Here is a 69982-nt window from a genome sequence, read left to right on the forward strand (position 1 = left end):
TGGGAAGGTCAGATCGACTGTTTCTGGCAGACTATAACTGGAAGGCAATTTCAAGGGAGGGGCAAGAATAGAACGCATGGAATGAGTGTTCTGAGCAGCTTGTCTGTGATCATCGATCATCGTGAAGTCTACAAACCTGTCTCTTCCAGCGTCTCTGGTTCTTCCTGGTTTGGATCTTGGAGTCTGCACCCCTCTGACATTTCTGAAATAAAACAGTGAGGGCGGGATGCTGAGATTCTGCCCGGCTGGAAAACAAGCTCAGAACCACGGGTGATCGCAGCAGAACAAACTGTTTCTCTGCCAGGCGTGGGACTAAAGAGACTGAACGTCATACCTTGCAGCTCATCAACCTGACCACACTGGAAACATGCTCCTTTGCAAAACCGCAGCTCCTGTTAAAAGCGCAGCCGTGTGGGCACAGCGAGCGGGGAGGAGGGCACGATGCGTGGAGACAGTAACGTGGAAACTCACATGACCACGTGTGAAACAGCCAGCCAGCGGGAATCTGCCCTACGGCTCAGGAAACCCAAACGGGGGCTCTGAGTCAACCCATGGGGTGGGATGGGGGGTGGGAGGGAGGTTCAGGAGGGAGGGGACATGAGTATGACCGACTCATGTTGGGCTTTGACAGAAAGCAACAAAAGTCTGTAAAGCAATTATCCTTCAATTAAAAAAAATTTTTTTTAATTATTAAAAAAAGAATACCACTGCCTGGGGCCCTGGAAACAGCCAGCACCCCCCCACTCCGTCTGGAATGCTCCCCCCACTCCCCGCCCCACTTCTGCTTGGCTCACTCTGTCCCCTCGGAGTCTCTAGCTCGCATCTTAGTGCCTGGTGACCTGGGAGGACCTACAGTGTGTTAGACTGTGGTAAGTCAGAAAGAGAAATACACATCGCATACGAACTACATACATGTGGAGTCTGAAAAAAGTGGCAGAGATGATCTTGATTATAAAGCAGAAACAGAAACACAGGAAGAGAAGAAACGTGCGGACAGCAAGAGGGGAAGAGGGGCTGGGAGGGCCGGGGAGGCCGAGATGGACGCGCACTGCGGGTCTGTGTGAGCAGCTGCCTAACGAGAGCCCCCTGCCCAGCACGCGGCACCCCACTCAGCGCTCCGCGCCCACCGAGGGGATCCAGGACGGGGTGTGGGCGTACAGACGGCCGGCCCACTGCAGCACGGCGGGAGCTGACAGCGTGGTGAGGCAACTAGATGCCAAGAAGTGTTTTTAAAAAGAAAGTAAAAATATCTGGCCCCTACCAACTGCTGTAAAAGCAAAAAAAAAAAAAAAAAAGGTAGTTGATGAGCCTATTAAGAATGCATCACACGCCTTCCTCACCACACACCTTCCTTGGTCCCCACTCACCCTCCCCTCCCCTCCCCTCCTTTCCTCTCCCCTGCATTGGTCACCGTCTACCGGGTTCTATAATGTACTGATTCATCACGTCCATCACCAGCTCCCTACACTGGAGCGGGAGACAGCTAAGCACCCACCGCACGTGTGACGCAGCCATCCCACACCTGAGCGTGGATCCCAAGAAAACCAGGACTTTAAAGGACGCCCGCACCACAAGGATCACGGCGGCACTGGGTCCCATGGCCAAGATGCAGAAGCAACCCGAGTGCAGAAGGCCAGAGGGGGGACAGAGGAGGTGGGGCCCACAGACACAGGCGGCATCACCCCGCCTCAAAGAGGGGTGAAAGATGCCGCGTTCAGCCTCGGGGAGCCGAAGTGATGATCGCACGAAGTGAAGTCAGCGAGATGAGGAAAGACAGGTGTCACATAACACCGCTGAGAGCTGGAATCTAAACATGGATACACGTGAACCTGCTTAGGAAACCGAAGCAGCCTCACAGACTAAAGCAGGAAACCACAGTTAGCAAAAAGGAAAGGTGTGGGGCAGGGAGAAGTCGGCAGACAAGAGAACACAGACACGCTACTATCGCTAAAGGAATCCACAAGGACCCACTGCGGAGCACAAGGAACCCTACTCAACACTCTGTAATAACCTAAATGGGAAGGACCAGAAAAGAGCATGTTTATGTCTATGTATAAGTGAACTATGGAGAAGGCAATGGCACCCCACTCCAGTACTCTTGCCTGGAGAATCCCAGGGATGGGGGAGCCTGGTGGGCTGCCATCTATGGGGTCACACAGAGTCGGACACGACTGAAGTGACTTAGCAGCAGCAGCAGCATAAATGAACTAAGTTTCTGTACACCAAAAAAAAAAAAAAAAAAACCACGCCATTGTAACTCACCTATATACTCCAATTGAAAATAAACATGGAGGAAGGGAGAGAAAAAGGCAGAAGAACCGCTGACCCTGTCCCCTCAGGCCCTGGGGACCCGGGCTGGTGTCACGGCCCTGGGGCCTGAGCAGGCTCGGGTCCCCCGGCGGGACGGGGCTGAGGGCCCTGGGCAGGCTGTGCCCGCAGGGAGCCCCCCCGGACCTGGCCTTCCTGCTCCCCTCTGCCTGAGCCCACCGTCTCCAGACCCAGGGGTCTCTCCTGCAGCAGAGCCAACCCTAGCGCCCCCAAAGGACTGCGGGGTCTCGGGGCTCCGCGTGTCCTGGGGGTGGGGTTCCCACCTCCAGCCTCCTCCCTTAGGGTCCCCGCCTGAGGACAGCTCCCTCTGCAGAGCGGTGCGGCAGGAACTGGGGTGTGTCGGGGATCGAGGGTAAGGACAGAGAAGGAAGGAGACTCAGGCCTGAGGTGTCTCCGTTCTCATTAACACCCAGGAACAGGACGCGCCCTGAGGCTCTGGTTGCCCAGGTAACCGGAGTTGGGCAGGGAGAAATGCTGCCGCCCCGTGGCCATTCCCTGTAACAAACACTTGAAAACTGGTGCCGATGGGCCCAATGTTCACCAGGCCTCAGTTCAGTTCAGTCCAGTCGCTCAGTCGTGTCCGACTCTTTGTGACCTCATGAGCCGCAGCACGCCAGGCCTCTCTGTCCATCACCAACTCCCAGAGTCCACCAAAACTCATGCCCATCGAGTCGGTGATGCCATCCAACCATCTCATCCTCTGTCGTCCCCTTCTCCTCCTGCCCCCAATCCCTCCCAGTATCAGGGTCTGTTCCAATGAGTCAACTCTTCACATGAGGTAGCCAAAGTACCGGAGTTTCAGCTTCAGCATTAGTCCTTCCAGTGAATATTCAGGACTGATTTCCTTTAGGACGGACTGGTGGGATCTCCTTGCAGTCCAAGGGACTCTCAAGAGTCTTCTCCAACATCCCAGTTCAAAAGCGTCAATTCTTTGCTTAGCTTTCTTTATAATCCAACTCTCCCATCCAAACATGACACCAGGCCTGCAGGGCTGGAAATGACACCTGCCCTCAAGAAATGCCCCAGGGTAAATCACCAGAAAAGAATTCACAACAGGACTGATTAGAAGATAAAAAGCCCAGGGAAAGAGGCTCAGCATCACTAATTATTCAAGCAATGCAAATCAAAACACATGATGTTATCAGTCCCACCACTCAGAATGGCCATCCTCCAAAAGATTTTGAAAAGATTAAGTGCTGGGGAAGGCTATGGGAGCACAGAATCCTCCCGCACTGTGGGTGGGATGTAAATTGCTGGGCAAAGCCAGGGAGGAAACAGTGTGGAGATTTCTTAAAACACTAAACCAAGAGTTACCTCATGATCTCCCAAGCCCACATCTTGGCTTAGATCCACAGAAAATCATAATTTGAAATGACATGTGCACCCCTATTTTCAGGGCAGCACTCTTCGTAATACCCTAGGCAGAGCATTGGCCAAAATATTCATTGACAGAAAAATGAGTACCTGGTCCATCCACACACTGGAATACACTCAGCCAACAAAAAGAGCCGGGGAAAAAAATGCCACGGTCAGCAGCATGGATGGACCGAGAGATGATCACAGTGAGTGAAGTCAGTAAGAGAGACAGACAAATATCAGATGCCATTACAGCTGAAATCTATAAATTCATACCAAGGAACTCATTTATAAACAGAGAGACTCACAGACTTAGAAAACCAACTTATGATTATTAAGGGAAAAAAGGGGAGGGGAAGGGAGACATTAAGAGGTTGGGATTAACAGATATACACTAGGTATTATCAGATAATCCAAAAGGACCTACTGAATAGCACAGGGAGGTCTACTAAACACTCTGTAATCACACATATGGGAAGAGAACCTGAAAAAAAAAAAAAGAGAGAGATACACATCTGTGTACAACTGAATCATGTTCCTGTTCGCCTAAAACAAACACAGCATCTGAAATCAACTCCACTCCCATAAAAATTATATTACCAAAAGGAAAAAAAAAAAAGTTGCGCATGGAAAAATGCTGCCGCCTTGTGGTCGCTTTTGGTAACTACAGTGGAAAAACCTGTGCTCATGGGCAGTTGGCCCTGATAGCTCAGCTGGTAAAGAATCTGCCTGCAATGCAGAAGACCCCCGTTCGATTCCTGGGTCGGGAAGATCCGCTGGCGAAGTGGGCAGGCTACCCACGCCAGTATTCTTGGGCTTCCCTTGTGGCTCAGCTGGTAAAGAATCCGCCTGCAATGCGGGAGACCTGAGTTTGATCCCTGGGTTGGGAAGATCCCCTGGAGAAGGGAAAGGCTACCCACTCCAGCATTCTGGCCTGGAGAATTCCATGGACTGTATAGTCCATGGGGTCGCAAAGAGTCAGACATGACTGAGCGACTTTCACTTCACTTCATGGGCATTTAACATCACCAAACCTGCAGGGATGGATGGAAAGCAACACCCACCCCCAACAAATGTCCTTGGGTAGGTCTGGGGAAAGAATTCAAAACAGAGTGGACATTTAATAGGCAAATTTCAAGAGGTTAGTTTACTCACACTGTTTTTTAAAAATCACATGAAAAAGCTTTCAACATCGCTAAATCTTAAGAGAAATGCAAACCAAAACTCAAAGGAGGTTATGGCCTCACACTGGTCAGAATGGCCTTTTTCCAAAAGTCCACAAACAATAAACGCTGGAGAGGGTGTGGAGAAAAGGAAGCCTCCTACACTGACGCTGGGAAACTGGTAACGGCCAGGAGGGAGGACTAAGTGGACGGTCATTAAACAAGTGAAAAGAGAATGAAGTTAGGACACTTCCTAACCCCAGACAGAAAAAGAAACCCCAAATCGATTAAAGACATCCATAGAGATACGATTACTCTAAACCTCTTGGAGAAATATAGGCAGAGTGAGTTTTCACATTAATCACAGGCAGTTCTTTTTGGGCCCAACTCTTAGAATAATGACAAAGAAAACTCAATGAAAGGGAAAAGCATTTGCACAGCTAGGAAAAGCCATAAATTAAAGAAAAAGACAAGCCTCAGAATGAGAATAAAAACACCTTTGCAAATGAAGATACCCACAAAAAATTCATCTCTGAAACATCCAAACAGCTCATGCAGTGCAATATCAAAAAATACAAACCAAACAACCTAATGGAAAAATGAGCCAAAGATCTAAATGGACATTTCTCCAAGGAAGGCATCCAGATGGCCATAAAGCATGTGAAAAGATGCTCAGCATCCCTGTTAGAGAAATGCCAATCAAAATGGCAATAAGGTATCAGCTCACCCCCCTGAGAATGGCCATCCTCGAAAGACCTACAAAGATAGTGGCTGCGGAGGGCGGGGAAACAGGGATTCTTCCTACTCCTGGGTGGGGAGGAAAGTGGGTGGGTGCGGCCAAGAAGGAAAGCAGTATGGAGATTCCTTAAAACACTAAACACAGACTAACCACCTGATCCGGCAACCCCACCCTCTTCCTTAGGTCCGGAGAAAATCACAGTTTGAAACATGCAACTCTATCTTCAGGGCAGGACTATTCACAATGTACAAGACGGCATCAACCAGAAGGTCCGTCAGTAGAGAAATGAAGAGTCACGGGTCCACCTACACCCTGGAATACACTCAGTCATCAAAAAGAACGAAAAATGCCAAGGCGGCAGCATGGATGGGCCGAGAGATTCATCATACGGCGTGAAGTCAGAGCGGGAACCGGAAAGGCCGTACCACTCACAGATAGAAAAGGTAATTCATACTGATGAGCTCATTTATAAACAGAAACAGACTCAGACTTACAAAAGCAACTTGTGATTATTTTTTTAAGTCCAGGGGGAGGGATACATCAAGAGGTTGGTTAACAGATACACACTACTTATTATCAAATAGATAATCCAAAAGGACCTCCTGAATAGCACAGGGAAATCTACTGATCACACTGTAGTAACCTGTATGGGAAGAGAACCGGGAAAAAAAGATACACATCGTGTAACTGAATCCAGTTCCTGTACACCTAAAACACACGCAACATCGGAAATCAACTCTACTCCAATCGAAAATAAAAATTAAATTGCCAAAAGAAAAAAAAGTTGCGCATGGAGAAATGCTGCCGCCTTGTGGTCGCTTTTGGTACAACACCTGAAAAGCCTGTGCTCATGACCACTTAAGATGTTCACCCGTTCTTCAAGGATGTAAGGAAACGATATCTGTCCTCAAAAAAATGTCCTGGGGTAGGTCCTGGAAAAATAATTCAAAAGATAACAAACAGTGATGAAGGCAACCTCGAGAGGTCAGTTTTGCTCACACTGTTTTTAAAAAAAAATCACATGAAAAGCTTTCAACATAACAAAACGGAGGACGGATACTGTAAACCTCCTGAGGAAAGTAGGCAGCCAGACTTTCATATTCATCGCAGGCAGTTCTCTTTAGATCCACCTCTTAAGAGTAATACAGTTTTTTTTAAGTCAACAAATATGACCTCATCAACCTCACAAGCGTTTGCACAGCGAGGGAATTTATAAAGAAAAAGACAACACTCAGAATGGTAAAAATATTTGCAAATGAAGAGGCCCATAAGAAATTCATCTCCAGAACATACAAACAGCTTGTACAGCTCAATATTTTTTAAAATGCAGTAGAAAAATGGGCCAGAGATCTAAATGGATATTTCATCAGAGCACACGAACACATGCTCAGCATCAGAAATTAGAGAGATGCCAATCAAAACTACAATGAGGCTTCAGCTCACATTGGACTGAACGGACATCTCAAATATTCGACAACCACGAATGCTGGAGAGGGTGTGGAAAGAGGGGCACCCTCCTACACCGTGTGTGGGAATGGAAATCAGCGCATCCAGTCTGGAGAGCAGTTCTCGAAGACATTCAACAAGTAGTACCGTGTGACCGAGCCATCCCAGGTCTGGGCACAGATCCTCAGAAGACCAGAACTTTAAAGGACGCCCGCACCACAAGGATCATGGCAGCACTGCGTCCCACAGCCAAGATGCAGGCGCGACCTGAGTGCAGAAGGCCAGAGGGGGGACAGAGGGGGTGGGACACACGGAGTGTGACTCAGCCCCGAGAAGGATGAGATGAGGCCATCTGCAGCCAGGGGTGGAAACAGACGGGCTCATCCTAAGGGAAGTAGGCGAGATGCGGAAAGACAAGTATCCCATGATACCACTTCTAGCTGGAATCTAAACATGGATACACGTGAACTTCTTACAGAACAGAAACAGCCTCACAGACTTGGAAAGGAAACTCAGGTTACAAAAAGGAAAGGGGTGGGCCAGGGAGTCATGAGCAGCTTGAGAATAACAGACACATTACTATTTATAAAAGAATCCACAAGGACCCACTTCGCAGCACAGGGAGCCCTACTCAACTCTGTGATAACCGATATGGGAAAGATCCAGAAAAGAACACGCATACGTCTATGGACAAATGAATTAAGTTTCTGCACCTGACAACCTAGACAGCGTATTAAAAAGCAGAGACATTACTTTGCCAACAAAGGTCCGTCTAGTCAAGGCTATGGTTTTTCCAGTGGTCATGTATGGATGTGAGAGTTGGATCATCAAGAAGGCTGAGCGCCGAAGAATTGATGCTTTTGAACTGTGGTGTTGGAGAAGACTCTTGAGAGTCCCTTGGACTGCAAAGAGATCCAACCAGTCCATCCTAAAGGAGATCAGGCCTGGGTGTTCACTGGAAGGACTGATGCTGAAGCTGAAACTCCAACACTTTGGCCACTTCATGCGAAGAGTTGAATCATTGGAACAGACCCTGATGCTGGGAGAGATTGGGGGCAGGAGGAGAAGGGGACGACAGAGGATGAGATGGCTGGGACTCGATGGACATGGGTTTGAGTAAGCTCTGGGAGTTGGTGATGGACAGGGAGGCCTGGCATGCTGCGGTTCATGGGGTCGCAAAGGGTCAGACGTGACTGAGTGACTGAACTGAACTGAAATGAACTGAGTACCTGACAAACACACCCACAGCCATTGTAAATCACCTGTACACTCCAATTGAAAATAAAGATGGAAGGAAGGAAAAAGGGGAGGGAAAAGAGAGGCAGAAGGAACGCTCTCTTCCCCTCAGGCCTTGGGGACCCGGGCTGGTGTCACGGCCCTGGGGCCTGAGCAGGCTCGGGTCCCCCGGCGGGACGGGGCTGAGGGCCCTGGGCAGGCTGTGCCCGCAGGGAGCCCCCCCGGACCTGGCCTTCCTGCTCCCCTCTGCCTGAGCCCACCGTCTCCAGACCCAGGGGTCTCTCCTGCAGCAGAGCCAACCCTAGCGCCCCCAAAGGACGGTGGGTTCTCGGGGCTCCGCGTGTCCTGGGGGTGGGGTTCCCACCTCCAGCCTCCTCCCTTAGGGTCCCCGCCTGAGGACAGCTCCCTCTGCAGAGCGGTGCGGCAGGAACTGGGGTGTGTCGGGGATCGAGGGTAAGGACAGAGAAGGAAGGAGACTCAGGCCTGAGGTGTCTCCGTTCTCATTAACACCCAGGAACAGGACGCGCCCTGAGGCTCTGGTTGCCCAGGTAACCGGAGTTGGGCAGGGAGAAATGCTGCCGCCCTGTGGCCGCTTTGGGCAACAACCGCTTAGAAACCGTGCTGACGGCTCTTAATATTCAGAAGGCCTGCGGGGCTCTGACATCTGCGCTCAAGAAAGCGCACCCGGGTGCTAAGAGGGGCGGGCGAGGGGACACACGTGTACCTGTGGCTGACTCGTGGTGCTCTATGGCAGAAACCAGCACAACACTGTAATTATCCTCCAATTAAAAAAAAAAAAAAAAAAGAACTGTCCCGGGGTAAATCACCAGAAAAAAATTCAAAACAGGGCAGACTTTCAGTTAGCCCATCTCAAGAGGTAAATTCTACTCACACTGTAGAAGATAAAAAACCCATGGGAAGAGACGCAGCATCACCAGCTCCTAGACAAATTCCAATCAAATCTACCAGGAGATCAGCTCACACCGCTCAGAAGGGCCATCCTCCAAAAGACCTACAAAGGTTAAACGCTGCGAGGGCCGCGAGGGGAACAGGGAATACTCCGACACTGTGGGCGGGGCGGTAAATGGGAGGGCGCGGTATGGAGATTCCTTAAAACACTAAATATAGAGTAAAAACACGATCCCGCAAGCCCACTCCTTGCCTGAGATCCCAAGAAAATCACAATTTAAAAGGCCGCATGCACTGTTATTTTCAGGGCAGCACTGTTTATAATACTGAAGGCAGAGAGTCAAACAAAATGTCCATCAATAGAGAAATGAGGCCTAACCAGTGCCTCTAGACACTGGAATACCCTCGGCCTGAAGGAGGAAAAAATGCCCCTGAGAGATCATACTAAGTGGAGGAAGTCAGAGAGAGACAAAGACGCTGATATCACTGACAGGTGGAATCTATGAACCCACACAAATGAACTCATTTATAAACAGACACAGACGAAGAAAACCATCTTATGATTTTAAAAAACTTGGGAGGGATGCATTAAGAGGCTGGGGTTAATATATACACACCTGAGCCTCTTGCTAAGTTGCTTCACTCCTATCTGACGCTCTGCGACCCTACAGACTGTAGCCCGCCAGGCTCCTTTGTCCGTGGGATTCTCCAAGCAAGAATCCTGGAAGGGGTTGCCATGCCCTCCTCCAGGGGGTCTTCCCGACCCAGGGATCGGACCTGCGTCTCTTACGTCTCCTGCATCGGCAGGAGGGTTCTTCACCACCGAGCCCCCTGGGACGTCCATATACACGCTGCTGCTGCTGCTAAGTTGCGTCAGTCATGTCCGACTCTGTGCAACCCCATAGACGGCAGCCCACCAGGCTCCGCCGTCCCTGGGATTCTCCAGGCAAGAACCCTGGAGTGGGTTGCCATTTCCTTCTCCAATATACACTCTCAGTTCAGTTAAGTTCATTTCAGTCGCTCAGTCGTGTCCGACTCTTTGCGACCCCATGAATCGCAGCACGCCAGGCCTCCCTGTCCATCACCAACTCCTGGCGTTTACTCAAACTCATGTCCATCGAGTCGGTGATGCTATCCAGCCATCTCATCCTCTGTCGTCCCCTTCTCCTCCTACCCCCAATCCCTCCCTCTAGTATATATCAAATAGATAATTTTTAAAAACCTACTGAATAGCACAGGGACGTCTATTGAACACACTGTGATAACCTAAATGGAAGACTCCTAGATGAATAGATAAACATCTAGGTAAAACTGAATCAGTTTCCTGTAAACCTAAAACAAACAGAACATCGGAAATCAACTCGACTCCAACAGAAACTGAAAACTAAATTATCAAGTAGCGCATGGAGAAATGCTGCCGCTTTGTGGCCACTTTTGGTAACAACACCTGAAAAACCTCTGCTGATGGGCACTTAACATTCACCAGGCCTCTTGGATATAAGGCAGAATCAGCCATGGTCAACAAATGTCCTGGAATAAGTCCAGGAAAAAGAATTCAAAGCAGCGCAAACGGTCAAGAAGCCAATTTCCAAGTCTATTCCTACTGTTTTTTTAAAAGTACATTGTAACCTTGAAAGCAATTATATTCCAATTAAAAAAAAGAGACACTCCACTTTGCTAAATATTTGAGAAATTCTAGTCAAAACTACAGCGAGCTATTAGCTCACACCAGTCAGAATGACTATCGGAAAGTCTGCAAGCAATAAATGTTGGAGGGCGTGTAGGGAACAGGGAGCTCTTACTGATGTGCGTGCTAAGTCGCTCAGTCGTTTCCGCCTCTTTGCGACCCCACGGACTGTAGTCCGCCAGGCTCCCCCGTCCATGGGATTTCCCAGGCAAGAATACTGGGCAGGTTGCAATTTCCTTCTTCAGGGGATCTTCCCAGACTAGGGATCGAACCTGCATCTCCTGTGTCTCCTGAATTGGCAGGCGGATTCTTTACCACTGAGCCACTGGGGAAACTCAAATAAATAAATAAACGAGCTTTAAAAAACACGAACACGCGGAGCTTCCCTGTGTGGTCCAGTGGTCACAAATCTGCCTTGCAATGCAGGGGCCACCAGTTCAATCCCTGGGCCGGGAAGACCCCACACGCTGTGGAGCAAATAAACTCCTGCGCTGGGCTCTGGGGCCCGCGTGCACCTGGAGCCTGTGATCGGGAACCAGAGGAGCCCCGCTCACCGCAACCAGAGAAAACCCGGGCGCAGCCAAAAGTGAAAAAAAAAGTATTTTTAAAACAAAAGCTGTCTAGCAACAGAGCTGAGCTTTCAGTCCCCTCTTCTTGCTGTCTTTCCATCACCACCCCCTCCCGGGCTAGGGCGCCGGCCTCTCACGGGGAGGCTCCCGCTCAGGGGGGCCCAGCAATCAGGGGGGCCCCCAGAAACGCCCAGCACCCCCACGCCGCCCCCGTCCGCTCACCGGCCAGCTCCGCTCGCATCCGCTCGCACAGCGGGCTCAGCCGCATGTCCTCGAAGACGCGGAGGGCCGCCTCCCACGTGCGCCTCCCGGGGAAGCGCTCCTCCAGCAGGCAGAGCAGGCCGGCGGGGCCCGCGGCTCTCAGGTCTGCCCAGGGGACGCTGCAGGCGCCCTCCGGCAGCAGCTCCGGGCACTGCAGGCCGAGCTTGAAGTCCTCCAGCTGCCAGGGCTCCAAGCCCCTCAGGTGGGACAGCAGCAGGTCACGGGCACCATCGCGCCCAGCAGCGCCGGCAGGGGAAGCCATCGGCCCGGGAGCGAGGCCTCCAGCCGCGCTCCAGAAGGGCTACCGCCGCAGCAGAAACAGCTCCTGCGGAAACAGACAGCGGAGGCCGCGCACCGCGACCTTCACCCCCTTCGCGGCAGCCTGACCGCCCCCCGCGCTGACTTCCCGCAGCACGCCCTGCCTTATCTTTATGCGCTTACTGACCTCTCTGCCACAAGCAGGGCTTCCCAGGGCGCTCAGCGGGAAAGAATCCGTCTCCCAAAGCAGGAGACCCGGGTTTGATCCCTGGGTCGGGAAGATCCCCTGGAGGAGGAAATGGCAACCCGCTCCAGTATTCTTGCGGGAAATCTCATGCACAGAGGAACCTGGCGGGCTGCAGTCCATGGGGTCGCAAAGAGTCAGAAACGGCTGAGCAACTAACACTTTCACTCTTTCCTTCCTTTTTAAGGCTAAGATCCTGTTGGATTACTATGTATCTCCCACGGTGTACATGCAAGTTATGCAGGAGGAATTACTTTTGGGGATGTGCCCTACAGCAAAGGGCCCCAGTCATCAATACTCTTTTGTACCCTGAAAAATGTAAGAGGGTCAGCCTCATGCTAAATGTTCCCACCACACACACAGACCCTGCAAAGAAACTTCTGGAGGTTCTGGCTACGCTACGCGTCCCCTTGTCTGTGTCCACACTCATTAAGCTGCATGTTAAATGTTTGCAGTGTTTTCTCTTTTTTTTTATTTAATTATACCTCAATATAGCTGGGTTTTTTCCCCCGTACCTTTAAATCCATCACAACAAAGCTGTTTAAAAAAGAAAAGAAAGAAAAAGCCAGAGAAAGGAAAAGTTTGGAGCAGAGTAAGGAGACCTCACTCACCAAGCTGTCTTCTGAGCTCTGAGTTTCCAGAACTCGGACGCCGAACCGAAGCGGTCGGCCCACCACTCCCCAGCTGGTGACTGGCCTGGGGCCCCTGCAGCTCCTATCAGGTCTGTCCGCGGGTGTCCCGCCCCCTCCGTCGGAGAAGCCACCTGCCACAGGTGATCCTGGAGTCCTTCTCTTCCAGGTGTAAATCGTCCCTGGCTAGGACAGGGATGCAGAGATGGGCTTCTAATTAAAGCCCAGCTGATGTAAATGAAATCTCCCACATCAGTTGGAGGCCACTCCGTCCTAAAGGAGATCAGTCCTGGGTGTTCATTGGAAGGACTGATGCTGAAGCTGAAACTCCAATACTTTGGCCACCTGATGCGAAGAACTGACTCATTGGAAAAGACCCTGATGCTGGGAGGGATTGGGGGCAGGAGGAGAAGGGGACGACAGAGGATGAGATGGTTGGATGGCATCACCGACTCAATGGACAAGGGTTTGTGTGGACTCCGGGAGTTAATGATGGACAGGGAGGCCTGGCGTGCTGCACTATGAACCAATTCAACAATTCAGATTTATACAGTTTTCACACAACAGCAGGGAATGAATTCCATTAAAGGTCCCATAGAGTATACACTAGGAGACACTGGAACACGTTGTTCAGTTGCTCAGCCATGTCTGACTCTTTGCGACCCCACCGACCGCAGCTCACCAGGCCTCCCTGTCCATCACCAACTCCCAGAGTTTGCTCCAAATCATATCCATTGAGTCGGTGATGCCATCCAACTATCTCATCCTCTGTCATCCCCTTCTCGTCCCGCCTTCAATCTTTCCCAGCATCAGGGTCTTTCCCGATGAGTCAGCTCTTCGCATCAGGTGGCCAAAGTATTGGAGTTTCAGCTTTAGTCCTTCCAATGAATAATCAGGGTTGATTCTTCTAGGATTGAACATATCCAGGGACATAAACAAGGTGAAGAAATTTCATGGTCTGAAGGTTTTGAAAGCATACAAAGTCTGTTCTCCCATCACCGTGGAATTATGTTAGTAATCAATACCAAAGGATAATTGAGAATAACCCACAGTGTGCCCTGCCTTCCGCCTTTAATAGGCTGAGGATCCAGGCACTCGATAGTTGTAATTAGTTTTAAATTTAGCAATGAGGAAGCAATTAGAGCAAGGTGTAAGGCCTGGAAAAAAACAGGTAAAGCTGTATATGCAGATTCTTGATTACATATTGGAAAACCCAACAGACTTTGTGGAAAAGCTGTGACCAAGATGTGTGTGTGTGATTTTCTGACATGCCCTGTCTCTGGGTGCCGGGGTCCTGTCCCAGCAGGATCAAGGGGAACCCTCAGGATGAATGGCATCGGGTGGGGGGAGAGAGAGAGAGAGAGAGAGAGAGAGAGAGAGAGAGACCAGACCGGGATGTGCAGCAGGGTCTGGCAGTTGCTTTATTTTTCACCGTAGCCTTTATGCCCTAAGTTGGTACATTTCTAAGGGGGAGATAAGCACACAGACTTAGTTTAACATGACATCAGCTTGTCCTTCATGAAACCAAGTGTGCTCTGTACATTTTTTGTTTATGAGAGTCTTTTCCCATAGATTTTTTGTACATTATCTTCTGGCCTTGAGCTTAGCAGAAAACAGAAAAGTGGCAGTCTCATGGTACAGCAAGTCACAACATAGTAGAAATACAATCCTGTTAACACAAAGGTCAGTCTTTTTGCAGAAGTTCTCAGCTAAATGTATCTAAAAAGTTTGACCACACAAAGACTGCCTCTGTTTAGCACTCCTGGTTAAAATTAACAATTATCTTCTTCTTTTTACACTAGGGCTAAACTCTTATTTTTCTAAAGCCTTAACTATAACCACTTTTAGAATAATATTTTTGTGTTCTGTAATAGGGCTTCCTCACCCCCCGGAGGGCTCTGTGCCTATTAGGGCCTTTTTTATGGTTAATCTCTATGTATAATATCTTTTGGCCTTCAGGCCTGTTGACATTTATGGCTTGCACCTGGTGGAAGTTTAAGCAACTTCAGTAGCAACTTCAGTGTCTTTTTTGTGGTTAATCTATTTTCTTTCTATTAGGCATCATCTCCATGGGAACTAGATAGGATTGCATTTTTACAGAACAGAAATGCAAAGGACTGCAAAAACAGCAGATATGGCACAAAACAGGCTCTTAGTCTAAAAGTCAATTACCTGCAAGAAGTCACCAGCTAATCTCTATCTAAAGTATTTTTTATTAGGCACATTTGTGGCTATTTTATTTGTGGAGCTTTTCTCACCCTGCGGAGGGACCTATGCCTAATGGTGTCTTTGTTAGCATACTGTGCTTAGGATATTTAGAACAATCTTGAGCATTTTTTGCAATGGGAGCACACATTTATCAAACAAGCCAGAATGCCAGCAAAAGGGTTTGAATTGAAGCATTTCCTTCATCCCTGGCCCCTTCAGAGGGTACCAGCGTCCGGGAGATTCATTAGTTAGCGTTTAAGTTGGTCCTCATTCAGTGAAAGAGGAGCAGCAGAACTCTCAGCAGGCAACACAAGAATTCGCAGCAGGGCGAACAAGAACAACAGCAGAAAAGGGGGGAGGATGCAGGGTGGGGTAGAGGCCGAGGCCAACCCGGAGGGTCCCTTGTGTCCTGAACGGCCTTGCACGTCAGGTCTTTTCCTCATGACCTCGTCATGGGTGGGATCTCCCACAACGGCTCCCGGCATCTCCCCCTTGTTTATTTTGTAAAACAGCCAGATGAATTTCAGTTGCAAGCTTCTGAGTGCTCTGCCGAAGAGCTCTGACGATACAAGGGAGGACAACAGTAATAATAAGGATCAGTGTTACTACAGCAACGTAACTGAGACTAGTTGACAAAATATTTTTGGCAGAGATAAAGTTGGAGAAGGTTTCAAAGAAGTCACTGGCAGCTCCAGCGGCAGTAAAATCCAATCGAGAATGCTCTATTGTTCTAACCTGTCCATGCAATCTGTCTAAATCTAAACTTATGCTAGAGCTATTCCATACCCCTGAAATATGATTTTTAATTTTTTTCCCAATTGTAATCAGTCTCATTAACCTTTAAGGGTGTTACACAAATTCACCGGTAGTCTGCGTGGCAGGACAGTGCTAATTTTACTTTCAGGGCTTGCAGTTCTGTTTCGATATGCACCACCAATTCCTCCAGAGCATCCACCTTCATCTCCAGTCCTCTGTCCACGACTTCTCGAGCAGTCAAAGCCAAGGAGACACCCTTTGACATAGTATCAACATACTGTTCAGTATGCGCCCGCCGGGTTAATGCAACTGCCGCTGGCAAGAAAGTAAAGCAAGCATAGCAATAAAAACCCTTTTAGTAGAGGCTGAAGATCCCTGTAGAGAAGCTATTCTCTGTGCTTGATGGCAAAGCGACTCATTTTGTCCCCATGTGGGTATGGAGGCTTGTTGAGTTGCCCGCATAGGACGTCCTGGTTGCAGGTCCCGAGGGATCCGATCTTCATCCAAAGATAGATTACCGAGATAAGCTTTAGAAACAAACTTAGGGTGTCTTTTTTAATAACTTAATTAAATCTGTTAGCAATGTAACATAACCACAAGGAACTGTCTCAGAAGTGAGTCTTAGTAAACACTAGACCTTAATTAACAAAACTAGAAACTTAATTTAACAATTTACAAAACTTAATATTGAGTGATTTTTTTCTTTATGAAGGCATTAACCCTGTAGCTGGGGAAGGCTTTAACCCATCAAATAAAAATGAGGTTTGTTAGGGAGCTGGGAAAACCCAAGTGGCCGTCTTGGATCTCCCATAGCCCCGACTCTTTGATTTTCAGCTATTGTTCACCCATTTTTAATTACCCAATTTAGGAGTAGACTGTTGCCATGTTTTAAGGACATTAGGGTAGCACAAGTCTAACAGTGAGGGGTTATTTTTGGTAGAAGCAGAATGAGCTTTTACATGTACCATAATCTTAAATAACACTTATTTACCTTACTAAAGTAACAAAAGATTTTAAAAACAAATGTAAATCACTTAAAGGCAAAGAAATTTATAATCTGTTATTGAAAGATTTATTTTAAGAACACTTTGTTCTCTTAACATAGAGAGTAGACTAAATTTCAGTCTGTTACCAATTTACCAGATAGCAAACAAACAAAATTTTTCAGTTAATCTTAGAAAAGTCTTTTTTTATAAATCTTGAAGAACTAGCAGTATTTTTTAAAGGCATGAGAGTGAAACCATACAAGCCATGTTTAAAATCTAATTAAATTGTAATTAAAAAAGTAGCCTGGTCATTGCTGTGACTTGTAACACTTTAACATGATAACTAAAATTATAACTGACAACATTTTACCAGGACATATCAGATTTTTATGAATTTTATATAATTTCTAGAATATCTATATAAGTAACATCAACCATACAAGATAACCTGAGAAGATTTATCACTCCTCCAACAATACTTCCCATGCAATTTAACATGTCAAATGAACTCAGGTAGTTTAATAGCTCTTTGGGATGTCTCAGGGGCCCTCTGAAGCATCCCAAAGCCAGCTAGAAGTCAAGCTATTTAGGCAGTTTCATCAATAAATATCAAAAGGGTTTATAGTACTCTGTCAGGTAGAATCATATATATCACTGTGAAATAATATATTTACTTAGCCAAAGTAAAAAAGAAGATTTTAAAGGTAAACATAGAACAGATCACTTCAGAGGTAAAGAAACTTAAAATCCATTATTAAAGGCAGTTCAACATCTCAAGAAAACTTTTATTTATACACAAAACTCTTCTCTTGGGGTCTAGTTTCCATAAAACTTTTTTATCACTTTTTGTACCCATTTGTTCCCCCATCCTGGAACAGCCAACTGTAAGTCAGACTTACTTCCTATTTTCTTCATAAAATGTAACTTCATTTTTCATACCTTCTTTACTAAACACACACATCTTACTTTTTTTAAGCAACCAAGAATTGACTTTTCTATTAGCATTTTATAGATTGGTGAACATAAATACCAGTGATAATTTTCTTTTTTAATTCTAGCAAACATCTCAGGATGGCATCAAACACTATTCATTTGTAGTCTCAAATCTCTTTAGTTTTTCTGTAAAAGAAAATCAGTGTTTAGTAGTAAATGTTTGAAAATCTTATTTTATTTGGAAATGACCTAATTATTTAATAGACTTTCAATACTTAGTTTAGTACAACCCTTAGGAATTTAAGTTATGCCAATCTGGAGAGACTATTGTAGACAGATATTTTTAAATAATAATTATTTTTAACAGAGTTTATATACAAACTCATATCTCATTTACATTTTTTAGAAGTTTTTTTACTTGAGGTAATTTCTTTGTTGACAAACCTGTAACAGATATAATATTTAATTTATATTAAACCTAGGTACAATGAAAATATTTTACTTGATGTTAATTACTCTAAGACATGTCTATATTAGATAGGTCAACAAACAAACATTAATATCAGGTATTTAATACTGAATATTTCCCAGTTTACCTGAACCTGTAATTTATTGCTTAATTTAGAATTATTTGGTTTGTAAGAACTGCTGTCTTCTGGAAACCAAGGACATTGCTCTTCGACAAATGTAAAAAAGGACTGAACACTGGTCTTTTTAACTTTAATTCCTCTATGTTTAAGGAGTTGCATTATGACTCCAATAAAAAGCTGCCTTTCTTTTGACTCACTGTTACCCATTTTTGTTAGTAATTAGAAGAAGAAAAAGGAGAGGATGTTAATCTTAGAAAAGAAGGAAGCTGAAACCTACCCACCTTTTTACCCTACCTTTCTTATGTAGGGGGGCCTGCAGCGCCCTAGTGGGGTCCTACCCACCCTCCTTACCCTACCCACCCCCCTGTCTTATGCGGGGGGGCCGCAACGCCCTGGTGGGGTCCTAGCCATCCCGAAAACTGGACAATGAGAGACTTACCTTTGGGTCCCTGTTCGGGCACCTCTTGCCGGGGTCCAGCCCCAGCAGGATCCAGGGGAACCCTCAGGATGAACGGGGTCGTCGAGTGAGAGAGAGAGAGAGAGAGAGACCAGACCGGGATGTGCAGCAGGGTCTGGCCCTGCTTTCTTTTTCACCGTAGCCTTTATACCCTAAGTTGGTACATTTCTAAGGGGGAGATAAGCACACAGACTTAGTTTAACATGACATCAGCTTGTCCTTCACGAAACCAGATGTTCTCTGTACACTTTTGTTTATGAGAGTCTTTTTCCATAGATTTTTTTGTACATTATCTTTTGGCCTTGAGCTTAGCAGAAAGCAGAAAAGCGGCAGTCTCATGGTACAGCAGGTTGGAACATAGTAGAAATGCAATCCCGTTAACACAAAGGTCAGTCCTTTTGCAGAAGTTACCAGCTAAATGTATCTAAAAAGTTTTACCACACAGAGACTCTGGGGCTCTGGTGAGGCAGCCTCTGTTTAGCAGTCCTGGTTAAAATTAACAATTATCTTCTTGTTTTCACACTAGGGCTAAACTCTTCTAAAGCCTTAACTATAACCACTTTTGGAATAATATTTTTGTGTTCTGTAGTAGGGCTTCCTCACCCCCCGGAGGGCTCTGTGCCTATTAGGGCCTTTTTTATGGTTAATCTCTATGTACAATATCTTTTGGCCTTCAGGCCTGTTGACTTGCACCTGGTGGAAGTTTAAGCAACTTCAGTAGCTGACCCTGTCTTTTTTGTGGTTAATCTATTTTCTTTCTATTAGGCATCATCTCCATGGGAACTAGATAGGATTACATTTTTACAGAACAGAAATGCAAAGGACTGCAAAAACAGCAGATATGGCACAAAACAGGCTCTTAGTCTAAAAGTCAATTACCTGCAAGAAGTCACCAGCTAATCTCTATCTAAAGTATTTTTTATTAGGCACATTTGTGGCTATTATATTTGTGGAGCTTTTCTCACCCCGCGGAGGGACCTATGCTTAATGGTGTCTTTTCTTAGCGTACTGTGCTTAGGTTGTTTAGAACAATCTTGAGCATTTTTTGCAATGGGAGCACACATTTATCAAACAAGCCAGAATGCCAGCAAAAGGGTTTGAATTGAAGCATTTCCTTCATCCCTGGCCCCTTCATAGGGTACCAGCGTCCGGGAGATTCATTAGTTAGCGTTTAAGTTGGTCCTCATTCAGTGAAAGAGGAGCAGGAGAACTCTCGGCAGGCAACACAAGAATCTGCAACAGGGCAAACAAGAACAACAGCAGAAAAGGGGGGAGGATGCAGGGTGGGGTAGAGGCCGAGGCCAACCTGGAGGGTCCCTTGTGTCCTGAACTCCCTTGCGTATCAGGTCTTTTCCTCATGACCTCGTCATGGGTGGGATCTCCCACAACGGCTCCCAGCATCTGGGTCTCCCTCTGAGAGGGCCTGTTTTGGAGAGACCCACATTAGGTCTTGCTGATACCAAAACCTTCCTTTTGCTCAGTGAAATTACATTCCAAACAGGGGTGACGCTCATGGGAACAAGATCATCCGGTTAATGGCTCTAGAGGTTTATTGCTGGACGCAGCATCTTTGGGCTGAGGACAGGCGTTTTGCCCTCTACGAGTCCGGGGAATTCCCCAAACCTGTAATTTTCTAAAGTTGCTTGTTCTTCTGAATTGAAGAGGCAGGGGCGCAGGTCCTTCCCAAATTGAGAGCACCCGTCAGGACAAGCCTTGCAGCCCAGGGGCTCCCACCCAGGATGCTAAAAACTTTCCAGCTTGCGCGGTGAAGAGGGCGGTGAAGCGCCAGCCGCAGCCAATGGGAAGCGAGGGCGGGAGCTGAGCGGCGCCCAGAGATTATAAAGGTGGAAGGCGGGCTGGTCCAGCGCCTTCTCTTTCTGCTTTGGGAGATGTCTGTGACAAGAAGGAGCCAGGAAGCCTAGCTCCCTTCGGGGTGAGTAGGTTGTTTTCCTTTTCTACGCCCTGGTCCTCCACAGCACTTTCTCAGTTACTGGGTCAGACCCGTGCATTCACCAGGCCAGGAAGGCTGAGTTTGCGCTTCTCTTTCTAGCTCCTTGAGGTGTGAAGTTCGGTTGTTATATTTAAGATCTTTCCTTTTTCTTAACCTGGGCTTCTTCTTTTTGTTCAAATAGCAGAATAATGGAGTCAAGAGTGGATAAGTCAAGTCTTATCCACAGGGAGCTTGCAAATATCCAAAACCACTGCAGCAAGGGGAAAGAGAGAGAACTTTGAGTCAGCGCCCAACACAGGATGATTTAGGCGGCCAGGAAGTTCCGGGATGAGGGCATGATCGCTGAACGATGATGAGGAAAGATGACTCAGGGGCTTCCCTGGTGGTCCAGCGGTTGAGAGCCCACCGTCATCTTCGGGGCGGGAGAGGGCAGGTTCCATCTGTGGTCTGGGGGCTAAGATCCCACCTACCTTGTGGCCCAAAACCCAAAATATGAAACAGAAGCAACATGGTAACAAATTCAATAAGGACTTTAAAAATGGTCCACGTCCAAAACTCTTAAAAAAAAAAAAAAAACCCGGAGACGCAATAGGGGGAGCAGTGGGTAGACCAAGACAAAAGCCCCTTTCCTGATAATGATTTCATTCTCTCTCCCTCCACATTCCGCTCTTTACACACAATAAATCTGATGCAAGACGAGGAAAGAAGGATGTGATGTGGAGAAGATAGGCAGCAGGGAATAACATACACACCTTTAAAAAAAATTTACATTAATTCTTTAATACCATCTATTATCAAATCCGTATTCAAATTTCCCCAGCTGTCCTAGGACTATTTCATACAGCTGTTTTATTTAACCTAGGAGCACAGCTTGCAACTGCTTCTCACAGGGTTTGGGTTTCCCAGGTGGCAATGATGTAAAGAATCTGCCTGCCAATTCAGGAGATGTAAGAGATGCATGTTCGATCCCTGGGTCGGGAAGATGCCCTGGAGAAGGAAATGGCAACCCACTCCAGTATTTTTGCCTGGAGAATCCCATGCACAGGGGAGCCCTGTGGGCTATAGTCCACAGGGTCACAAAGAGTCAGACAGGACTGAAACGACTTAGCATGCATGCATCATGGCTTTTCAAACACTTTTATTCTAGAACTTCCCTCCCCTCCCCACCCTTTTGACATTGGGGTTTTTTTTAATTGTGCTAAAAATCAGATTATATAAAACCTACTATATTAACCGTATTTAACTGTACAGTTCAGTGGCGCTAAGTACATTCCCATTGTCATGCAAGTCTCCCCATTGTCCCTCTCCTGAATGTTTCACCTTCCTAAACGGAGACGTTGATTCCAGGTGCTTTTTGTAAACACTCAGTGAGTCTTTAAAATAACCATGGTATAGAAGGAAGCCCTGAGTCACTGCTCACTCTGAGGTACCAGGCACTGTCTTCAGTGTACCTGTGGGTGTGTCTCTCTGAGAACCGTCCCCGGCACCTATGATAAGATTCCCGCCATCAAAGGTGAGAAGAGGGGCGCAGAGAGAATAAACACCAGAGTGGATCTGAGTCTAAATGCTGAGCCCCAGCACCGGATGGGCCCCAGGTCTTTCCACAGGACAGAGGATTTCCCGGGAAGGGAGGAAAGAGAAAATCCAGCACGTGACAGGCTTCACCGGTTACAGAGTTATCACTGGGTCGTATCACACCCTTTCGTGACCCCGTGGACTGTAGCCCGCCAGGCTCCTCCTTCCACGGGATTCTCCAGGCAAGGATACTGCAGTGGGTTGCCATTCCCTCCTCCAGGGGCTCTTCCCCACCCCAGGATGGAACCTGGGTCTCCTGCATTGCAGGCGGGTTCTTCAGGTCTGAACCACCAGGGAAGCCGCCAGGTTCCATCAAGTCTAGATTAAGTAAATCTCCCCAGGCTGGTGCGCTCACGCTCTGTAACCTCATGTCTCCGCAGGCTGCCTCTGTCTTCTCTTCCAGCTGGTCCCCTCTGCCCGCCGGCGCTGTGGTTCCCAGCCCTGAGTGACCATGGGCGACGTGAAGTTGAACCCTGACCCCTCCTGCTCGTCCTCCCCTCTGTTCCCGTCCCTCGTCTCCCCTCCCTCGCCGGCGTCCTCCTCCTCCTCCTCCCTCCCCTACAGAAACGGAGTCATGCCTTTCATGCTCTCTGTCAGCGCGGAGCATCTACAGAGGTTCAAGCAGCTTTTACTGGAGGAGAACCCCAGCCCCGACTGCAGCCCGCTCACCTGGGACCAGCTGAAGTCAGCCCGCTGCGGGGAGGTGGTCCATCTGCTGACCGAGTACTTCCCGGGACGGCGCGCCTGGGAGGTGGCTCATGACATCTTCGCCAAGATGAACCAGAGGGAGCTTTGTGTTCAGATACAGAGGGAGCTGAATGGTGAGAGGGGAATCTAGAACAGAGCGGGGGGCGGGCTTGGGGGCTGGAGAACTCAGCGCTTTCCCAGCCGCTCCTGTGGGCCAGCTGAACAAGGGCAAGTAGTGGAGTGTATCTATGGGCTTCCCTGGCAGCTCAGTGGTAAAGAACTCACCTGCAATGCAAGAGACCTGGGTTCGATCCCTGGGTCAGGGAGATCCCCTGGATGAGGAAATGGCAACCCACTCCAGTATTCTTGCCTGGAGAATCCCATGCTCCTCTGTGCTGCAGTCCATGGGGTTGCAGAGTCAGACAGGACTGAAGCACCTTAGCATGCACGCATTACAGCTTTTAAAACACTTTTATTCTAGAACTTCCCTCCCCTCCCCACCCTTTTGACATTGGCTTTACTTTACGACTGAGCGACTAAATACACACACACAAACACCCTCCCCGGAACCGTCTGCCTCCGCACCGTCCTCACCTCCCAACATGGTGATGGAAGTGCAGGTATTTTCCTCTCCCTACACTAAGCAGGTGAGAGGATAAGACTCATGAATGGCCTGGCCGCCACTCTCTTTAAAGGCCCCATTGCCTCTGGGTGGCTCTGTCTTTCTGTCCATCTTGTCATGCCTATGAGACAGCCTCCTTTTTTTTTATTTTTTTCATCTTTTCCAGAAATTTTACCTAACTTGGAACCGGAGGCCTGGAACCAGAGAAAGAGGGAGCTGACTTTGGAGGAAGATGAGTCTGGTATGTGTGGGCCCTGCGTGGACCCTGGCCGACGAGAGCTGGTGGGTCGGGATGTGATGCTGGCTTCCTGAGGCGCGGTGGGCTGCAAATGGGTGTGCCCAGCGTCCCCTCTGTGAACCAGAACTTCAGAGAAAGGAGTGGTTGTGGACTCATCTCAGGAGGAAGTCCAGCCACCGTCCTTCTCTCTCTCTCATTCGGTTGGATTCAGTCTTTTTTTTCTTAAAATTTTTTTTTTTAATTTGTTTTTGGTTGTGCCAGGTTTTACTGGTGGCGTGTGGGGTCTAGTTCCCTGCAGGGATAGAACCCGGGCCCCCTGCGCTGGGAGCATGGACCTTCAGCTCCTGGACCACCAGGGCTTGCAGGAAAAGTGCCCGATGGGCGCGCCTGTGTCGGGGTAGACACAGAGGCTTGCTTTCCGGTGGATCGCTTAGTCCTCACGGACAGCTGATGCTGGACCCTGCGTCTCCCCCGTCGTGTTCCTGCAGATAAAATTCGGGAGTACAAGGCACGTGTGATGAGTGAGCACTCAGCCCTGTGGGACAGGACATCTTGGCCTGGGAACAACGTGGACTTCTTTTACCAAGAGCCCTGGGGAGAAGACACACTCCTGCAGTGTCTTCTCCTGCCCAGAAAACCCCAAGGAAGACAGCCCAAGACCGTGGTCCTTCTGGGAGACGCTGCCGTCGGGAAGACCACCGTGGCCAAAAAAGTGATGCTGGAGTGGGCAAAGGACAAGTTCTACGCCCACAAGGCCTGGTTCGCCTTCTACCTCCACTGCCAGGAGATGGACGGGCTGGAGGAGCGGAGCTTCTCCGAGCTGATCGCCTGCAAGTTGTCCGGGTCTCTGGCTCTCGCGTCTAGGATCCTCTCCCACCCAGAACACCTCCTCCTCCTGCTGGATGGCTTCGAGGAGCTAACCTTGACCCTCGTAGACAGACCGGAGGACCTGAGCCAAGACTGCAGCCAGAAAATGCGCGGGTCCATCCTCCTGACCTCTCTGTTGAGCAAAACGATGCTCCCTGATGCCACGATCATCGTCTTCCTGAGGTTCAACTTGTGGAAGACCGTGATCCCCTTTCTGAAAGGCCCCTCTCTGATCACCCTGACGGGCTTCAGCACGCCGGAGCGATCCAGGTATTTCAGGTCGTACTTCAAACACGGGCGCGATGCCGACGCGGCCCTGCGCTTCGCCATGGGCAACGCCGCCCTCTTCTCCATGTGCCGGGTCCCCGTCACCTGCTGGCTGGTCTGCTCCTGTTTGAAGCAGCAGATGGAGAGGGGTAGCAGCCTGCCGCAGGCATTCCCCAACGCCGCGGCCGTGTTCGTCCACTACCTCTCCAGCCTGTTGCCAACCCAGGTGCGGCACGCTGTCAGCGAGACCCACCAGGAGCAGCTGAAACACCTGTGCTCCCTGGCCGCGGAGGGCATGTGGAAGAACCAGTGGGTGTTCGGCGAGACGGATTGCAGCCTGGCCAGACTGGACGAAAGGGACGTCCAGCTGTTTCTCAGGGTGAGGGTCCTCCGGAGGGTGGCGGCTAACAGGGACCTCATCGCCTTCACCCACCCAAGCTTCCAGGAGTTCTTTGCCGCCCTGCTCTTCGTCCTCTGCTTCCCGCAGCGGCTCAGGAATTTCGAAGCGTTGGACAGCTTCCACGTCTTACAGCTGCTGGCTCATCCCGGGAGACGGAGAAACCCCCTGGCCGGAATGGCGCTCTTCCTGTTTGGCCTGTTGAATGACACGTGCACCCTCTCGGTGGAGCAGCTGCTTGGGTGCAAGGTGTCCCTGGGGAACAGGAGGAAACTGCTGAAGATCGCCGCCCTGCCGCCCGACGGTGACCCCCCGGCCCCGCACCACAGGCTCCCCCAGCTCTTCTACTACCTGCACGAGATCCGGGAGGAGGTCTTCGTGGGTCAGACCCTCCATGAGTGTCGCAAGGCTCTGCTGGTCATCAACAAGATCAGGGAACTGCAGGTCTCCGCTTTCTGCCTCAAGTTCTGCCGACGTCTGCAGGAGCTAGAACTGACCGTCGCCAAAATGACCAGCCTCTCGCCAGGCCCTCTTCCTTCTCCCCGGTAAGTGCTCGGGTCTCTCCTTTGGTGGGATTCGAGGTCCTGCCGGGGAACCTTGTCTAGCATCTCCTGGGCCTCAAGGGTGACCACCTGTCGTGAGTAGATCCCTTGCGCATGGGCATCTGTCTTATAAACAGTCTGTTCCGGTTAACAAAAAAAAAAAAAGAATTGGTAGTGGTGAGCTCATTGGTGACTTCATTATCTCAACCCCAGAGACCATCAGTGAACTAGAGAAACTTCGTATATTTTTCTCCTCTCTCATGCAACTAAAGGAAGTGCCTGGGTTAAATGTTGTGCAGAGCATGTGGTTAGTCATATTCCAAGTAATTCTGCTTGAAACAATGGCTTTGTTGAAAATACGAGCAGGAAACATGTGTTTATGTCTCAGCTGAGGGTTGTCGTGAACGTTTGTTACAGTTTCACTGAACAACGTGTCTAAGAGAGTGTGAAACTCTAAACTTCCCATTGTGGTTGTTTAGTTCCTAAGTCGTGTCTGATTCTTTGCAACCCCACGGACTGTAGCCCGCCAGGCTCCTCTGTCCATGGGAATCTCCAGCAAGAATACTGGAGTGGGTTGCCGTTTCCTTCTCCAGGGGGTCTTCCTGACCCAGAGATGGAACCCGTATCTCTTACAATCTCCTGCATTGGCAGGCAGGTTCTTTACAGCTGACCCACCAGGGAAGCCCCAAACTGCTGGTGGAAAAGCAGAAAAGGGAAGAGAAAGTAATTCCTAAGCTAGGGGGAAAATAACAGGACAGACAGTATTCCTGGGGTGCTGATTTCCACTGAAACTGAGAAAATCCTGGGGAAAAAAAGAAGATCCTTCCTGCCATGGTGCACACCCTCCCTCCACACACCTGGGGCTTCCTTCCATCTATCACCCCTCACTCTGTACATGGTAATGTTTTCAGTCTCTAGGCACATGCTGTCCAGTGGGGTCTCTGTGACGGGGAAGACTGAAGGCGAAAACCAGAGCCAAACCACCGAACACGCTGCTCTTGGGAGAGAGTTTAGATTCTGTGCTCACTGTGCCCTAGGGATGATAATAATAATCATACTTTCCCCTTATTCTGTTCCTTTATAGAGTTTTTATTCTTCCTTTTTAAAACTTTTTATTTTATGTTGCTGCATAGCCGATTAACGATGTTGTGATGGTTTCGGTTGAAGAGTGAAGGGACTCGGCCTTACATATGCACGAACCCACTCTCCCCCAAACCGCCTCCCATCCAGGCTGCCACGTAGCCCTGAGCAGGGTTCCCCGTGCTACAGAAGGTCCTTGTTGTTCTCCACTTCGAATACAGCCGTGTGTGCATGTCCATCCCACACCCCCTAACCATCCCTTGCCCCCATCCTTCCCCCCTGCTAACCATAAGCTCCCAAAGAGTCGGACATGACTGAGCGACGGAACTCAACTGAACCATAAGTTTGTTCTGAAGTCTGTGCGTCTCTTTCTGTTTCGGAAGCTCATTTGCATCATTTCTCTCTAGATCCCACATACGAGGGGTGTCATAGGATCCTTCTCCTTCTCTGTCTGACTTGCTTCAAGGCGTTTTTCCTTGATAACAATTTCATAAGCACAGGGCAAGAATACGGTTTCTATCTTGCGACCTGCTTCCTGCCCGCACATAAATCCTGACTGATCGCAAACAGCTCTCTATCCCTCCGTCACGTCACACTGTAAGTGGGGCCACGAATCTTCCTGGAATGGAATGAGAAATCTCAGAACGGTTCCGCTGGGCGACTTTGTACTTCTTTTTTAATGTGTTATGTGTTTGGCTGCGGGGGTCCGGGTGGCGGCCGCGGCTCCTTCCTTGCATCGTGTGGGATCTCCCCTCGCAGCACAGACCCCAGTTGTGGCCCCTGGGCTCAGCGGCTGTATCTCGGGGGTTCGCTGCTCTGCAGGCATGGGGGATCTTAGTTCCCACCAGGGATCGAACCCATGCCCCCTGCATTGCGAGGCAGATTCTTAATCATTGGACCACCAGGGAAGTCCCCTGGGCCACAGTCTAAATGAAGGCATCTCAGGAAAGCCCCGAAGGGAGCCATGATCATAAGCAAGTCACAGGTTTGCTGGTAGGTTTTCTCGAGCTTAATCACCAACGATGAGCCATTTTTCCTGGTTTTTTTTTTTCTCCCACACAGACCAGAAGGCAGTGACAGGAATTCTCTCTGGTGGCAAGATTTCTGCTCTGTGTTTAGGACACACGAGAGTCTGGAAGTCCTGACTGTGAAAGACAGCGCGATGGACACTGAGACCGTGGAGATTCTTGCCGCAGCACTGAGGCATCCACACTGTAACCTCCGAAAGCTGATGTGAGTATGGCCATCCTGACGTCGGTGTCCCGCTCCGTCATGTCCGACTCTCTGTGACCCCACGGACTGCAGCACGCCAGGCCTCCCTGTCCATCACCATCTCCCAGAGTTTACCCAAACTCACATCCATTGAGCCGGTGATGCCATCCCACCATCTCATCCTCTGCCGTCCCCTTCTCCTCCCGCCCTCAATCTTGCCCAGCATCAGGGTCTTTTCCAGTGAGTCAGCTCTTCCCATCAGGTGGCCAAAGGATTGGAGCCTCAGCTTCCGCATCCGTCCTTCCAGTGAGTGTCCAGGGTTGACGGGCTGGTAGGACGCTGCGGTAAGCGAACACTGCTTACCTCTTCAGCTTCAGGCACGTGGGCTCCCTCGTGGTGAGTGAAGGCATCCTCAGAGTTCTGGTGGAGAACCAGCACCTGAGACACTTGGAAATAGAAGACACGAAGATGAGACGCCAAGTGATAGAGGCCCTCTGCAGCACCCTGAGACACCCGCGGTGCTTTCTGCAGACCCTCAGGTGAGGCCTGAGGCGGGCGGGGAGGGGACGCAGGTCACGGGCTCCGTCAGGGCGCCGGTCCCGGGCCCGTCTGCCTGGCGTCTCGCTGTGGTGCGGTTGCCGCGCGTTTCACCCAGCTCTCTCCTTCTGTCAGAGTGTCGTCGATTTACAGGCTCGTGCTAGCCTCAGGTCTGCTGTCTGCGGAGCCGAATCACTCTGCAGATTTCTGCAGTCTTTTCCACGACCGGTCACTGTGAGATGCTGAGCTGTGCGGCATCGCTCAGTCGTTTCCAACTCTCTGTGACCCCGCGGCCCGTAGCCCGCCAGGCTCCTCTGTCCATGGGGATTCTCCAGGCAGGAATACTGGAGCGGGTTGCAGGGCCCTCCTCCAGGGGATCTTCCCGACCCAGGGACGGAACTGGCGTCTCCTGCTTGGCAGGCGGGTCCCTAACCCGGGAAGCCCTATCGTTCCCTATGCTACAGAGGAAAACCTTGGTGCTTCATCTGCTTTATTAACTGGACTATACTTGCCTCACAGCCTCGTGTCCGTCTCTGCTGTACAACATCACGATCTGTTCTGGACACAGTCTATTCTGTACATATATCTGTAAACGCATAGTTTACCAAAGGGGGAAGGGGTGGGGAGAGGCAGGAATCAGGAGTCCGGGGTGAACAGACTCTCCCCACCCCTTCCCCCTTTGGTAAACTATGTGTTTGTCTCCGATGTTTGTGAGTCTGTTTCTCTTCTGTAAATAAATTCCTTCATGTTATGCTTCAGATTCCATGTATACGTGATGCCAAAATGTCTGTCTGTGACTCACTTCGCGCAGTATGATCATATCTGGGGCCATCTCTGTTGCTGCAAATGGCAGTATTTCATTCCCATTTGTGACCGGTCACTCGGCTTTTTTTAAAAAGTATGCCGGTCTCATACATGCACACCCTATGCACCGCTCGCCACCGTCAGGCTAATCAACCCCTTGGCCGGCTCACAAAGCCGCCGTTTGAACACGAGATCAGCTCTGTTATAGCCGCGTGAGGGCACACGGCCCTCGTGTTAACCGCCGTCAGCAGACTGGACCAGAGGCCTCCAGAGTTCACTCGCCTTATAACTGGGGGTTGCGCCCCTTAACCATCCCTTCCTCCACCCCGCCCCGGCTCCTGCAGACCTCACTCCGTCCTGGTTCTTCATCCTGAAGGTGGTTTGGCGGATAAACGTGGAAAGGTGTATTCAAGTACAGGCGGAGTCCCTGTCTTGGGGCTAGAGCCCCAGAGCTACCCCACGCCAGTTCATCACGGCCCCGAGTGTGTGTTGTTTTCTGTCATGCTAGTGAAAGTCGCTCAGTCATGTCTGATCCTTTGTGACCCCGTGGACTATATACAGTCCATGGGATTCTCCAGGCCAGCATCCTGGAGTGAGTAGCCGTTCCCTTCTCCACAGGATCTTCCCAACCCTGGGACTGACCAGGTCTCCCGCATGGCAGGCAGATTCTTTACCAGCTGAGCCACAGGGAAGCCCGTTTTCCATTGGTGACATGCAGTTCAGATGCTGAATGGATGCGGGTTCCCTCGGGGAGGATGGCAACCCCCTCCCGCAGCTCTCGGGGGAGGGCTGAGGGCCGAGGCAGACGCGAGGTCGGTCGGGGTGGCTGGGGGCACCCCCACCCCGGGAGCTCAGGGCTGCTGTCTCTGTGACTCCCGCAGGCTGGACGGTTGCCCGTTTGACCCCACCACCGGGGCTGACCTCATCTGGAGTCTCAGGAAGAACATCCACCTGAAGACCCTGATGCTGAGACGCGGCTGCCTGGAGAGGGGCGAGCCGTGTGCCCCTGTGTTGGCGCCCCAGCTGGAGAGGCTGTCGTGAGTCTTACGGGGTGCCGCGCGGCGCCTCAGTAAACGGGGAGAGTGTGTCTCGGAGCAAAGTGAAGTCCTCTGATTGTTAATGGTGTGGGAGGGGCAGTGCAGGGTTGAGACAGAGGGACAGACAGACAGAGGGACAGACAGACAGACAGAGATCTAAGCCAGCACGTGTCCGCACCTGCTGTCCCGGGAGGTAGAAGCGCAGGGATCCTGACGCGTCGTCTTCCCGCCTTCGCACTGGAACCTCACCGGCACCGATTCCCTCCTCACGGTGACCCGGCCCCGGGACCCCCACCCGCCCCCTCTGCAGGTGGGGCTCAGGCCCCCCACCCGCCTTTACCGCGACACGGAGCCCTCAGGGGCCCCGCAGCGGCCTCGGCGGCCGTGTGGGCTCTTCCCAGGCGACCGACATCGCAGCCGGCCGCTGTGTGTCGTTGTTTCTGCCTCGCTCCTCCTTGGCGCCGAACGGTAATGTGTGTGAACTGCAACGGTCTAAGTGTCTGTCTGATCTGCCGCTGAGGGCTGAGCTGTCCGTGAAGGCCTGCTTCATGTCTTCAGGGCATCTTCCCAATTTTCTGTAACTTTCTGAGATGTTGTCTCTTCCCACGTCACCTACACACACACACACACACACACACACACACACACGCGCGCGTGCACATGTAGAACTGCACGAGATGGAGCGCGCTCATCTTCAGGATTACCAGGCTCCTGTCCAGACTACACGTACCAAATCTGCAGTCCCACCATTTGTGTGTGAAAATCCCCCCACGCCAAATTCTCATCAGACTCTTGTCACTGTGACAGCTTTGGCCCATCTGTTGAGCAGAAAATGACGTGTTGCTGTCTATGTGTAACTCAAGCACTGGATTATATTTTAACTGAAGTATAACTGACTCACAGCCTTACGTGGGTTTCTGGTGTGGGACACAGTGACCCGGAACTTCCCTACCTCACAGAGCAATCGCCACGGTAGGTCCAAGGACCAGCTGTCACCACACCGAGTAATGACAACATTAGGTACTTTCTTTCCTTCATTTTATTTTTTTAGCGGTTAATTTTTTAATTTTTATTTTACTTGGCTGGGCTGGTCTTTGCTGCCGCGGGTGGGATCGACGTCCCTGACTGGGGATCGAACCTGAGCCCCTGCACTGGGGACATGCAGGCTTAGCCCCTGGACCACCAGAGAAGTCCCAACAGCAGATACTTTCTTATTTACATCTGCCCTCCCTCGCTGGGGATGGAAACGCTTTCAGAACCATCCTCTCCACCTTAGTTGTTGTTGTTTTTTCTGCTTTTTGGCTACACAGCATGTGGGAAGTTAGTTCTCCGACCCGGGATCAAACCCATGCCCCTTCAGTGGAAGCGCAGGGTCATAACCAGCAGACCTCCAAGGAAGCCACTGCATCTTAGTTTCTCTAACATGACGCCCTGCTTTATGTCTTCAGGGCATCTTTGCAATTTTCTGTAACTTTCTGAGATGTTGTCTCTTCCCACGTCACCTCCAGAAATGTCTTCACTCTTAAGAGTCCCTGCTGGTCGCTTTCTCCTCCCTCTTCGTTCCTCTCTATAACTGTTTTCTTGATCCACAATTCCTTCTCACATCACGACTCCCAGTCCTCTCCTTTAAACCCGGGAAGCCCTAAGAGCCAGTCACAGAAGTGGGATGAGACATCTGCCTTTAGGACGAAAGCCCTGGTGGAAATCGTCAAGACTCAGCAGGAGACCGGGAAAAATCTGGTCAAGGGCACGAATTAAACTCCATCCCGACTGTGAGTGTCTCACCCACAGGCTGGAGAATTGTGACCTCACGTCGCTTTCCTATAGAAGTCTTGGCTTTTCTCTTGTGAGTAACCGGAGTCTGACCCACCTGAGCCTGGCAGAAAACGCCCTGCAGGATGACGGGGTGAAGGAGCTCTGGAACATCTTACGAAACTTTTCATTTCCTCTGCAGAGGCTGGTGTAAGTCCCTAGACGCCGCTCTCTGGAATGCCCTGGGGAAGAACAGGGCGGTGGGGAGAGACTGCCACATGTGTTATATGTTCCTTTATGCCACGGATTGGTCAAGCGCCTACTGCACGCACGGCATTGTGCGGACTCTGGAAGAAAGCGTAACAGAGAGGAGGGTGGCAGGGCTTTCAGTTTCAGGGGCAAACTAGCTAGGAGCAGAGTTCTCAGACTGTGTGCCGGGCGACCCGGCGGGGAATCAGAGGGTCAGAGATGCTGATATCTTTTCACTGCCACAGGAACTATTAGCTTGAGGCTGTTCCAACACCAGATCGTGGTAAACTCCTTTCAGGGATGCTGTGCATGTATGCTAAGTCATTTCAGTCGTGTCCAACTCTTTGCAACCCCATCAACTGCAGCACGCCAGGCTTCCCTGTCCTTCACCATCTCCCGGAGTTTGCTCAAACCCATGTCCATTGAGTCAGTGATGCCATCCAACCACCTCATCCTCTGTCGCCCCCTTCTCCCGCCCTCAGTCTTTCCCAGCATCAGGGTCTTTTACAGTGAGTCTTCTCTTCGCATCAGGTGGTCGAAGTATTATTGGAGCTTCAGCTTCAGCATCACCAATGAATATTCAGGGTGACTTCCTTTCGGATTCACTGGTTTGATCTTGCTGTCCAAGGGATCCTCAAGAGTCTTCTCTAGCACCACAGTTCGAAAGCATCAGTTATTATATTTAGGTAAAGCTGTTCTACAAAAAAAAATACAAAAGGCAGAAAACAAGCTTAAAGGCGTTTTGATTGGTGTTTCTTTGCAGGCTGAGGAGTTGCGCCCTGACCTCCGAGTGCTGTCAAGACATAGTGTCTGTTCTTGATAAGAATAAAACCCTGAGAAGTCTGGACCTTGGCTGTAACAGCCTGAGGGACGCCGGCATGATCCTGCTGTGTCAGCACCTGTTGAAACCTGACTCTGGCCTCCAGGTTCTTGAGTAAGCTGTCCCCATTGCTTTCTTTGTGACCTGGGGTCTGTAAAATTCTCTCGGGGTAGAAAGTGGGGTCATGTTTTGCATTTCTGGGGTTTGCCATCCTTTTGGGTAGAGGACTTGGAAGCTTCAGAGCAGCGGTTCTCCGAGTGAGGTCCTCAAACGTTGTTGTTCAGTTGCTCGGTCATGTCCGACTCTGTGACCCTGTGGGCTGTGTGTGTTCAGTGGCTGTCTGACTCTGCAGCCCCCATGGATCGTAGCCCGCCAGGCTCCTCTGTGCATGGAATTCTCCAGGCAAGAATACTAGAGTGGGTGGTCATTCTCTTCTCCAGGGGACCTTCCTGCCACAAGGATCGAATCTACAACTCCTGCATGGGCAGGTGGTCTCCTAACCTATGAACCACTTGGGAAGTGGCTCAGACTGTGAATGTTTTTGTCTGGGAAGTTGTTAGAAAGGCAAATTCTTGCATCCTTTGTCTGTCTGTGTCTGGTTTATCTCACTGAGCATCATGCCCTCAAGGGCCACCCAAGTTGTCACTAACGGCAGGGTTTCCTTCTACTTCGTGGCTGTGGGGTGATGCGTTGCGGGTGCGTGCCACGCCTTGCTCTTCGTGGCTGCATGGTATTCCATGGTGTGAGTGCCCCCCCTCCTTCATGCATTCGTCTGTCGATGACGTCTAGGCTGCTGCCGTATCTTGGCTGTTGTAAGCAGCGCTACTGTGACATGTGGTGCAGATAACTCTATCTGATAATCTGATTTCGACCTCCTGGGCCCATATCCAGACATAGGGCTGCTGGATCCTGCGGGCCCTGCACAGTCCGTGTCTCACAAACACCTCCCATGGTTCCATGATTACTAGAGTTTAAGGACCATCGTTCCAGGAAAAATTCTTCCATTCAGGGAAACATCAAGAAAAGTGTGTTTGTTTTAGACTGATACCTTAGATGGAGTCTTCTGAAATCAGCATTTATGCTTAGGGACTCTGTTTTCTGCATATAAATTTTCCTTCTATTATAAGGTCTCTATGCCAACATCATACCAGCCAGTGACGTAGAAGGATTTAAGTCAATTATCCCATTTCTAATTGTTATAGTGTTGTTTAATTGTTGTTAATTGTTTAATTGTTATAGTGTTGCTGTTACTCCAGATATTTAGGAAAGATTTGGAAACATCTCTCCTCCAATAACAAAGGTTGAAACTTTTTTAGTTAATTTTTATTTATTTTTAGTTTTGTGTTGGGATTGATGAACAATGTTCTGTTAGTTTCGGTGTAGAGCAAAGTGATTCAGTTATGCATAGACACCTTCTTTTTTGCCTCTTTCCTACCCGCATTTTCTGTTCACTGTTGGTATGATCTGGGTTCTAAGTCTAGGTCTTTTTTTCACTCAGATATGTGAGCTTTTATTTTTTTTATTGAAGTACAGTTGCTTATCATATTACACTAGTTTGAGGCATACACCTTAGTGATTCAGTGTTTTTACAGATTCTACCCCATTAAACACTATTACAAAATCATGACTATAATTCCCTGTGTTGTACAATACATCCTTGTTACTTATTTATTTTACACTTATTAGTTTGTATCTCAGTTCAATTAGTTTAATTTGCCCTGTCTTTTTTCCATCTCCTCATTGTTAACACTAGTTTGTTTTCTATATCTGTGAAATTTCTTCTGTTTTGCATATTTACTCATACGATTTCTTATATTCCACATATAAGTGACATCACTTAAGTCCAGATCATTAAAGACACTTTGTGTCTTTAATTCCTAGGATTAATCCTTATAATGGATTTCATTTTTGTTGATAATTAACTACTCAAAGGAAATTCATTGGAGGTCACAATTCTTTTACTCCAGAAGTTTAGTCTTGGGATTTAAATTTTGATTTATCTCCTAGGTTGAGTGAAGTATATTTGCAAGTATGAAATACATTTCCAGGTGACCATAAGTGAAAAGAATATATATATATACGTATATTTGAATCATTTTGCAGTACCTCGGAAATTAACACAACATGGTAAATCAACTACATGTTTAATAAGTAATCTACTTCATTTTTAACTTTTTTATTTTGTATTAAGGTATAGCTGGAGAAGGAAATGGCAACCCACTCCAGTGTTCTTGCCCGGAAAATCCCAGTGAAGGCAGAGCCTGGTGGGCTGCTGTCTGTGGGGTCGCACAGAGTCGGACACGACTGAAACGACTCAGCAGCAGCGGCAGCGTAGCTGATCAACAGTGTTGAGATAGTTTCAGGTGAAGAGGGGAGGGACTTGGCCATAACACATGTATACACGTATCTGTTCTCTCCCAAACTCCCGTCCTAACCGGGCTAACACACAGCATGGACCAGAGTTCCCCGTGCTATGCAGTAGTTTGATTTTTTAAGACTGCTGCTATATATAAAATGGGTAACCAGCAAGGACCTACTGTGTAGCAGAGGAGAACTCTGCTCAATACTCTATAACAACCTCAATGGGAAAAAAATTTTAAGGAAAAGATACATATATATGTACAAGGGAATCTCTTTGCTGAACACCTACAACTAACACAACATTGTCAACCAACTATGCTCCAATATAAAAAAAAAAATTTTTTTTTAAGGAAAATAAAACTTTTGTTATTGTTGTTGAGTCGCTCAGTCGTGTCCGACTCTTTGCGACCCCACGGACTGCAGCACGCCAGGCCTCCCTGTCTGCCACCAACTCCCGGAGCTTACTCAAACTCGTGTGCATTGAGTCGGTGATGCCATCCAGCCATCTCACCCTCTGTCGTCCCCGTCTCCTCCCGCCTTCAGTCTTTCCCAGCATCAGCGTCTTTTGCAATGAGTTGGCTCTCCACATCAGGTGGCCAAAAGCACTGGAGCTTCAGCATCAGTCCTTCCAATGAGTGTTGAGGACTGATTTCCTTTAGGATGGACTGGTTGGATCTCCCTTCTGCCCAAAGGGACTCTCCACTCTTCTCCATCACCTCTTTTCGAAAGCATCAGACGATTCAGAAGGCAGTGAGGTATTCCGGCCGCAGGGTGCCTTCCAGGCTGTGAACAGCTCGGCTGGCCGGGCGCTCAGATGCCAGACACGCGCTCAGCCTTGGCCCTCTTCCCTCCTGCAGGCTCGGGGAGTGCCGGTTCACCTCCTTCTGCTGCCCGGTCCTGACCTCCGTGCTCCTCCACAACTGTACCCTGCGGCACCTGGACCTCAGTGGAAACAGCATCGGGCTCCAGGGCGCCAAGCTCCTGCAAGACGCCGCCCTGCAGAGGGTGCTCGGCCCCAGGGTCGTCCTGTAAGTCCCCGCCGCTTCCGGTGCGGCGGCCACAGCCCTGGGAGGGCGTCAGGAGGGCGACCCTGGGAGAGGCTGCTGGTGGAGGCAGCCCCATCCTGCGCCCCTTTCCTGGGGCTCTGCAGTCCCCTCACGGGGCTGCCACACCCCAACTCCTGCTGGTCTGATGAGAAAGTGGACCTGGATACTCCCGTCTGCTCTTCTGTCTTTTTTGCATTTAAAGTTTTTATTTATTTATTTATTTTACAATAGGTCCTGTTGGTTATCTATTTTATTTTATTTTTTTAATATTTACTTATTTGGCTGCTCAGGATCTTGCTTGTGGCATGTGGGATCTAGTTCCCTGAGCGGGAACTGAACCTGGGCCCCCGGCGCTGGGAGCAGGGAGTCCTAACTGCTAGACACCACCCGGGAAGCCTGGTTATCTATTTTAAACATAGTTGTGTGTGCGTGTCCACCTCTGCCTGGGTGGCTCAGTGGTAAAGAATCCGCCTGCATTGCAGGAGACCTGGGTTTGATCGCTGGGTCAGGACAATCCCCTGGAGAAGGGAATGGCAACCCACTCCAGTATTCTTGCCTGGAGAATCCCATGGACAGGGAGCCTGGTGGGCTACAGTCCATGGGGTCACAAAGAGTCAGACGTGACTTAGCACGTGTATGGGAAGTTGGAAGACTCTAGGCTCACTGAAATCATTCCTTTGATGTGCACCTCAGCTCTCTGGGGCCAGGATCCAGTGTTTTCAGGTCCCGAGTTCCCTCGGGGCTCACCGTGGGGAGTGGCTGGAGGCTGATGGCTGCTGGAGGCAGCTGTTCCTTCCTGAGTCCCATCAGGGCTCACCAGCTCACCTTTGGCTGCATCTGCAACCGCTGATGACTGTGACATCCTTTGTTTACTGATCTGACAGGCAGTATTCCATGTATCCATCTCCTGGGTGGTAAAGTTCTATTCTAGAGGGTTTATATATTTTTCCAGGACTACAAAAAAAAAAAAAAAGCATACACTGATTCTTATCTTTCACAGGAAGAAGAAACAGAGCAATGGAATGGACATGATGAGAAGACTGGAGGGCCCGGTGGTGAACAAGGACGTCCTGAAGATAGTTCAGGACTGGAAAGATGAGTTCTGTGATCAGGCCGCAGGGATGGTTTGATCTCGTGACCCCCCTGCCCCAGATATAGTTGTGTTTTTTTTCCTGATGAAAATTGGGAATCAGTTGTCTTGTCTGTGGGCCATTCTGAATCTGGGATGGCACAGTTAGTTCTGGGAGATGCTGTGGAGCATGACCTGCCAATAGCCCCCTGGGAAATACTGAAGGTCGTGTGTCCAACAGAGGTTAGTCATGGAATTGGGGTCACCATGGTAAGGAGTGTTCCAGCTGACTTCTCCTCCTGGCTTCCGGATGTCTTTGAATATGTCCTATTCACATTGTCACTGACTCATCTACTGGGGTGTTGCAAGAATTGAATTAAAATTGTGCATGAATGCAATCAGAACATGTTTCAGGTGTTTATTTACAATTAGACTTGCAAGTCAACTTCTATGAAGGAAGACATCTTGCCTTGAAAGAGGGTTTAGATCTAGAGAGCGTCATACTGAGTGAAGTGAGTCAGACAGAGAAGGGGAAATATCGTATGACATCCCTTGTGTGTGGAATGAAAAGAGATGATACCAATGGACTTGCTTACACAACAGAGACTCACAGACTTAGAGAACGGACTTATGGTTGCCCTGGGGGAAGGGTGGGGGGAGGGACAGTTAGGGAGTGTGGGATGGACATGCACACACAGCTGTATTCAAAATGCAGAACCAAGAGGACCCACTGGTAGCACCCGGAACCCTGCTCAGGGTTATGGGAGGGGAGTGTGGGGGAGAGTGGATGTGTGTCTATGTATGGCTGAGTCCTTCTGCTGTTCACCTAAAAATATCATAACATTGTTATAACATAACATCTATACCCCACACAAAATAAAAAGCTTAAAGTTTGGGGGGGAAAAAAATCCAAGGAAGATAATATAGCAAGCGATGGAAAAGGGAAATTACCTCATGTTTAAGGAACTCTTTTTAAAAGGTGAAACACGGACCTCCCAGGAGGCCCGGTGGTAAAGAATCCACCTGCCGATCAGGAGACAGGGGTTCAATCCCTGGTCCGTTAAGATTCCACGGGTTGTGCAGCCACTAAGCCAGTGAGATGAAAACAACAACAAAACAAAAAAGTGAAGTGTGACACTCAACTTTCTTAAGGAGTTTAGTCCATTAACAGAGTAAAGCAAAGGGGATTTCCCTGTGACTTATACGAGGATGGGCCTGGCCCAGATTGGGGGTCTAGAGGGTGGTCTCCTGAATTCTGCCTCCACAGGTATCATCCTAGGACCTAGAGAAGTTGTACAATGTGCAGGCGGCTTCCTGTGCAGCCTCGGGGAGGGACTGCACCGCCCAGGACAGACTTGGCTCTGGTCTTTTCCAGCCACCCTGCTTGCAGGGTCTCAGCTCCCTACCAGAGACTGAGCCCCAGGCTCTCCGCAGTGAAAGCGCAGAGTCCTACCCCTGGACCAGCTGGGAGTTTCCCAGACTACGGGCTCTTGGGGGGTTCTAGCCATCTAACCCAGGACTTTGCTGGGGGCTCAGTGGTAAGGAATCAAACTGCCGGTGCCGGAGATGAGGGTTCGATCCCTGGGTTGGGAAGATCCCCTGGAGGAGGGCATGGCAACCCACTCCAGTATTCTTGCCTGGAGAATCCCACGGACAGAGGCGCCCGGCGGGCTGCAGTCCCTGGGGTTGGACACGAGTGAGCATACCACAGCAAACACAGCCACCTAACACACACCTGGATAAAAGTCGGGGCGGCATTTAGAACTCAAAGACCGCGAAAGCAGTCACACAGTCATTTTCTCTCTGCTAGCATGAGTTCATGTGCCCAACGCAGAGCGACGCGAAACAAACGGAAACGTCAGAGTTAGGAGACGAGAAAGGCTTACCGCAGGGCGGGTCGAAGGGATGAGTGGCTCGTGCCCCCAAAAACCCCGAGAGCTCCAAAAGGTTTCAGCAAACCATATTTAAAAGCTAAGTGGAAGATGATACTTTAAGTCAGAAAAACATCCTGTACTAATGCATATAGCCTCATTCTGGGAAAGATTTAGGACAGGAGGAGAAGGGGTTGAGAGAGGATGAGACGGTTGGATGGCATCAATGGTCAGAGTTTGAGCAAGTTCCGGGAGACAGTGGAGGACGGGGAGGCCTGGCATGCTGCAGCCCACGGGGTCGCAAAGAGTCAGACACGACTTAGCAACAAGAACACATATGCACGGAATCTAGAAAAATGGTACAGGTGAGCCTATTTGCAGGGCAGGAATAGATGCAGATGAATGGACTTGTGGGCACAGCGGGGGAAGGAGAGGGAGGGAAGAGCTGAGAGCTGCGTGGAAACCCCCGTTACCATGAGCACAACGGAGCCAGCGGGTAGCTGCTGCTCGTCGCGGGGCTCGGCTGGCGCTCTGGGACGACCCAGAGGGTGGGGCGCAGCGGGGAGGGGGGCTCAGAGGAGGGGACACGTGTGTACCCGCGGCTGACTCATGTGGATGTGTGGCAGAGACCAGCACAACACCGTGAGAAGCAGCTATCCTCCAGTTAAAGATAAACAGAAGCAAGGTTGGGCTGGGGGTGGTCACAGGTCTGAGGTCAGTTCACGCACAGTTCTCTGGCTGCCTGATGTTCAGGGAACAGGATTCACTTAGGCTCCAAGCGGCCTGGGGCTCTGAGCTCAGGGTCATCCCGTTGTTAACATCTTCTGTTTGGTGGCGGGAGGGGGGGGTTCACGTCTGCAAAGCAGCTCAGGAAATGTGCATCCAGCAGGTCTCTCTGGGTACCTCAGAGGGGAGGGCCCCAGACGCTGTGGGGGACGGCCTGTCCCCTCCCCACACGAGACCCCCGAGGGGTCCTGCTCATTTACATTTTTTTGTAAATATGAAACATAAATACACATGATTCTATAACATATATACATGAATAAATAAACGTGGGAGAAGAGCCAAGACGTCCACACAGATTTCCAAATAACTTATATAAATACTCTGCTGTCCAAAGAAGGGGTGAACTCCCCGGACTCCTTAAGAGTGTGCCATGCCTCGTGACCCCCACCGGAAAACTGAAGGGTGGAAAGAAAGGGACCAGGTGGGTAGATTTACAGCGGAGAAGCCCGACAAACACCTCAGCCAACTAATCAACGTTAACATCGACGCTGATAAATTGTGCTGTATTGGTATTTATTCTTGACGTGATGTAATTAAAAATGGCACTTTACCTCTCCCCAAATCTCAAAACTGTATTTTAATTATGAAAAACACATCAAGGCAAATATCAATAGAAGGGTATCCTACAAAAACGCCTGTGTGTCCGTGGCTTCAATCACGTCCAACTCTTGTGACCCCAAGGACTATAGCCCACCAGGCTCCTCTGTCCATGGGATTCTCCAGGCAAAAATACTGGAGTGGGTTGTCATGCCCTCCTCCAGGGGATCTTCCCGACCCAGAGATCGAACGTGCATCTCCTGCATTGCAGGCAGATTCTCTACCGTCTGGGCCACCAGGGAAACTCTGATAAGTACTCAAAAATCGTCAAGGTCATCAACGCCAGCTAAAGTCTAAGAACTATCAGAGCCGGCTTGGTTACATTCTGAAACAGTCATCTTGGTCTACACAAGGTGATGACCAGGTATGACCTGCATCAGCTTCTTACCCTACAAAGGGGCTCTGGGGCAAACGTCAAAGCAGTTGGGACCCTCAACGGCCACCCCCAACCCCCGCTCCACTCTTAAGGGGTCAGACAGAAATAAAGGTCCGTCCAAAGTCAGACACTAAAGTGAAAGTTGGCTTTAACTTATTCTCCAAAGCCCAGAGTTTGACACGTCACACACTACAGGGAGGATTCACGGTGAATGAGGAGTGGCTGCCCCCAAGATGCTTTCCCTGGGGTCAGCAAGCTGGGAGGTGGACAGTTTAAATCCAGAGAACACCCCCCCACACACTGACACTGAGGTCCCTAGGAGGACCTCAGAGACCCCACTCGGCTAAATAAAGCAAGGAGGGACAATGCCTTGAGGTGAGCTATCTTTGGGGCTCACTGTATTACACGGCCTCCTTAAAGATACCGTGGAGGGCTTCCCAGGTGGCTCTGTGGTTAAAGAACCTGCCCGCCAATGCGGGAGATGCGGGTTCGATTCCTGGGTCGGGAAGATCCCCTGCAGAAGGGAATGGCAACCCACTCCAATATTCTTGCCTGGAGACTCTCACGGACAGAGGAGTCTGCCATCCTGCAGCCCATGGGGTCGCAAAAGAGCCAGACACAACCTGGCAACTAAACAACACAACAGCCCAGCCCCAGACATCCTGTCTTAAACGAAATGGGTGTGGCCTGAGGCTCAGGGATTTTAAAAGTTCCTCCAAGTGATTCCAACCTGCAGAGAAATTTGGGAATTACTGGGGTAGGACAAATCATTACTGTGATAAACATTTTGCAATATATGTGCATGAAATCAACACATTATACACCTTAAACCTACGCAGAGTTGATGATTCTCTTAAAAAAAAGCTGGGGAAAAACAGAAAGAAGTGCTTTGGGAGAGAACCATTCACGTGGAGACTCAAGGCACAAAAGAGCTGGTCTTACTATTAACCGAGACGGGCATTCTTTTCATTTTTATTTTTTATACAATTTTCAAGGGTCCCACTTCATTTACAGTTATTACAAAACATTGGCTGTAAATTCCCTGTGTTGTGCACAACATCCCTGTAACCCAATAGCTGATATCTCCCCCGCCCCTAAATTACCCCTCTGCACCAGCTGCTGGCAACCAGTACCTTATTCTCTACGTGTGTCTGCTTCTCTTTTGTTATATTCAGTAGTTTGTTGCCTTTTTAGATTCCAGATATCAGTGGTAAAATGCAGTATTTGTCTTTCTCTGTCTGACTTATTTCACTTTAGCATGTGCAATACTTAGTTGCTCAGTCCTATCCGACTCTCTGTGACTCAGCGGACTGGAGCCCGCCAGGCTCCTCTGTCCATGGGATTCTCCAGGCAAGAATAGAGAAGGGGGTTGCCATGCCCTCCTCCAGGGGATCGTCCCAACCCAGAGATTAAACCCAGATCTCCCACATTGCAGGCAGATTCTTTACTGTCTGAGCCGCGGGGAAGCCTAAGAATACCGGAGTGGGTAGTTTATCCCTTCTCCAGAAGAACTTCCCAACCCAGGAATTGAACTGGGGTCTCCTGCATTGCAGGCAGATCTTTTACCAGCTGAGCTATCAGGGAAGCCCTCACTTTAGCATAATACCATCCAATTCTAACCATGTTGCTGCAAATGGCCAATTTTTGCTCTTTTTTATGCCTGAGTGATATTCCCCTGTATAAATGCATCACATCTTTATCCATTCATCTGTTGGTAGACACGTAGGTTGCTCCCATATCTCGGCTATGTTCATAGAGGTAAAGGTATCTTTTCAATGAGAGCTTTTGTTTTTATCCAGATATATACCCAAGAGTGGACTTGTTGGGTCATATGGTAGTTTTATTTTATTTTATTTTTTTTGGTAGTTTTATTTTTACATATTGTTCTATTTTTCTCTTTCTCATTTTTTAAATTATGAAAGTATAACAACACATTTACAGGAGACTTGGAAAATACAGAACAAAGTTACATATAGTTCCACTATACAATTATGTTTAAGTAGATAAATTATGGGTTTTGGAGTTTCAATATCAAAGGAGTTTTATTTTTAGTTTTTTGAGAAACCTCCATAATGCCTTCCACAGTGACTGCACCAATTTACATTCCCATCAACAGTGTATGAGGCTTTCCTTTTCTCCACATCCGAGCCAACATTTCTCATTTGTGTTCCTTTTGATGATGGCTATTCCAACAGGTGTCAGGTGAGCTCTCACTGTGGTTTTGGTTTGCATTTCCTTGGTGATTAATGATGATTAACTTTAGAACACTGGAGAAGATTGGGTGGAGAGGGAGGTAGGAGGGGGGGATCGGGATGGGGAACACATGTAAATCCATGGCTGATTCATGTCAATGTATGACAAAAACCACTACAATATTGTAAAGTAATTAGCTTCCAACTAATAAAAATAAATGAAAAAAAAAAAAAAAACAACTTTAGAACACTGGAGAAGATTCGTTTGGTAACAAACAGGTGTATATACTATGGGGCTTCCCAGGTGGGGCTAGTGGTAAAGAACCCGCCTGCCACTGCAAGAAACACAGGAGACGTGGGTTTGATCCTTGGGTTTGGAAGATACCATGGAGGAGGGCATGGCAACCCACTCCAGTATTCTTGCCTGGAGAATCCCATGGACAGAGGAGCCTGGTGCAAAGAGTGAGACACGCCTGAGCAACAGAGCATGTAAATACTGTGAATTCATTGGAATCCAGATTAGCGCGTGTCATGGAGAAAGTCAGCTGAACAAGCAACAGCAGCCTCCTTAGAGGGTGGTCGGTGCGTGCCAGGTCGAGTAAAATTCACACACACACACACACACACACACCCCGTTGCTCTGGGCCAACCAGGTGAGGGCTGTACCCACCCGCGGGTCTTCCCCACAGGTGAACCGAGGCCGACAGAGCATCGTCACCGGAAAGGTGGGCAGGGGCGGGGCGGGCAGGTGCGGAGAGCCGCTGCTCCGCCTCTACCCTGGGTGGGCCCGGCGGAGCGAAGCAGCCAATAGGCAGCAAGAACGTCACCGCGCGGATCCCCCAAAGGCCGTCACCACGTGCTTGCGGGCTGGGATCCCGTCCTAGAGGTGAGGAGTCAGGGCGGTGCGCGTCTCCTCCTGCCTTCTCCCTGGAATCTTCCTCTCCCTGTTTTTCTCCCTTCCTGGTTGGAACCTACTCTCTGCTCCCACTCTCTCCAGCTAGACTGGTCAGAGCCCAGGGACCAAAGATACCCTCAGCGAGAAGGAGGTGTCCCATTGCTCTGCTTTGATGAAAAAGTCCACCCACGAGACACATCTGTTTGGGGTGTTTCGGCACATCTCTCAGCTCTTCCCAGCCTCTAGGCCTGAAGTTGTTTAGCTGCTGAGTTGTGTCTGACTCTTTGCGACCCCATGGACTGTAGCCCGCTCGCCTCCTCTGTCCATGGGGTTTCCCAGGCAAGAGTACTGGAGTGGGTTGCGTTTCCTCTTCCAGGGGATCTTCCCGACCCAGGGATCGAACCCAGGTCTCCTGCAGTGGCAGGCAGATTCTTTACCACCTAGCAAGCCCCTTGGTCTAAAGTAGAAGAGGAAATCGGGGTGCTTTGACTTGAAGGTCAGAACCAGCTGATGTGTGTCCATGTCTTAAAGGAGCCTGGGGGTGTTATTGTGTTAATTCTGCTCACTCACTGTGGCGTATGGTCATCAACGCGCTCTACGACACCCCACAGTCCTGAGGGTGCTCTTTGTCGCGGGAGGAAACCGACTTATTGAGTGAAACGCCTTTGCCTGGGGGCACCAAGACTCGCTATTATAACGGGGTCTGATTTCAGGCCCTGTAATCCTAACAGCTTCCGTGGGATCACTCAAGACCCCGTGCAGCAAATGAACTCATCTCCTAAACAAAATGAACGCAGAGAGAGAGAACGCAAACGTAGAGAACACGTTTCTCCAGTTGCTGCCCGAGGGCTCCTAGTGGAGGCTAGTCTCCCGCTGCAGAGCAGGGGCTCAGGGCCCTCAAGCATCAGGAGCTGAGGCTCCCGGGCCCCGGAGCTCTGCCGCATGGGCTCAGCTGCCCTCGGCATGGGGGACCCTCCCGGGATCGATCCCACGTCCCCGGCATTGGCAGGCGGACGCTTAGCCACTGTACTCCCAGGGAAGTCCTCGGAATACCTTTATGCCAAAAGTCTTTACTGTGTGCAGCTGGAGGTTACGTTAGCAAGCGCAGCCAGAAACAACTGATCTGAAAAGCCTGTGACTGATTTCCAGTAAGTGACGGGAACCTATATGTCAGTTCCGCCTAGCCTAGCCTGTTAGCCAGCATCACTCACTGGCAAGTGTTTGCAATCTTATTCTATGACTTCCCCGAGGGCTCAGCAGGTGAAGAATCTGCCTGCAGTGCAGGAGACCTGGGTTCAATCCCTGGGTCGGAAAGATGCCCTGGAGGCGGAAACAGCAGCCCACTCCAGTATTCCCACCTGGAGACTCCCATGGACAGAGGAGCCTGGTGGGCCATAGTCCTTGGGGTCGCAAACAGTCACACACATCTGAGCAACTAACTCTTCACTCTTCTAACAGGTCCCATTGGCTTTGTTTACCAAAGACTACTTTTCCATTCTACCTGAGCTCTCAGCCTTGCATCAAGATGAGAGAAGCCAAAATAGCCCCCTTCTCCAATTACGGACTGCAGTGGTGTTTTGAGCAGCTGGGCAAAGAGGAGTTCCAGACGTTTAAGGCCCTCCTGAAGGAGCACGCGTCAGAACCGGCAGCGTGGTCCCTGCCGCTGGCCCAGGTGGACAGGGCCGATGCGGAGTCCCTCGCCTCCCTCATGCATGAGCATTGCAGAGCCTCTCTCGCCTGGAAGACATCCATCGACGTCTTTGAAAAGATGAGCCTGTTGGCACTGTCTGAGATGGCAAGGGACGAGATGAAAAGTGAGTGAGATCGGGGCAGACCTCGGGGGTAGGGGAAACGGGATGGGGGGTGACCTCAAGTTCCCAGGGGATGGGGAAGGTACCGTTGGTCCCTCAGGGGTGGCGGGGGCAGTCCATCTCTACCGCAGGACTCTGAACTAGAACTCACTCACTGCTCAGCCTGCCTCGCTGGAAACCCGAGTCATCTCCAGCCCGTGAAACAATGAAAGAGAAGACAGATCTGCCCAGTGGGTTAAAGGCAGCAGACAGGATGTGGAGCCAGAAGTGCCAAGCCAGAGCTCTGGTGCCCCCGACACGCGTGACTTCTGGCCAATTCTCTCCTTCTCTACATCTGGGGAACAGTAATCGTGCTGCTTATACGTGCTGTTGCCAAGGTCCAATAAGAAAGTGAATCTTCATCTTGTTTTTCCTTACTAATTTTCTGTCTGGAAGATCTGTCCTTCGGAGTGAGTGGGGTACGGAAGTCCCCCACTGCTATCTTGTTGCTGTCCATTTCCCCTCTAATAGTTGCTAGCATTTGCCTCATGCATTGAGGTGCTGCTATGCTGGCTGCATGTATCTTTATTGTTACATCTTCTTCTTGGACAGATCCCTCAGTCATTATGTCTGGCCTTCCTTGTCTCTCGTGTTGTGTATGTACTCAGTCGTGTCTGACTCTTTGCAACCCCATGGACTGTAGCCTGCCAGGCTCCTCTGTCCATCTTCCTGGAGTTTTCCAGACAAGAATATTGGAGAGGGTTGCCGTTTCCTCCTCCAGGGGCTCTTGCTGACCCAGGGATCAAGCCCAAGTCTCTCATGTCATCTGCATTGGCAAGCGGATTCTTTACCACTAGCACCACCTGGGGAGTGCCTTATGTTAAAGTCTGTTCTATCTAATATGAGTATTGCTACTCCTGCTTCTTTTGACGTCCGTTTGCATGGAATATCTTTTTCCAGCCCTTCACTTTCAGTCTGTGTGTGTCCCTAGGTCTGAGGCATTTGTTTTGTTTTTGTTTTTTTAAGAACAGTAACAGCTTTGGAATGGGTGTCTCCCTTATTTCTTGCCTTAGATTTAGAGACTAAGGTTCAAGGAACTTCTCTAAGGAGTGCCCTCCCTCGTAATGTTGGTACCCATATTCCAGCATGTGGATTCTAGCATATCCATATTCTAACCAAAATTCTGTGGTTATCTTAAGGTATTTAGGAGAAGGCGTAGAGAAACAAAATTAGCTCTCCTTTATCAGGAGGAATTCTCTCCTTCAACTGTGGACAAAAACTTAAGAGTCCCAAGTGTGAGCATCCAAATTGGCTCTAAAGACTTACAGGTAGTACACGCCTAGATGTAGCTCATCCGTTGTGGCTGTAAAGGGCTTGAATGGAAGTTCTTCCTTATGAGCCTCAAGAAAAATCCCTGGGTGGAAAACATATTAGTAGTATTCACAGGAAATTGTTGTTGTTGTTCAGTTACTCAGCCATGTCTGACTTTGCGACCCCATGGACTGCAGCGTGCCAGGCCTCCCTGTCCGTCACCAACTCCGGGAGCTTGGTTAGACTCATGTCCACTGAGTCAGTGATGCCATCCAACCATCTCATCCTCTGTCGTCTCCTTCTCCTCCTGCCTTCAATTTTCCCCAGCCTCAGGGTCTTTTCCATTGAGTCAGCTCTTTGCATCAGGTGGCCAAAGTATTGGAGTTTCAGCTTCAGCATCAGTCCTTCCAATGAACACCCAGGACTGATTTCCTTTAGGATGGGCTGGTTTGATCTCCTTGCAGCCCAGGGGCCTCTCAAGAGTCTTCTTCAGCACCACCATTTGAAGCATCAATTCTTCGGCGCTCAACCTTCTTTATGGTCCAGCTCTCACATCCACACATGACTACTGGGAAAAACCATAGCTCTGACTGTAAGGACCTCTGTCAGCAAAGTGAAATCTCTGCTTTTTAATGTGCTGTCTAGGTTTGTCATAGCTTTCCTTCCAGGGAGCAAGTGTCTTTTAATTTCATGGCTGCAGTAACTGTCTGCAGTGATTTTGGAGCCCAGGATAATAAAATCTGTCACTGTAGGAAATGAGGGTTACAAAATCAAAATAAGAGTGGATGTTGACTGATCAGTACCCCACCCGAGCCGCCGTGTTGAGACTGTCACGGGCCCTGTGTCTCCATTTCCCTTGCTGCAGACGAATCGGGGAATGAACTGAGATGTGTGGGTTCCCTTCAGTATTTTGGGGCTGGGGATGCTTTCACCCCTGATGAGGGTAGCTGCCGTGACATTATTGAGACACTGTCTCACCTGTCCTTGATTGCAGAGTATCTACTGGCTGAAATATCAGAAGATTCTGCACCAGCAAAGACTGCCCAAGGTCCAAGCGTGAAAGAAGTGCCAGGTTAGTTGGGGGTCGCGGGGAGAGAAGAAGTGGTGGAAAAATGGATGTGTGTGAATTATGCTGCTCTTAACATTTATATTCAAGGATGTGATTGTGGGAAAATTTTTTTTTGATGTGGACCATTTTTAAAGTCTGTATTGAATTTGTTGCAATATTGCTTCTGCTTTATATTTTTTTTGTTTTTGTTTTTTGGCCCTGAGGTATGTGAGATTTTAGGTCCCTGACCAGGGATCAAACCCACAACCCCTGAATTAGAAGGTGAAGTCTTAACCACTGGATCACCTGGGAAGTCCTGGTAGTGATAACTAAGGTATTAGTGGGGCTTCCCAGGTGGTTCAGTAGTAAAGAATCTACCTGGCAATGCAGGAAACCCAGATCTGATCCCGGGATCAGGAAGATCCCCTGGAGGAGGAAATGGCAACAAGGACTATAGCCCGCCAGGCTCCTCAGTCCATGGGGATTCTCCAGGCAAGAATACTGGAGTGGGTTGCCATTTCCTCCTCCAGGGGATCTTCCCCACCCAGTGATTGAACCCTCATCTCCTGCATCTTCTGCATTGTAGGCAGATTCTTTACCCCGAAGATACAGTAGCAAGCAGCAAAGCCTCTGGCACAGTCTATAGTGGGGAGACAGAGAAACAGGTAAAGCCTCAGGTGTGAAGTGCGGGAAAGAGAGGTTCAGTTAAAGGGACACAGATCTATTTCCCAGGACATCCGTCTGCTCTGAGGAAGTGATCTTAGGGACAGAGATCCTTATATGCACATTGCTAGGAAGAAACGAAAGCGCCCCAGAGGCAGGCTGGCTGTCTTCGCATCCACTAGGTCTGCGGTCTTTGTTTTACATCTTTGCTTGTTTCTCGATAAAACCCTCTCTTCACACCGAGTCCCATTCTTCCCCTCTCTTCGGTCCCACACAGGCCCCAGAGGGGACCCACAGGACTCCCGGGACTACCGGATCCACGTGATGACGACATTCTCCACCAGGCTGGACACACCCCAGCGCTTTGAAGAATTTGCCTCCGAGTGTCTGGACCCGCTCGCGCTGTCGGGAGCATTTAACCCAGACCCCAGGGGGGGCTTCCGGCCTCTCACTGTGGTTCTGCATGGACCCCCGGGGGTCGGGAAGTCCACGCTGGCCCGGAGGCTCCTGCTGTTCTGGGCTCAAGGCGACCTCTATCAGGACTTGTTCTCCTACGTCTTCCTTCTCCGTGCCAGAGACCTCCAGGGGTCCAGGGAGACCAGCTTCGCGGAGCTCATCTCCAGGGAGTGGCCGGACGCCCCGGTGCCGGTGGAGAAGGTCCTGTCCCAGCCCGAAAGGCTCTTGATCGTGGTGGACGGACTCGAGGAGCTGGAGCTCGCCTTCGGAGACCAGGACTCCAGCCTGTCAGCCGACTGGGCAGAGAGGCAGCCCGCGGCCGTCCTGGCGCACAGCCTGCTGAAGAAAGTCCTGCTCCCCGAGTGCGCCCTCCTCCTCACCATCAGGGACGCAGGCGTCCAGAGGCTCCAAGCCCTGCTCCGGTCTCCCCGTTACCTGTGGGTCGGGGGCCCCCCAGTGGAACACAGGATGCGGTTGCTGCTCCGCGGTGGGAAGCACGGCCGTCGGAAGATTCGAGCATGGCACGTGGGGGCAGACCTCCAGGAGGTGCTTGACCAGCATCAGGTACCCGTGGTGTGCGCCCTGATCCGGGAGGCCCTCGAGCTGCAGGGGGAGCCAAGGCAAGGCCTTCCCACCTCCAGCCAGACCCTCACGGGCTTGTACGCCACCTTCGTGTTCCATCGGCTGGCTCCCAAAGACGCCGGCCGGCGCGCGCTGAGCCAGGAAGAATGCATTGCCCTGAAGGGCTTGTGCCGGCTGGCCGCGGACGGCGTGTGGAACGCGAGGTTCGTGTTTGACGCCGACGACCTGGGCGTCCACGGGCTGCAGGGGCCCGAGCTCTCCGCCCTGCAGCAGGCGAGCATCCTTCTCCCCGATGACCGCTGCAGAAGGGGCTATGCGTTCTCCCACCTCCGCCTCCAGGAGTTCTTTGCAGCCTTGTTCTACGTCCTGCGAGGCGTCGAGGGAGACGGGGAGGGCTGCCCTCTGTTCCCACAGAGCACCAAGAGCCTGACGGAGCTCAGGCAAGTCGACCTCAAAGCCCACCTGGTCCAGATGAAGAGGTTCCTGTTTGGCCTCGTGAGCAGGGAGGCGACGCGGGCCCTGGAAACCCTCCTGGGCTGTCCCGTCGCCCCTGTGGCTAAGCAGCAACTTCTGCACTGGATCTGCCTGCTGGGTCAGCATCCCGCTGCCGCCGCCGCCCCGGACTTGCTCGAGGCCTTCTACTGCCTTTTCGAGACACAGGACGGCGAGTTTGTTCGCCTGGCCTCAAACGGCTTCCGAGAAGTGTGGCTGCAGTTGAACCGGCCGATGGACTTAACGGTGTCTTCCTTCTGTCTCCGGCATTGCCAGCAATTACGGAAAGTTCGACTGGATGTCAGAGAGACACCAAAGGATGAGTTTGCCGAGGCATGGCCCGGGGCTCCCCAAGGGTGAGTGCCCCACCTCTGCCGTTCCCGTTCTTGTATTTCTTTCCAACACAAGAGAGGTATAACTGACCAAAACTGCAAGTATGTAAGGTGTATGACTTGGTGTTTTGACATATCTGAAATAATCACCATCAAGCTAGTCAGCACACCCATCTCCTCATATAGTTACGATTTTCTTTGTGTGTGAAAACACCTAAAGACAGTCCCCCTGGGTCTGCATCATTGTGTTAACACTTTAGATCTCCAGAATGCATTCATCTGGATAACTGCAACTTCATACCCTTAGGCCAGCATCTCCCAGTTCCCCACCCCCAGCCCCGGGCAACCACCGCTCCACGCTTGGCTTCCATGAATCTGACTGCTTTAGAATCTAAGTGAGACCGGGCACATCTCTCCGTGACTGGCTTATTTCACTTGGCACAATGTCCTCTAGTTCGCCTCTGTTATGGCCAATGGCAGTGCCTCCTTCTTTTTTCAGGGCCGAATAATATTCCATTGTGTGTGTGTGTATACCACATTTTCTCTTTTTATGTATGTACTTTTAATTGGAGGACAATTGCGTCACAGTTTTGTACTGGTTTCTGCCATAATGCACATGAATCAGCCAGAGCTGATCATCAGGCGCATGTCCCCGCCTCTGAACCTCCCTCCCGTCCCCACCCCATCCCACCCCTCCTGGTCTTTGCAGAGCGCCAGGCTGAGCTCCTGGCGTCCCACGGCACATTCCCACCAGCTATCTATTTTACGTATGGTAATGTCCATGTTTCGAGGCTACTCGCTGAACTGACCCCAGCCTCTCCGCCCCCCACTGGGTCCACAAGTGTGTTCTCTAGCTCTGTGTGTCTATCCCTGCCCTGCTAATAGATGCATCAGTACCAGCTTTCTAGATTCCATACATATGTGTTAACATGTGGTATTTGTTTTTATCGTTCTGACTTACGTCACTCTGTATGGTAGGCTCTGGGTTCATCTATGACTTTGGAACTGACTCCGTTTCATTCCTTTTTGCGGCTGAGTAATAGCCCACTGAGTGTGTATGTACCACACCTCGATCGGGGGACACCGAGGTTGCTTCCGTGTCCTGGCTATTGTAAACAGTGCTTCTCTGAACACTGGGGTACACACACCACATTTTCTTTATCCACCGATGGACACTTAGGTTGCTCTGTATCTTGACTGTCGTAAATAATGTACAAATACCTCTCTGGGATCCTGACTCCAATTCTCTTGGATACATCCCCCAAAGTGGGATTTCTGGATCATACGGTAGAGGGTGAGATGGTTGGATGGCATCCCCGTTTCAGTGGACACTAACTTGGGGGCAAACTCTGGGAAACAGTGCAGGATGGGGAAGGCTGGCATGCTCCAGTCCGTGGAGTCGCAGAGTCAGACATGACTTGGCGACTGAACAAGAACAACAAATGGTAGTTCTAGGTTTAATTTTGGGGGAAGTTCCACACCGTTTTCCATCATGGCTACACTTTGATGTTCAAGAGGGAGCTAGAACTCGAGCACAGGTCTTACTTGAGAGCTGACGGTCTGCCCCGTGGGTATGGAAGTGTTCCGGAGGCAGTTTGGTTATGACAACACTCCTCCAGACCATGAGATCAGATCCACTGGGAGCCTCTGAGAGCCTCCCCATCCTAACAGCCTGACTTCTGTCCTTGGGCACGGATGAGGCAGTTGCTCACGTCAGAATCCATCCCATGTGAACAAATGTTGGTTTCCTTCTCTGCTATAGGCTGAAGATGAAGACCCACGATGAGCGCTGGCAAGACCTCTGCTCCATGCTCAGCATGCACCCAAACCTACGACAGCTCGACCTGAGCGGCAGCGTCTTGACCAAGGAGGCCATGAAGACCCTCTGTGCCAAGCTGCGGCAGCCAGACTGTAAAATACAGAACCTGATGTGAGGCTTCCCGACCCTGTACATCCCCCGTTGCGTGGCTGCGTCGTGGCTCTCCTCTCCTACCTACTGATCTATAGAATGTATTTGTAGGGAATAAGGGCTGTGGAAGGTGTAGGAACCAAGTTCCCAAAAGTACAGGTGGGGAATGACTAAGGATCTTGTGAAGGGATTACTAAGGTGGGTTCATTTACTCAGGGTTTTGAAGGATGAATAGGAGTTGGTTAGTGGGCGGGGCGGGGGGAGTGAGGGCGGCTCATTTCAGCACTGTATTCATCGATACCACATATTTACGTTGTCTGTCTGATGAATCATGTGTCAGTACCTCCATCAGTGCTGTGATACAAAACACTTTAGGTGCCATATGTATAACCTACATATGTGTCTATACATACGTGTAACACTGGACATCAAAAATGAAAATACAATGTAAAAAAGAAAACCATAAATATAGGTATAATGATTCACACTTGAGAATGAAGAAGCATCAATAAGGTTGCTTTATGGATTCCTGGGTAGGAAAGATCCCCTGGAGGAGGGAATGGCAACCCACTCCAGTCTTCTTGCCTGCAGAACCCCATGGACAGAGGAGCCTGGCGGGCTACAGTCCCCGGGGCCCCAAAAGAGCCAGACATGACTTTGCAACTAAGCCACAGCACACGGTAGCCCTGCCAAGACACTGATGAATGAATCGTTACAAAATTTGTATGGCACCCATATTACGGTTATAATCGTATTACAATACTGGAAACATTGCTATATTTTAAAAAAACTCACCTTTAATGATTGGCCGACAGGCTGTTTCTCTGGGTATAAGAGAGAAAAGCATTCTGTACAGTAATGTAACTCTTTGAAAGCAAAGTTCTAAAATAGTAAGAAAACAAACACATCATTGATTTTATACTGAATACCACTCACCTTATTCTTGTGTATGGATAAGCTGTCCACTTCAATACCAGTTTTACGTACGATGGTCTACATGTGTGTTTTGATATTTATTGAAAAACCCACATACACATGAACTGGTGTGGTTTAAACCTGTGTTGTTTGAGGAGCAACTGTAAATGCAAATAATGAAAGGACAGAGTCGAAATGGGGAAAGAGTGAGAGGGAAAGATGAGGATACAGTGAAACGTCGCCCAGACGCCTTAACTCATGTTCCCGTTTCTCTTCTGTAGATTTAAGGGGGCTCGGGTTACCCCTGGTCTCCGTCACCTCTGGATGACTCTGATTATCAACCAAAACATTAAGCAGCTGGACCTGACGGGCTCCAGCCTGGGAGAGGAGGAGGTTCTGATGGCGTGTGAGGCCCTCAGGCACCCGCACTGCGCGCTGGAGTCTCTGAGGCGAGTCAGGCGCTGGGGACGGCTTCCGCTTCCTGGGGTTCAGGGCCTTAGTGTTTCACTTTTTATTTTGACATACGCTTTCGCAGAAAGCTGCTGAGGTTTGACAAAGGTTTGGGAGTCTGGGTATGGCTGGCGGGGATGAATGCACAGCCGTGTGTATGTAATAAACGCCGCCAAACTGTACACCGAGAAAGGGTGAAGATGGTACGTTTTGTGTCGTGTGTATCTCACAATAAAAAGCAAGTTCCGGGGACTTCCCTGGAGGTGCAGCGGCTAAGACTGCGCGCCTCCAATGCAGGGCGCCCAGGTGCGATCCCTGGTCAGGGAACGAGACCCCGCGTGCCGCCACTAAAAGCCCAGTGTGCGTGCGGCACGTGGAACCCTGCTCGGGGTCCTGCGGCAGCCTGGACAGGGGGGCGTCGGGGGCAGAGTGGGGCTGACCCAGCCCCCCACACACACACGGTGACTCGGGCGTGCACAGTTAGTGTCGTCGTTCACCACTCCAGAGACGTGCCAGTTACTGCCCGTTTGTGATGTCCTGGCTGTGTGTGCTGCCAGTTAGATTCGCTGGGACTAAAAACCAGGGCTACTTGGTGCTTTGGGTGTATTTTGAGACAGAGAAACGTGAGGTCTGTTCAGCTTTATTGACTGACATCCCTCAACCCTGTATTATAAACACCAAAATTGCTGAAAGAATACATCTTAATGATTCCTACCAAAAAAAGAAAAATGATCCTGTGTGACGTGATAGAGATGTCAGCTGATGCTACCTTGGCAGTCACACCGCAAAGTATCAACATATCACGTCAGCCCGCTGACACCCTGAACTCACACAGTGTCATAGGTCAGATAAACGTACAAAAGTCAGCTGGTGATCACTGCTGTGAGTAAAGTAATATGGGGACAAGAGGACGGGGCAGAGGAGGGCAGGCATGGTAGGGAAGGTGGTGAGACCAACTTACTCGGACGAGGTGGCATCCCGGAGGGTGAGCGGAGAAAAGATCCAGGGCTGCGAAGAGGCACAGCAAATGCTGGGACCCTCGGGCCAGAGCAGAGAGCGCCCAGGAGCCAGCCAAAGGGACGGGGCGGCTGATGGGGGCAAGGTGGGCTGCTTCTGGGGAGAGGTGGGGATGTACTTCACGTTGCCTGTCTCTGCAGGTTGGATCACTGTGGATTAACCCAAGCCTCTTGTCGGGCGATCTCCCAAGTGCTTGCTACATCCGTCAGTCTGAAATCCCTCAGCCTCATGGGAAATAAGGTGGCGGACCAGGGCGTGAAGTCTCTCTGTGACGCCCTGAAGGTCACACCCTGCACCCTGCAGAAGCTGATGTGAGTGGTACCAGACCTATCTTCCCTTGCGATCGTCCAAGTCACTGGGGTGGGGAAGGGAGGGGAGCTGGCTGATGCATAAGCTGAGGGTTAGAACGGGGAGGGAGGACCTCCTGTGGGGAGCTCTTTGTGGAAGTTTGTTTATGTCTGTTTTAATCACTAAGCCATGTCCGACTATTTTGCGACCCCATAGACGGTAGCCCACCAAGCTCCTCTGTCCATGGGATTCTCCAGGCAAGGATACTGGAGGGGGTTGCCGTGCCCTCCTCCAGGGGATCCTCCCGACCCAGGGATGGGACTCACGACTCTGGGGTCTCCTGCACTGGCAGGCGGGTTCTTCACCGGCTGAGCCGTCATCTCCTTTCTGGCCTCTCTCCTCGCAGCCTGGGGAACTGCGGGCTCACAGCCGCCGCCTGCCAGGACCTGGCCTCCGCTCTCATCGAGAACCAGAGCTTGACACACCTGTGCCTGTCGGGCGATGAACTGGGGAGCGAAGGCATGAGCCTGCTGTGTCGGGCCGTGAAGCTCCCCAGCTGCGGTCTGCAGAAGCTGGCGTGAGTCCACCCCGCGGCCCCCAGAGCGTCCACAGCTATATTACAGCGAGCGCAGAGCAGTGGGGAGACGGTCCTGCCCCCTCCCGACAGCTCCTACCCTGGAACGTTCCACCTCTGCCCCTGTGTTTCCTTCAAGCGGGAAGTCCTCATTCACCCAAACACAGCCGCGTCTCTTTACTCCCAGCAGTCCAGTTCTGTAACGTTGCCGTGAGTTCGGGACGGGTGAACACAGGATGAGTGACTCTCCTGGGAGAATACAGGCTTAGGTTCCTGGGCGCCTCTGGTCACAGCATTTTTTAAAAATTTCTTTTACTGAAGTAGAGTTGATTTAGCATGTTGTGTTAATTTCTGTTAATTGCGCAAGTGACTCAATTCTTTTTCAAAACGCTGTTCCATTACGCCTTGTCACAGGATATTGAATATGCTTCCTGTGCTATGCGGTAGGACGCTGTTGTTTACCCATCCTGCATGTAATAGCTCACGTCTGCTGACCCCAGACTCCCAATCCTTCCTCCCCCAACACCCCTGCCCCTTGGCCACCACATCTGTGGGTCTGTTTGGGTTTCAGAGAAAAGTTCATTTGTGCTGTATTTTCTTCAGTCAATACCTAACCTTGTCTTGTGTGTTTCTGTTTACAGACACCTTATGTAATACATATTATTGAATCATTAACATTGAACTCAGGCTTCCCTGGGGACTCAGTGGTAAAGAATCCGCATGCCAGTGCAGGAGATTCCTCCCTGGGTGGGGAAGATCCCCTGGAGGAGGAAATGGCAACCCGCTCCAGTATTCTTGCCTGGAGAATCCCATGGCCAGAGGAGCCTGGTGGGCTACAGTCCATGGGGTTGCCAAGAGTCGGACACGACTTGGCGACTAAACAGCAAACGTGGAACTCACGGCCCACAGCACTGCACCTCGTGCCTGCAAGGAGCTAGGGAACACACACATTTTCTCTAAGGCACCTTCCAGCCTCCGTACCCTCAGCGCCATCCCCGGGGGCCATCCGAAAGGCCGAGGCCACACTGAGGCGCACACGTGACCGTCCTCTGTGTGTGCCCGCAGACTACACGCGTGCAGCCTGGACGTGGCTGGCTGTGGCTTCCTCGGCTTTGCGCTCATGGGCAACAGACATCTGACACACCTGAGCCTCAGCATGAATCCCCTGGAAGATCCCGGGATGAACCTTCTGTGCGAGGTCATGATGGAGCCGTCCTGTCCGCTCCGGGACCTGGAGTAAGCTTCCCGGCTTGTCGGAGATCGAGTCTACCGTACGGGGGCCTGAGGCTGTAGACGGTCGGAAGAGAGGGCACCCGAGTTAGTTCTAGGGCCCGTCTCTGCGCCCCCGTCTTGCTCTCCCTCCCCCCACCTCCAGCTCTCCCCAGCTCTCCCTCCCCTCCCCCTCCCCGCTTCTCGCAGTTTGGTGAAGTGCTGCCTCACCGCCGCCTGCTGCAAGAGCCTGTCCCACGTGATCACGAGGAGTCAGCGCCTGAGAAGCCTGGATCTGGCCGCCAACGCCCTGGGTGACGAGGGGATTGCAGCGCTGTGCGAGGGACTGAAGCAGAAGAACTCCCTGACAAGACTCGGGTACGGTCCTGCGACCACCTCCCAGAGGGCTGCGTGCAGGGGGAGGGGGGCCCAGACATGACGTCGCTCCCACAAAGACCGGCTTCTGTTCACTGTCCCATCGAATGAGAGCCCAGCCTCGGCAGAGGGGCAGACCGAGGCATCCAGTCCGACTGGGCCCCTGTATATGCATGAATGAGATAGCGAATGCCAGAGAACATGGTCCGGAGGTGGTAAGAACTAAGTAGGTAAGTGTTTGCTGGACACAGCGCCAGATGGTGGTGGGGTACAGGCCGTGGCATTGCTGGCCTAGTGAGAAGGATGGATCAAAAAGCAAATGAGGACACGGGTGGAGCCCACACTCTCGAAAGCATCAGAATCACCCGAGGCTTGTTAAAACAGTGTGCCGGCATCTGCAGTGGACTATTACGCAGCCCTGAAAAGGGATGAGCTAATGTCTTCTGCAGCAGCGTGGATGGACCCAGAGATGGTCACACCAAATGAAGTGAGTTGGGCCGAGAAGGACAGATGCCACATGATGTCACCTAAATGTGGGGTCTTGAGAAACGGTCCAGCGAGCTTACTTGTGAAACAGAGACACACTCACGGACAGGAGACAAACTAACGGCTAGCAGAGGGCCAGGGGCGGTGGAGAGGGATGAGTTAGGAGGTGGGGATTAACATACACAAAGCACTGTGTATGAAATAAATAACCAGCAGGGGCCTACTGCAGAGCCCGGGGAAGTCTGCTCAGTATTCTGTACTAGCCTCTGTGGGAAAAGAATCTGAAAAACAGTGGAGTTATGTATGGTATCACTCAGTCACTTTGGTGCACCCCTGCAGCTAATGCATTATAAATCAACCAGTCGGACACTACCGAGCGGCTGAACTGAACTGAACTGATACTCCCGTAAAAAATGCTCAACAATTAAAAAAGACCTCCCCACTGGTAACCACTAGTTTGTTCTCTGTATCCGTGACTCCCTTTCTGCTTTCTTCATTCATTCACTTTATTTTTTAGATCCCACACTTAAGTAGGAACATACAGTGTCTGTCTTTCTCGGGCTTCCTTCACCACGCATGATACCTTCCAGGTCCAGCCATGTTGTTGCGGATGGCAAGATTTTGTTCTTTTATAGCTGAATCGTATTCCATGGCACTTTTTAAATTGCAGTAGGGCAATTCCCTGGGGGTCCAGTGGTTCGGACTCTGTGCTCCCAATGTGGGGGGCATGGGCTCGATCCCTTGTTGGGGAACTAAGATCCCGCATGCCGTGTGGCACAGCCAAATGATGATGATAATAATAAGAGATATCTCTTTAAAACAAAATTTTAAAAATGTTGTATAGGCAAGAATACCGGAGCAGGTTACCATTCCCTTCTCCAGGGCATCTTCACGACCCCGGGATCGAACCTGGGTCTCCTGCACTGGCAGGCAGATTCTTTACCGTCTGAGTGCACCAGGGGGAGCCCAAATAATGATAATAAATAAGAGACAGCTATCTAAAATAAATAAATAAGACTGTAGTGGAAGTCAAATACCGGTTGGAGGGAGGCTCTCAGATGGCAGGGTCTTTCTTGGCTGTGCTGACCCTGCAGGTTGGAGGCGTGTGGACTGACCTCCGAAGGCTGCAAGGCCCTCTCCGCCGCCCTCACCTGCAGCCAGCACCTGGCCAGCCTGAACCTGATGCACAACGACCTCAGTCTCAGAGGAATGACAATGCTGTGTTCGGCCTTCATGCATCCCACATCTAAGCTACAGACCATCGGGTGAGTCCCCAGAGATGGCTTCTGAAATGCAAACATACAGACGAAATGTTTGTTATCTTCCAAAAAAACCAAAAGGAGAATTGCTGCAGGGTCTGGCCATCCCACTTGTGGTCTTGGTGGTAGTCTGGTTGCTAAGTCGTGTCTGACTCTATTGTGAGCCCATGGACTGTAGCCTGCCAGGCTCCTCTGTCCATGAGGATTTTCTAGGCAAGAACACTGGAGTGGGTTGTTAGTCCCTTCTCCGGGGATCTTCCTGACCCAGGGATGGAACTCGGGTCTCCTACGTTGCAGGCAGATTCTTTACCATCTGAGCCACCTTGGAAGCCCGAAAAGATACAGAATTTGGTTTTTTTTAAACAGGGTGGGGGCTGAATTTTATTCTGGGGGGAGGCACTTTCTGTCCGCAACAGTGCAAGAGGTTTCAGACCCTTGGGCGGGGTGGTGTCCAGCAGTGCTGAGGAAGGGAGAGGCGTCAGAAGCAAATTCCCAGAGTAAGGAGGCCCCTTTCTGCCCCCTCCCCAGGCTGTGGAAAGAGCAGTACCCGGCCCGAGTAAGAAGGCTGCTGGAGCAGGTGCAGAGACTAAAGCCCCACGTGGTTATCAGTGACGCCTGGTACTCAGAGGAGGAGGAGGACCGGCGCTGGTGGAGATCCTGAAGCCGGGAGGACCCTCCGCCCACCCCCGCTCTGCTGGGGACCCTTCAGGAGACGGGTGACGACTCCTGAGCCTCACAAAGCCTCACTGGTGGTGGTTCCCGAGTATCCACTTCAGCCCGGTTGTTGGTGTCTGCCTCTGACGTCCTGGGACCTCAGCTATCTGTGAAGCGTGTGCCCTACCTGAACACACGGGGAGGACTGAATAAACACTGAGCATTTGGAAGAAGCATCCAGTGCCTTCTTGATCGATGGGGGTGTGACTCCAGAGCAGACGAGGGAGGACTTGGGTCTTTAAAAAAGTCACAACTCTCTTGATGTTTAAAAAAAAATTTTTTAAGTGCATATTTCAAAGGAGGATGTGACTATCACTGAACATCAGAGGTATAAACACAATGTTGAATTTATCGCTTAGTGTAGTAAAGAACTGGTCTGCCAGAGTCTCCTCCTCAAAGCAACCACGAGGTAGGTAATATTTTTCCTGTTTTACAGAGAAGGAAACAAAGACCGATGGATGTTGACATTGGTCTGGTGTCACAGAAAGTCATTTAGTCATCCAGAGAAAACTCTGTAATTTGAAAAAAAAATTACAGCACCCCAATATTCTTAGGAGTACTATTTACAATAACCAAAGACGACAACAACCTAAGTATCCATCGAGAGATGAACGGATAAAGAAAGCATACAATGGAATATTCCTCGGCCATAAAAAGAATGAAATCTTGCCATTTGCAGCGACATGGGTGGACCCAGAGATGATCACACTAAATCTGTCAGAAAGAGAAAGGCAGATGCCGTGTGGTTGTCATACCACGTGGAATCTAAAATACGATGCAGAGTTACGTGCACGTTTACTTCTAGGTTTGCACCAGAGAAAGGCAGGGCAGGAGGTCAGGGGCCCACTTCTGGAGGGGTCCATCCCCTCTTTGCCACCCCGTGGACTGTAGCTCACCAGGCCCCTCTGTCCACGGGACTCTCCAGGCAAGAATCCTGGAGGGGGTTGCCATTTCCTCCGCCAGGGGATGTTCCCGTCTGCATTGGCAGGCGGATTCTTTACCACTGAGCCACCAAGGAAGCCCTGGAGGGTGACCCTTTGCAAACCCAGGGGCATCGCCCTGACCACCCCAGTACGTCTGGCCGTGGTGGGGCTGGGGCCCTGGGTTGGGGGCATCCGTACTGCGTCCTAGATGACTCTGGGCTCTGCCCTTGTCATTTTCTCCAGGTGGATAAAGTCGGGGGTGTGTGTGTAAGGGGGGGGGAGGTGAGGCCATGTCAGCTGGTCCTCTAAGCCACAAGTCCCTGAGCGCCTGGCCTGGGGTCGATGTGTAGAACCTCCCCTGTTCACTGGTGGACGAGTCGGTGGCTGGGGGAGTCCAGGTTTAATCCCGCGGCCCCAGGAGCAGGCGCCCAGCCCACCTCCTTGCGCTCCCCCTGGTGTCCACGAGGCGGCGGCAGAGCGTCACCTTTCTCTTAACACACGCGGGAGCAGGAAGGATGGAGGGGTCCCTGGGGCCAGTGTCTCCCCAGCACCGCCTGCCTCCAAGCGGGATAACCCTTTGGGGGCGGGAGCCCCCGCCCCCGTGCATGGCAGGACGTCAGCAGCATCCCTGGCCTTTCCCCCACTAGACGCAAGGTGCACCCACGCACGCCTCCTCCTCTGTCCTGGGAACTAAAGATGACTCTGGGGCACAGTGGCCCCAGCTGAGAACTGCCGCTCCACTGGAGACAGAAAACCCTCTCCTGGCCGCACACCCACGCCCCGCGGGACGAAAGTGCCCTCCAGGCAGGCCCGCGTCCTCCTCTGGCCACTGCCCGCTCCCCGCGGAGGAGGAGGGCTGTTTCCCAGACCCAAAGGTGCAGCTGCGTGAGTCACGCCACCAGGGCTTGGGAGCAGGAGGAGGCTGGATAAATAAACTAAGTACCTGCCCCTGCTGGCTCACTGCGTGCGTGCTCAGTCGTGCCGACTCTGCTGTCTGTGGGTACATGGACTGTACCCACCAGGCTCCTCTGTCCATGGCATTCTCCAGGCAGGAACACTGGAGTGGGGTGCCATGCCCTGCCCCAGGGGATCTTCCTCACCCAGGGATTGGACCCGCATCTCCTGCGATGGCAGCTGGATTCTTGGCCACCGAGCCCCTGGGAGGCCCCTCGAGCTCACTGAAGGCCACAGTGAGGACAGGAGAAGGCGGGCGCAGCAGCGGGCCTGGCTTGTCAGTCCCGCACTAGGCTCCTCCCGGGACAGGGCTTCGCGGGCAGTGACCGCAGACCAGGGACCCCAGGGGCCCCTTGAAACAGTCGTGACGGGCAAGTTGTTCTGTACACGGGAGGCAGCGGAGGGTCAGAGGGGTTAGTTCACTCTCCCGGAGTCACACAGCCTCTCTGTGGCCGAGTCTGGCCCGGGTATCAGGGCCTGCTTCTGCCTGCAGAGGTGGGGACAGGGTGACTCAGCCCAACGCTTACTCCTCCCCAGGGGACAGGGCACACCCCCGCCCCCAGCAGACAGGACCCCCCCCCCCACCCGGAAGCGCCCACGGTCAGCGCCGGCCGCCGGGAAGGGACCCGAGGCACCGGGCAGCGTCTCCCCAGCCTTTGTTTCCCCTGGCTGGACAAACAGCGGCTTTCCCCCTCCCTCCCGTACAGGGGTCCGAGCCCTCAGAGGAAGCGGACCCGTGTCCACAGTTTCCAAGCAAGGCCACGGCCACTTGAGAACAAGGTGTTCTAATGAATCCTCCTGGACGACCCGTCCCTGCCCACGGGTGGCCGGCCGTGGCCTTGGCTTCTGAACCCGAGGCCCCAAAGGGGTGTGGCCTGGGGCTGCTCACAGACAGCAGAGGCCAGGGGAGACTCATCAGGCCTGAGAGGACACACACCCCCACCCCCCGCTTCCTCCTTCGGCTCCCCGGCTGGTTGGTCGGCTCTGTGCTCCACAGAGGTCAGCGGAACAGTTTGGCCAGGCTGCAAACACCCCCTGGGGGGACCCTCCTCCCCGGGATCACCCACTACAGCCTCCCAAGACTCCTGGGTCCCCAGGCCTCCAGCGGAGGGTCCCGGGATGCTGGGGTGGTATCAGATACTGCCCCCACCGGGGCCCACCTGTGAGTCTGGCACGTGGCCCAGAAGCAGAAAGCCACTGCCCACCCTTGTCTTCCCCCAGGCCCCGCTGCCTCCTGGCGGGGTGGGGGGCGGTGCGGGGCGGTGTGTAGGCAGGTACCGCCCACCCACCAGAGTCCAGCTTCTTCCTAGAGGCCCTAGTTCTGTCGCTGGGAAGTCGAGGCAAGCACTCCTCTGCGGTGAGTTGTGATCCGGTGGTGGTCCCCCGCTCCCCCAGGGGATCTGAGGACAGGACACAGGTACAAGGTGCAGGACAAGTCTTCCAAGACGCTGGACGCAGGCGGGGCCGCCGGGGCTGGTGGAGACGGGAGCCTGGGGTCCTTGGCAGCACGGGGGAAAGCGGCCCGCCACCGCGAGGCGAGGCACGGCCTGCGCACCCCCGCCCCGCCCCACCTCCCGGCCGCCGGAGTCCTTTTAAAAGCAGCGGGTGGGCGGGTCTCGCTCGGAACACCCGCCCCTGGTCCTCACGGGCCTGCCCGTCCTCCAGCCCGGATTGAGGACGCCGCTCCCGCGGGGGCCCAGAGCCCGCTGCCGCAGCCGGCCGGTCACTCTCCCAGGACAGCCCCCAGGGCGCACCCGGGCGCGAGCACGGCCTGGGCCGGCGTCGGCCTCTCTCCTCCGGCCTGGCCCGTGGCCACCACCCACCCACCCACCCACCCAGCAGCGGCTGCCCGAGTTCGGGGCCCTCCGTTTCCCCGGACTCAAGAACCACGCACAGGAGGGACGATCGGATAGTGCGATTTATTGCCCCCGCGCCCTCCTCCCGCCGCGCCCAGGCCTGGGATGAGCCGGGACCCGCTGTCCGCGGGGTCGCCCGGGACGCGGGCGCTCGGCTCCGCACGCCTCCGCGACCCCAGACCCGGCGGGGTGGGGGAGGGTAGGGAGAGGAGAAAGGCTGAGACAGCGAAGGGGAAGAAAATAACAGGCGGGCGGGGGCAGGAGGCGGTATGATTAAAAGAAAATCCTAAAAGGGAAAAGGACCCTCTCTCCCTTCACGCTTGGGGCCCCTCCGCGGGGAAAGGGCGCACGGCTCGCAGTTCCCGCAGCAGCCCCGTCGGCGGGGGAAGGAAAGAGGGCGAAATGGTCTCTCGCTCACGGGTTTCGTCGCGTCTTGGTCTCTCTAGTTCCCACCCAACGTCTCGATTCGGGCTCGGCCGAGAACCGACGGGGCCAGGCCAGGCCGAGCGGCGGGCGCGGGGAGGGGCCGGGCGAGCGCCCCGCGCGCCCCGCCCCAGGCCCGCCGCACCCCCGGGGCGCCCCTCTGTCCGTTTCGCCCCGGCCTCTGGATCCCGCGCCGTCGACCCCGCCCAGCCCGAGGGGCCCCGCCCCCCCCGGGCCGCCGCCCCTACCGGCCCTCCCCGCCGCGGCACTCGCTGCAGCGCCCGCCCGCCGCCTCCTCCTCGTCGTCCTCGTCGTCGTCGTCCCCGCCCGCCCGGTAGTAGTTCTGTCCGCAGTGGCTGCAGACCGAGGGCGCGCCCACGGCGTGCACCTTCTTGTGCCGGCGCAGCGCCGCGCCCTGCACGAAGCCCTCGCCACACTCCACGCAGATGTGCGCCGGCTCCTCGCCCCCCGCCGCCCCCAGCCCGTCCCCGTGCTGGGCGCGCTGGTGGGCCAGCAGCCCGGCCCCGTGCCCGAAGCCCTTCCCGCACTCCACGCACACGTACGGCTTGGGGGCCGGGGCGCGCCGCGAGCGGGGTCCCGGCGCCCTGGCCCCCGCGCCCGCCATGGCTGCGGCCGCCGCCGCCCCCTCGCCGGGCGCGCCCACCACGATGATGCCCTCGCCGTCGCCCACCGGGATGGCGATCTCGCCGTCCGCCGCCGCCGCCTCCTCGGGCGCCTTGGCCCGGCGCACGCTGGCCGCCAGCACCTTGGCCGCCACCCCGGGCCCCGAGAGCTCGGGGTGCAGCCGCAGGTGGCGCGCCAGGCTCTTGGGCTGGCTGAAGCCGCGGCCGCAGCGCGGGCACACGAAGGGCTTGAGGCCGCTGTGCGAGCGCCGGTGCTTGGCCAGGCTTTTGCTCTGCGTGAAGCTGCGGCCGCAGTCGGGGCAGGCGTAGGGCTTCTCGCCCGTGTGGATGCGCTGGTGCTGCATGAGGTTGGAGCTCCAGCTGAAGCGCTTGCCGCACTCGGAGCAGGCGTAGGGCTTCTCGCCCGTGTGGATGCGCCGGTGCTGCACGAGGTGCGAGCTCTGCGAGAAGGTCTTGCCGCAGTCGGCACAGGCGTTGGGCCGCTCGCCCGTGTGCGTGCGCTGGTGCCGCGTCAGCTTGGACCAGTGGCTGAAGCTCTTGCCGCACTCGTTGCAGATGTAGGGCGCGGGCGGCCGCGGCCGGGGCGGGGGGCCGGCGGGGGGCGCCGACGGGGGCGGGGACAGCTTGGTCGGGGGCCAGCTGGGGACGTCGTCGTCATCCATGATGAGGATATCCACTGCAAGGAAGGGGGGAGAGGGCGTCAGAGAGCCCGTGGAGGGCGGCTGGGGCTGCTCCCCTGCCGCGCTGCGAGGCCTCAGGAACCGGCTCCCCTGCACCAGGCCGGGGGCAGCACCTCCCTCGGAGCGCCGAGAACCTGGCCTGCCGGGCCTGCCCCGGTTAGACGTGCTGGCTCAGTCCCCGTCCCCACACACCCCCGCCCCCAGCTTCCTGCGTTTTACCAAACACTCCGTACCCATCCCCTAGGGCTTCTCCTTCCTTCACAGCCGTTTCCCCCACACCCAGAACAATGCCCGGGACTTGGTGGGGATTCCAGAAATGTCTGCTAAAGGAATCAACAGAATCGAACGGCGCTGGGGGTGGAGGGCCAGGGAAGGCCCTAGTACAGAATGACCCCTGAGGCAGTATCCCCTCGCACCAGGCGGCTCGCATATTGCCCGGGGACGAGGGCTCGCGGCGCTCTGTAGGGTTACAGACCGGGAAAGGATAGTGTCAAATTTGGGTTCTGGGAAGACAACCCTGGCTGCGGGGGTCGGACTGGTTAATGAGATCACAGGCCAGCAGGACAGGCCTGACACCGCCCCCCCCCCCTCAAATGGGAGTGCAACCACACACCCCGCAGCTTCTACCACGGACGTCCTCAGCCTGGACCCTGGTTCTGTGTGTCCGGTGGAGACAAGAAAGAAGCGCGGGGCCTCGGTGGCGGCGCCTGCGAACCGAGGACACCACCTCGGACACCTCCGCGGGCCTCTGCCCTACAAAGCCTCTAATACATTTGCACCGCCGCTGGCCCGGGCGGCCACCCGGGAGAGATGAGCGGCTCCACGAGATCTGGGTGCACTCTCGGCGACATCTGCCTTCCCTGTGCGGCTCAGGCCTGAGCTACAGAATGGAGACGGGTTTAGTGGGCTCAAGCTCAAGACACCTGCCCCGGCGCGAGCCCCTCCCACCAGGCTTAGGCCCCGCCCACAACCCTCCGGCTCCACCCCTGGGGTCAGCCCCGCCCACACCCGGACCCAGCCTCGCCCCAGGCACGGCCCGCCCACCAGGCATCGGCCCCGCCCCTGGAACGGCTCCGCCCACCAGCCTCCGGCCCCGCCCCCAGGTGCACCGCGAAGGCGTCGCTCAAAGGTGAACCCCACCATAGCCTACCTAGCTCTATTTTCCCGCTCCCTCTCACTAGCCTGCAAGCCCACAGGGCCAGCGGTCGGACCCTGTGTTTCAGCACCCGGCCGGGGAAAAGTGCCCCAACATGGTCCCCGAGATAACGTCCTCGTGCGCTCGGTAAGCATCCGTGCGTTAAGTCCCGCGAGGTGGGCGCTGGGGCCTCGGGCCTTGGCAGCAAGGACACCGAGCGGCCAGCCAGATGAGCCGCCGCCCGCGGCGACACGGCCTGGGGACGGAGCATCACCAGGGGGCCGCAGTCCGGATCCCCGGCGGCCGCCCTGAGCTCCGGCTCCGCTGGGGGACGGTGCCCCACGCGCCACCCCCGCTGACTCTGAGCACCGACGCCTTGAGAACCAGGGCTCCACGCGGGAAGTACCGGAACAAGGCCTGTGCTGGGACAGGACAGCACTTCGGTAGGAAGCCTGCGCGGGGTGGGAGGCGCTTCCGAAGACGCGGCCTGTGGCCCACTCCACTTTGACATCAACATGAATCGGGAACTCCGGGCGGCGGACGCCGTCGGGACTCCACTGCTTCGCGGGCCCCAGCCCCACCCCGATCGGGGCCCTGAGATCCAGCAAGGCCCGCAGCGCGGCCAAGGGGGCAAACAAGGAGAAAAGGTCATAAGCACACGACATCCCGAGGCGTGGGAAAGGGAGGGGTGGGAAGCAGGCTTGCTCTTGGCGGGAAACCGCCAAGTACGCGCTCTGCTTTCCAAGTTGTCCCGAAAGTTTAACAAGACAGGTGACTCGGCGATGACGTGCATTTGCCATCGCAAGGACCCAGACATAACACGATCCACCTGAATCCGTGAGACCCCTGGAACTCAACCAGGAGTCCTGGAGGCGGGTGGAGGGCGAGGGGCGGGGCGCCGGCCCGGAAGCAGGAGACAAAGCTGGCGGGGCCGCAGGGCGGGGCTGAGCGGGGGGCGGGGCCGGGGAACGGCGCTGCACCGCCTTCGCCGCAGGCACTGCTGTTCCAGCAGGTGTTAAACGGCCCAGTGGAGGAGTGTCTACTGGCTCGGGGAGGCGGGCCTGCCCCTCAACCTGCGGACCCCCGGTCTCCTGCAGTGGATGCAGGGCCCCGCACTCTCATGCACCCCGAGTCCGAGTCTGGAAGGAGGTCAGCGGCTGCCCCCGGCCCGCCCTCCTCACCGGGCCAACGTCTCTGCGCTGGGAGTCCTCCTTAACTGGATGCACGAATTCCCAGAGAGGAGAGCACAAAGACCGGCGCCAAAGGGCTCCCTCAACAAAACGGCACAGGAGGCTGTGACCGCCTTGCTGAGGGTAACAGCTACCCTTCTGGGGCGGGGAGGGAAGGGGGTGTCCCGGGCGCCAGGCCCCCTCAGCCCACAGCAGCTGTCACTGTCCTCCTCTCAGCTCAGGCCCCGAGGGGGTCCTGCTGCCCACCCATGCCCACGACCTCGCAGCTTCCTGCCCCGGGACCGAGCCCGCCAAGCGGACTAAGGCTTGACTGGATGTTAATCCTTCTCCTTTCCGTCCCAGAACACAGGACATGCAGAAAGCCCACCAACAGAATGCAGAGCTGACCACAATCAATGCAGGGCAAATGCCCCATGGAGACGCGTCCGGGCGCCCCCGGGGCCCCTCCATGCCGGGGCCCCACGCACAGCCCGCCCCAAGCCCAGAGAGCTGTGCTGGAACGGCCCCCTCGAAATCCTGCACGCGTCACCCAAGTGCACGCCCCCAGACATGAGTCTGGTCCCTTTACTTCTCACTTCAGCTAAGTCTTTTAGGTCCTGTGTAATACACAGCTTCCCGGGTCTCTCGCTCTTCCTGACAATCTTCGCGGAGCCCTGGGGCCCACTGGACCCTCACAGGCTGCCAGCTCCTCCTCGTGGGCTGCAGCTGGGGACCCAGCCCCACCAGCCCTGTAGCCGGTCATCCTGAAGCTGCAATCCCATCCTCTCACTAAAGGCATGGATTATCGTCTCTCGTGTGATGTCGCATCGTCTCTGTGACATCAAGGGCCACTGACATTCAGGAACTCGGACGTCAGCTGAATCACGGAGGGATGCAAAGCACGGCATTCCTGTGGTTTCCCCTGCACGCAGCTGGCACAGAGGGGCCCACCTTGGTCTTGGCAGGGCATTTGTCTTGCATTGCTTGCGGTCAGCTCTGCATTCTGTAGCCGGAGTAGTTTTTAGAGATGCTCCCTCGCCCGCTGGTTGGGACCCAGTGGTCAATTTCACAGGTTTACGGCAGGATGGACCTCATTTTCCCTCATCTGCCCGGCCTTCCATTGTCCTCCAGCGTGACCAAGGAACCTTCCCTTTCTTCAGGGTGCTGCGCCCAAGGATTCACACACATCTGCTGGGCTGCACCCCCAGCCCGCGCCCTGCCATCTGCAAGCTGCAGTGCATGGGGGCCTCGAGGGGGCTCCGAGTGCTCGGGATAGGGCCCAGGGGGTCCTCTGGCAGTGTGTCTGCCACCCTGGCTCACCCTGCCCACCTGGCCCTGGGCTCACCCACACTTCCTACCCCAGACCTGCAGCCAGCCATTTTTACAAGGGCGCTCTGGTTTCTCTGAGTGGGAAACAATTTCAAGCTCCAAATCTGGAAGCAAACAGTTCTTTTTTTAACCAAAAAAAAAGGTAAAATTCCTATAAGTTCTAACTGACAATTTCCATACAGATCCAAGCAAGCAGGCTTCTCTGTGGTCTTCCTTAGACACCCACATCTCGGTCCTCACAAGGGGAGGAGAGAACCTGGACCAGCGCCATCTCTGCCAGACTGCTGGCGTCACATCACCAGCATCGGGATGGCTGTGCACACACCGGCTGGGCCAAGCGTGATTCCTCAGGACTCACAGCCAGCCTGGCCCCGCTCCCTGCCCGTGGATCTGGCCCCAGCCGCCTGGGGCTCC

The 69982-nt window shown here is 52.3% G+C and overlaps 4 protein-coding genes across 4 annotated transcripts in view; 2 read left to right on the forward strand and 2 right to left on the reverse strand.

The window, feature by feature from the left end:
• NLRP13 (NLR family pyrin domain containing 13) overlaps positions 1-11956 on the reverse strand; it is a 25316-nt gene extending 13360 nt beyond the window's left edge. Inside the window, exons 1-2 of the mRNA XM_061140654.1 lie at positions 11656-11956; positions 9251-9334 (exon numbers count right to left, since the gene is read on the reverse strand). Of these exons, the coding sequence (XP_060996637.1) occupies positions 9251-9334; positions 11656-11956 (385 nt within the window). The remainder of the gene's footprint in view (positions 1-9250; positions 9335-11655) is intronic.
• Positions 11957-22732: 10776 nt separating this feature from the next.
• Positions 22733-44574, forward strand: NLRP8 (NLR family pyrin domain containing 8). The gene is made up of 12 exons (XM_061140655.1): positions 22733-23102; positions 23757-23831; positions 24317-25904; positions 28044-28214; positions 28565-28732; positions 28866-28964; positions 30416-30571; positions 32363-32533; positions 33336-33506; positions 36611-36781; positions 36904-36970; positions 44380-44574. Exons 1-12 carry the CDS (start codon positions 22733-22735, stop codon positions 44572-44574), a joined length of 3402 nt encoding a protein of 1133 aa, XP_060996638.1.
• A 1518-nt stretch (positions 44575-46092) lies between these two features.
• Positions 46093-60402, forward strand: NLRP5 (NLR family pyrin domain containing 5). Its single transcript, XM_061140370.1, has 11 exons — positions 46093-46399; positions 48681-48758; positions 49675-51283; positions 53022-53189; positions 54365-54532; positions 55691-55861; positions 56245-56415; positions 57478-57648; positions 57832-57999; positions 59577-59747; positions 60270-60402. The coding sequence occupies exons 1-11, from the start codon at positions 46111-46113 to the stop codon at positions 60400-60402; spliced, it is 3297 nt and encodes a 1098-aa protein (XP_060996353.1). The 5' UTR covers positions 46093-46110.
• A 4453-nt stretch (positions 60403-64855) lies between these two features.
• Positions 64856-69982, reverse strand: part of ZNF787 (zinc finger protein 787) — a 15834-nt gene continuing 10707 nt past the window's right edge. Inside the window, exon 3 of the mRNA XM_061140404.1 lies at positions 64856-65931. Coding sequence (XP_060996387.1) covers positions 64856-65931 — 1076 coding nt within the window. The remainder of the gene's footprint in view (positions 65932-69982) is intronic.

This window comes from Dama dama, chromosome 4 (assembly GCF_033118175.1).
Source record: "Dama dama isolate Ldn47 chromosome 4, ASM3311817v1, whole genome shotgun sequence".
In the NCBI taxonomy this organism is placed as follows: domain Eukaryota; kingdom Metazoa; phylum Chordata; class Mammalia; order Artiodactyla; family Cervidae; genus Dama; species Dama dama.

Coding starts and splice junctions, on each gene's coding strand:
- NLRP5 (XM_061140370.1), top strand. CDS start 46,111: ATGAGAGAAGCCAAAATAGCCCCCTTCTCCAATTACGGACTGCAGTGG. Junction 55,862..56,244: donor TGCACCCTGCAGAAGCTGAT/GTGAGTGGTACC, acceptor CTCTCCTCGCAG/CCTGGGGAACTGCGGGCTCA. Junction 58,000..59,576: donor AACTCCCTGACAAGACTCGG/GTACGGTCCTGC, acceptor CTGACCCTGCAG/GTTGGAGGCGTGTGGACTGA.
- NLRP8 (XM_061140655.1), top strand. CDS start 22,733: ATGGGCGACGTGAAGTTGAACCCTGACCCCTCCTGCTCGTCCTCCCCT. Junction 28,733..28,865: donor TGCTTTCTGCAGACCCTCAG/GTGAGGCCTGAG, acceptor TCCTTCTGTCAG/AGTGTCGTCGATTTACAGGC. Junction 30,572..32,362: donor CCCCAGCTGGAGAGGCTGTC/GTGAGTCTTACG, acceptor TCTCACCCACAG/GCTGGAGAATTGTGACCTCA.